Raw genomic sequence first — 72,089 nt, forward strand, 5'->3', positions numbered from 1 at the left:
GTCAATTACTAAAAAGATAACATAAAGATATCTGAGAATAAAAAAGCAAATAATGTACCAAGTGTGGTGCCTGGCATTTCACTCCCTCTTATACTGCCCCCTTTTCTCTGGCTGCATGACTCTGCTGGCACCCCATCTGTACAAATGTATGTACAAATGCCATTGTCTAGCATACTTTCTTTTGAGCCACCAACCAGTTCCAGAGTCATGACGTGGAGACTTATTATTAATTATGAATGCTTGGCGTTAGCTTATGCTTGTCTCACTAGCTCTTATAACTTAACTTAAGCTGTTTCTCTTCACCTATGCTTTGCCTCAGGGCTCTTTATTTCATTCTAGATGTCCTACTCTGTATCTGGCTGGCTGGCAGCTGCCTGATTGGCTGGCCCTGGGTGCCTTTCTCTCTTTCTCCCTCATTCTCTCTTCTCTCCCCCCAACACCTAGATTCCTCCTCATACTTACTCTCTCTGCCCACCAGCTTCGCCTATCCCTCTACTGCCTAGCTATTGGCCATTCAGCTTTTTATTAAACCAATCAGGTATGTTAGGCAGGCAAGATAAAACATCAACACATCTTTACATAATTAATCAATTGCAGCATAATAAAAAACATACATCTTCACACAGCTAAGCAATTATTCTCCAAAACAAACAAATGTAGCACACCATTACATAGTTAAAGTAATATTCCACAACACCATTGGCTCCTTTTCCTCAAGTGTAGTCACTGAAGGCAGAGATTGTCAATTTACAAGTCAATTCTAAACTAATAAACCAGTTAGTTACAATTAAGGGACAAGCTAGCATAAAAAAAAAACAAAGTGGAATAAAGGAGATGGGTTAATGCACAGAAGAAAATAATTTACAAAATCTGACCCTTGCTTTTAATGGGTTAAATTTTATTTTCAGGCAGAAAGAAATCTTAACAGAAGTGGGAAAATGTAAGTGCTAGGGAGCTGTAAGCTAATAGCACTTTTTTCTAGCTTTATTTCATCTGAGGCTGAAATGTTTGAGAACGAACTAACTGGTGGCACATACTACCGTGCCCCAACTCAGGCACCATAACAAGTACTTGGGAACAAATCTGTGACAGATCTCACCACTACCGCCTCCTGAAATGTAGAAAAATGGTGCAAGTTAAATCAGAGCAGGGAAAATATCATGTATTCCATTGGGAAAAAATTTTTTCCAGGTCCTTACCCTTCCACCATGCCTCCCCTCTGTTTGAAAATAAACGAGGGCATTTGAACTTCTGATAGAGAATTTGGTATTTGTTTTCCAAAGATCTAGAAGACTCAAGGCTTTAATGTTAGGCATACCTCTGAGGTGCACTGGGATAAAGATCCCTGCAGCCATCTACGAGTGGAGGATACAGGTATTTCTGTTGCACAAAGCACAAGGGCCTTGGGTTTAACTGATGGAGCACATGTTTAGCTTGGGAAAGGCCCTAGGTTTAATTCCCAGTGAAGGAGGAGGAGGAGGAAGGAGGCAGGGCCAAGAAGGGAGCAATTTAACAGTCTTCTAGTACTTTCACTCTGACGCTGCGTCTCTAACTCTGTCCATCAATTGACTTTGCTGTGGCCTCCTGCTCACAAACCTTCCAGTTCAGCACCTTCCAGCTCCCATCCTTCAAACTCATCTTACTACTCTAACTCACTTCCTGACTCTTAAACCATGCTTTTGTTTTGAGCTATTTCGCATGGATTAGCAAGTTCTCCTTTACACTATCACATACCACAAACCAGAAGCCATCTTGCCTCTCATCCAGGAAAGACTCAATGTGTTCTCTAGTTGAGAAGCTGAAAGTTCGAGCAATGATCATTTGAAGTATAAAATATGGGGTAAACACTCATCAGATGGTCCTCCATGGCTTCTGACTAAAACAAAAGGCCTTTTACACTGACTAAATATTAGTGCTTTCCAAAATTCAAAGTAACTAGATCACATAAAACACATTCTTTTATCATGTGTATCTATTAAGTTCTTTGTTATGCTAGAAGAAATGAGCAAGGAAATGATTCCCATCAAAATTTCAGTTCAATCAGTTTATATTAAGGGACCAAAATAAGGAACCCATGAGAACTACAATTCTGGGGTTAGTGTTCAGGAGTATTTCAGGCTTTTCCAGGGGACCACAGTTGAATTCCTAGAACCCACATCACAGGTACTTTACCTGTAATCCAGCTAAAGGGCATCTAATACCCTCTTCCAGATTCTGTGGTCATCTATACTCACATGTACACATACCCACACACATATAATTTAAAATGATTTTTTAAAAGAAAAGAAAATTATATTTCTATTGAAGCAATGCGTTCAGGACATACACATCAAAATCACAGATTGAGATCATATGCAAGTCGCTGCCTGTTTTCTCTTTTCTAACCATGAAAAATCTCCTGATTGGTACTTAGTTGCCAAACAAGTAATATGACTGCCGAACAGCTCTGCCAGAAACCTTTCATAATTGAATTTTGGCATCACACAGATTGTCATGTTAGACAATGGAAGCTTCCAAAGCTTCTGCTTTTCCACAAACCTATGAACTGTGCCATTCTCCAGCAACTACTTCAAAAACCATGAATTTGATACATCAGCCATTCCAGAAACACAAATTCCATGCCCCATGGAAAAGGAACATATGCCAGAATTTGTCAACATTTAATACACTCCAACAGCAGTGTCTACAGTTCTCTTCTTGTCACAGATTCAAAGTAATTCAAAAGCACACTATGTAAAAGGACCAAAAGGCATTGTTTGAAAAAATTATTTTAGCCATTATTGCAATCACAATAAGGGTTGTAGGGGTAGGTTCATCAAAATTATTTTAAAAGGCTTCATCTGTAAGGAGACAGAGCAACCCATAATAATAAAGGAGAGAACAAAAGAGGACCACAAGCCACATGAAATGAGCAGAATGGTGGAGGGTGGACAGAACAGGTAAGATGCCACTGGGCTGCAGTACCTCTAGAGCAAATATAAAAGGGGAAGTCATTTGGTGCCACCAAAAACCTGGCTCACATCAATGCTAATTCTGAGTTGGATGGAAAAACATCAGCTGAATCCTTGCCCAGAAAGGAAAGGGGAAAGGGAGAGTGTAGAAAAGCCCAATTGCTGCTCTTTATAAACATTCAGGGGCAGCCAGAGCCAGAACTGTCAAGTAGATGAAAGCCCTTGCTGTTGAGAAGAATTTGTTCCATGTTAGGCTCCCTCTCTTTCCTCTTACAAAGATTTCAGTAGCTTCAAATAGTATCACACATCTTGTATCATTAAGAAAAAAAATCTGATAAACTCATTGTAGTTTCTCTTTTATTGTCCACAAATTGATTAGGTCCCTTTAGCTTGTTGAATTCCCAACCCAAGGGGTTTTAGAATCCGTCCTCTACAGATTTAGGAAAGTTTGTGATAGTTTGCTAACTGTTAGAGTTAAGAATGGAGCATTGTGCTCTGATTTCAAAGCAGCACAATATGATGGTTAGAACGTGGATTCTGGAACTGGGCTTTAGATGTGAATCTCACACCATCTGAATGACTTAACCCAAGTCATTCTGTATCTCTTAGCTCTAGCTTCTTCGTCTATAAAAAGGGCAACTCAAGATCTTATGCCACTGTGTTGCTATCCTTATGAGCTAATGATTCTGAAGTGATTGTCACAAAACCTAGTATACATTAATTACTCAAGCAATTATTATCCCCTTTATACCTGCTTTTCCAGCTTAAACTCCTTGAATTTCTAGAAAATGAAGTCTTAATCTAAGGAAATTCACCTTGACTCTGGGTAGGACCATCCCATGAGCTGTGGTTCTGGACTGAATAAAAAGGACAAATCCATATGAGCACAAGCATTCATTGCTCTCTGCTTCGAGACAGTGACCACAATGTAGCCAGGTACCTCAAGTTCCCACTGCCATGATTGATGTACTCTTGAACTGTGGAACAAAATAAACCCTTTCTTATTTTTAATAAAGAAGTCTATCAACTATTGTGGGGTGTGTGTGTGTGTGTGTGTGTGTGTGTGTGTGTTTTAGGAGTTACAAGGCATATAAACTTGTCTTTGGCCTTCACATTACCACATTACCAAAACCTTTCATTAAGAGAAAGTCCAAAGTTTACCCAGTTCCCATCTAACCTTATAAAGTATGCCTAATCCAACTACAGTGTACACACTGTACTGCTCTTTGTTATTGGTCATCCATGACTATTGAAATTAAGAATAAGTACTTTAAAATGCTTACAGTAACTTCATAGAGTCTAATAAAATAATTAAATTTGTACTTACAATCTTCTTTCTAAATTCTTTATTTTATAGAATTTATAAAGCAATTGATTTGAATCAATTGGATTTTTTTAAACAGGACATCATCCTTGATTGACAGATATTAGTCTAGTATACATGTTACTTCTTCTCATCAGATTCTAGCAACTCAATGTCGCTATTATGGCAAACCAATAGGCTTGTCACTCAGGTAACAAAATATACTACAGAGTAATTCATGCAGAGAACTATGAAGATGACCTAACCACAGAATAAGACACGAACTCCTATTCTTTCCTAGTTAAACACAAATTGCTTCTTGATATTCCCAAATGTGGGGGAAAGAGAAATTACACATCAGAATTATAGCAATTATGGATGCATACAAGGAGACAGGGTGTGTTGTTCTCCAATAAACATATACATTAGAATTACCCTTGGATTAAGTTAAAAATAATCTGATATCATTCCCTAAAACCAACACATATCCATTCTATCATTGGTGGCAGGACTAATTGTTGTTGTATTTTCTCCCATAAAAGATATGATATGTTTAATTTGCTACTTTGATAAAATAAGGAAGTTTTTAGTAATTTCCATTGTGCTTTTAATACTCAAATATCCTTTACTCCATTAAGCACATGAACTCAGGAGACCCTACTCTTGATATGAGGACTATTGTAGTTTTCTATACTTCAGGAAATCAGTGTTATTTTGAGCACCGATCAATAATTCTCAAAAATCTAGTTAAAAACTAAATTGTGGCTGGGTGGTGGTGGCACACACCTGTAATCCCAGCACTCGGGAGGCAGAGCCAGGCAGATCTTTGTGAGTTCGAGGCCGGCCTGGTCTACAGAGTGAGATCCAGGAAAGGTGCAAAGCTACACAGAGAAACCCTGTTTCAAAAAACCCAAACAAACAACAAAAAACTAAATTGTGTTTTAATATTCAAGTATCTTGGCAAATGTCAAGTTACTTAGGAATGACTTATTCAAAAGACTAAGAAATCCTCCTTCAAAAGAATCCTGCCACCTTTTGAGGCAAGAGGCTATGGGTAAGAGAATCCTCTCTTATATGGGGTTTGATACAGTGTCACGAGTTAATTTTCTCCAAAGTTTTATTATTTTACTCCTTTAGAACTTCCTATAGAAATACCGCCTCATATCACTCTCACTCCTTCATCCTCCCCTCAAACTCTTTCTGTGTCCCGTTCCTCCCTAATCCATGACCTCTTATTTAAGATTATGTTTTAGTTATAAAGATCAAATAGAACCCTAATGACCTGCTCATTAGATTCAACACAAATAGCATAATCAGTTGCCCCTACAGAGATCTCAGCAGTCAAATCATTTTGATTATTATCCTTACTTTGCTCCCACTACGTTTGGAAAAGGCTCTTATTGCTCCTAGCAATTATCTATTGACAATCACAGACCATAGGAAATTCATTGAAATCAAAGTTTTAAAACAAAAACAGGAGGCATATGTCACCTTTATTCCCAGTCTACAATGGATTTCCATGGTTACAGGCTGAATTATTTCTTTCAAAAAAAAATGTTGAAGCCCGCTTATAATCACCAGTTCAACAGAATGTGGCCCTGTCCTGAGATCAGATCCACAAAAAGAGGAGTGAATATAAATGAGAATTTTAACGATATGCCCTAATACAATCTGACTAGTATCCTCCTGAGAAGAGAAACAGGACATTCAAAGAGATACTGAATATACCAATTCACAGAAGAAAGGCCATGCAGTGGCCTTCCAAAAAGCTAAGAAGAAAGGTCACAGAAGAATCCAAACAGTTTGATCTTGAACAAAAACAAAAGATCCTTGAGAAATGGGAGAAAATAAAAATCTATTAATCCAGGTGGTCTGTGGAATTTTGTTATGTCATCCACACCAAACTAATATACCTGCTAATGTACATTTTAACACAGCCTTTACCTTTTATCATTGTACTTCTCAATTTCTTCATGAAGAAAACTTTTCTTAAGGTTTTGAGATGTTCAAGAAGGGGCATGTAGTAACTAGGTTGCACTATTTCCAGCACCCCAAGTCTTTGTACTTCTTCCACAGGTTATCTGTCAACCTAGCTTTCTTTGGTTTTTACCACCACTGAGAACATTATCAATCATAGAAAACATAAGGGTAACTTATTCAAGGCTGATTTCCTAAAACAGGATAGCTTCATGTAAATTTGAGCCCAAAAAGTAGCCATGGCTAATGCAATAAGAATACCTAGTCCATTAAAATACCCAGGTATCATTTAAGACTCTCTCTATCAGATTGCCATAACAAATGCATAGCATAAACTGAGCACGTTAAACATTCAAATTTATTTCCTTATGGCCTGGATGCTAAATATTCAAGATTAGGGTGCCAATATGGTTAGTTTCTAGTGAAGGTTCTCCGTGTGGCTAATAGGTGCTTACCTTCTCACCAGGTTCTCACAGAAGCATTTCTTCAGTTTTTATTAGTGAAAGAATAGACAAAGAATGCTCTTCTCATAAGAATACTGAACAAATTGGATCAGGACTCCATGCTTACAGACTCCTTAAGCCTTAGTAACACCTTACAGGCCCAACATCACATTGAAAGTTAGAGCCTCAATGTAAGGTGGTTTAGGGAACAGCAATGTATAGTCCAACCCCTCGATAACACCAAGAGGAGTTAGTGAGCCCAGGTGCCCAGCGCAGATAATGACTATTTGTAAGTTGATACATTTCCAGTAACTCAGGTTTTCTCAATTAGTCAGTATTTGAACAAGTGTTTGAACAGTGTTCATACTGATCAAGGCTATCCAGTAAGGCTGTGAATTCAACTTACATTATTTAGAACCCATTAACTCATATCCCAGTTATTAGCACTACAGCTTTAAGAGATAGAGAGATAAAGATACTCACTTCAGCAGCACATATACTAAAATTGGAAAGGTGCAGAGATTAGCTCCTGTGCAAAAATGATACTCAAGTTAGGGAAACGTTCCATTTCTTTTTTTTTTTTTTAAGAAAATGTGGTACATTTACACAATGGAGTATTACTCCACTGTTAAAAACAATAACATCAGGAAATCTGAAGGCAAGTGGATGGAACTGAAAAAACAATCATCCTGAGTGAGGTAACCCAGACCCAGAAAGACAAACATGGTATGTACTCATTCATAAGTGGATATTAGCTATAAGGTAAAGGATAACCATGCTACAATCCACAGACCCAGAGAGAATAGGTAACAAGAAAGGCCCAAGGTGGGAATCATGGATCCCCTGGGGAAGGGGAATTAGAGGAGATCTCCCTGGGTTGACCTGGGTGGGTAGGCATAGGTACTTGAGGGACTGGGTTGCAGGGTGGGCAGAGGAGGAGGGTGCTGAGAGAGAAGACTGGAAGGGGAGCTTTACTGGGTCAGGTAGAATCCTGATGCAAGAGAAACATCTACAAGTCTACAAGGGTGGTCCCAGCTAAGACTCCCGGCAGTAGTGGATGTACAGCCTGAACTGGCCTTCCCCTGTGATCAGATTGGTAATAACTCTGATTGTCATCAGAGAGCTTTTATCCAATGAATGATGCATCCAGTAAATGATGGAGGCAGATTCAGAGACCCAAACATTGGGCCCAGCTCAGAGAGTCCTGCTGAGGAGAGGGAGGAGGGATTGTAAGAGTGGGGGTGAAAGGGTGGGGGTAAGGGGGTTAGGGGTGAGGCAGGTGGAAGGGGTCAGGGACATTGCAGGAAAACATACAAAAACCACTAGACTGGCTCATGGGAACTCACAGAGTCTGAACCAACAACTTGGGAGCCTGCATGGGACTGACCTAGGCCCTCTGTATATATGAGACAGTTGTATAGCTTGGTCTATTTGTGGGACTCCTGGTAATGGGAGCTAGGTCTGTCCCTGGTGCTTTGGCTGGCTCTTGGGAACCTATTCTACATGCTAGACTGCCTACCCCAGCTCGAATACAGGAAGAGGTGCTTGGTCTCATGGCAGCTTGATATGCCATGCTTTGCTGATGCCCATGGGAGCCCTGCCCCTTTCTGAATGAATATGGAGGGGTAGATAGGAGGGACCAGATGGAGGGTGAGGGAGTGGGAGGGGGGCTTCAATTGGGTTGTTACATAAATAAATAAATAAAATGATTTTTTTAAAAAGAAGATAACCAATCCCTTCAGAAGATTATAGTCATGTCATACACAGCTGCTGTACTTTTCATCTCTACCATACATGTCTCCATAAGCCTCTGCCAATGCTTAGCGTTCTCTAGACACTTACTCCTGGGGAAGCCAAGATCATTGGAGGAACCTTTTGCTTGTGTGCCACTGAGTATAAAGCTCCAACTTTCCAGTGTTACCAAAAACATTACTACCTTCACATTCAAACAAGTCAAATAACCAATTCGAATTCTCACCAAAGGCTATCCTAAGAAATAGGTGCATGCTGGAATTTAATAGAGGGAGCCAGGTGCAAGTGACACAGTTGGAAGTATCGAAGTTAGGGACAAGGTATAGAAGCTGCACCTTAGACATGAGAAGCGGCGACCACCCCCGCAACGCCTTCTTGACACCATGGTAGCTGCCTCCTGATATCGCCTCTGTGATGTCTCTGAAACAGCACCACGAATATGATCCTTCTTTTACTACAAAATCCTTCCTGGAGTTATGCCAATCGCAAGACAAGTACAATGGATTCTTGGAAGAACTTTTCAGGCTGCGTAACACAAGAATTCACATAAAAGTGTAAGCACAAGACTTGAGTGCCAATTGTCCAATACAGCACCACTTCAACCACTTAGTTCTCCTAGCAGGCCCTCCAATTACCCGAAAGGTCTCTAATTCTGCAAATGTTGTAGGAGGTTTTTGCATTCTTTTCAGCATCTGTTTATCCTGGGATACTTTGGGAAATGCAACAGTTTCATACCTGAGGGTGTTTTTATGAGGAAAAAAAATAGTCAAGGTTTTAGTTTCTTCGCTCTGCTAACATTTTCCCAGCTTATTTACAATAGCCACTTTGAAAAGAAAATATTCAACCCTTCTAAGTAGTTTTCTTTATGCATGCTGCCTGGCAAGCCAGGACTTGAGTACTAAAGTGCATTCTGTGTATTATGGAGAGGGGGGAGTGAGAAAGATGATAGATATATTGGGTATCTAAGACTGCCACACAAAGTGCCACAAAAATGGATGGCTTAAAGCAAGAAATTTATTCTTTTGGAAGTATTGGAGGCTGGAAAGCTGAAATCAAGGAGCCAGCAGTGTCAGAGTAACCTCTAATGCTGACTAGAACGCTCTCTTACTTTTTTGCTAACTTCATGGAAAGTTGTCCTTCCTTAGAATACCTCATTTCACAGCTTCATCTCTCCAATGTTTCCTCCTGTCACCACACAGCCTCTTCCCTGGGAGTCTTACCTCCTCTTCACGTAAGGACACCCATACCACAAGGTAAAGAATGACCTCATGTTATTTTTATTACCTCTATAAAGACCTTATTTTCAAATATGGTTGTATTCACAAACATAGGGGATCAAGACCTGAACATTTGAGTGGACACAGTCTAATACATAACAGCAGAAAAAAAATAGAGAAACCTCATTTCAAGTCAAATTCATTACTAACACGAACTTTTCCCAAGAACATGAAGGAAGATGGCTTCAAATGCTATCATGGGCCTGAGTAACATATTCACAGCTACAGTTATATAAGTAGAGAACACAAACATAAAGTGCAACAAAATTGTGAGCTGATTTAAAGAAATATTCCTACAAAAATAGAAAAAGAAACCATCTAGATGTTACACTCCTTTTAGAAATACTAACTTGATCCACAATAAATATAAAAATGTCTCTAAAGGGGGAATGATTAGTTAGCTGTCTGAACACAGACATCCAAAGAGTAGTTATGGGCTGGAGAGATGACATGCCACACAAGTGTGAAGACACAAGTTCGAATCTCTAAAACCCACATAAAAGTTGGGCTCTATGGCATGTATCTATGGTCCTATTGCTGCTACAGCAAGATGGGAGGGAGACTGGAGAATCCACGGAACTCAGCAACAAGCTAGCTGCCAGCAGCAATTTCAAACAGCAAAGACCCTGTCTCAAACAAAACAGAATGTAAGGACTGAGACCCAAGGTTATCCTCTGACCTCCACATGTTTACTATGGCACACACACACACACACACACACACACACACACACACACACAAACGAACATGTACAAATATTCATATGTACACATGCCTCAAACATACAAAGAAAAAGAAGATCGGGTATTCACTATTAGTTTTTAAGCCAATTTCTTTTTAATTTCTGGAACATATTTTGACTTAAAGAAAATAAAGTCTAGATTCATTCATTTATTTAATAAGTGTCTATCAAACACATTGTTTGCCAAATGTTCCATACTATTTATCCACAGCTAAGAAAAGCATGATCTCTGCTCCCTAGACATTTCTTGATAGTGCAGTAGAAAAAAGTGAGTCGGTACAGAGCATGGCATTGTATTCTGCATATGTTAATAGCATGGTATTACGGGATCAAGATAATAGCTAAACAATCTGCACCAGAAGAGGGCAAGTCAAGAAAAGCATCCTGTCTAGAAGAATAAATTTGGTGCTGTGTTATATAAATAATACAGAGTTCAGAAAGGTGTCACAATGCAAAGAACACCACATGTAAAAACAAAATTGTGAGTTACAGCACAGCACATTCTGGGAACTATGAAAAGATCATTTTTAACTGAATTAAAATGACAGATGTGAACAGTGAGAGAGGCAGGAAGCAGTTTTCATCAAAACAGGGGCCAAATTATGGAAAACTTCCATGATAAGAGCAATGGAGAACTCCATAATCTTGAGCTGCGCTCACCTGTGTCTGCCCTCATCTTCTAGACATACGATTCTACTTAGCGCATCTTGGAGTTAAAAAGGGTTGGAGTGATGGTATGACTAGTTCTAGCCAACAGGCTGCAAACAGAGGTAATATCCATCACTTCTAGTCAAAACAAAGAAAGAAGTCAGTCCATGTTCATTTGTTCTTTATCTTGTTTGAAAAAAAAAAAAAACAGTTTTATCCAGATAGTAGAGCCTCCATGAAAGGCAGGATAGACAGCCTATACTCATGGATAACATGGGACACTGGGAGTAAGACTTAAGCTTTTGTTTCACTAAATCACTTACATTTTAAGTTTGTTTTCTACTGCAGCATAACCCAGCTTAATACACAATAACATAGTGTTCAACTTCTAGAAGACTGAATGCAGCTGTTTACAAAACATGTTTCAGAGAGATCATAATTTCTAGAAGGTAGGACATAGACAAGTAAGGCCAGAATAGATACAGAAGGCAAGTGGTAACCTGTAACAGAAGTCCAGAGTTGGGTACTGCATACATACTCAGGCAACTTACCTCCTTTCAATTAAACTTCAAGACATCAACATCGGACAATTGTAGGCCCTCGATTTCCTTGAGCTGAGTCTTTTTTCTAGGGCCACTAAATAGAGAGACTGCCAAGAAATTTTTGCACTCTTCTCTTCCACAGAAAACCAGAGACTAGTGAGTGGGTGTGAATCTCAAGATTTAAAATAACAACAGCAACTCTAGGCTTGAGAAGGAATATGCACCTAACAACTAGCCCTAAGTTATTATTGTGAAATCCTTTCTTCTATACATCACTTATTCTGAACATGTGGCATGTAAACTTTCTGAAATTCAGATCAAAAGAACCATGGAATAAGGGCTAAGACAATACCTCAGTCAGTAAAGTACTGACCACTCAAGTGTGAAGCTCAGAAAGAGCAAGGCGGGGTGGCACATACTTGTAATCACAGCCCTGGGTAGATCTACAGATACAGGTCGATCCTTGGTACTTGCTGGCCATCCAGCCCACCCTGCTCAGCAAGCTCCGGGCCAGTGAGAGGCACTGTCTCAATACAAGATGGATGGCCCCTGAGGAAGGACATCCAACATTGATCTCTAGCCTCTACACACATGCACACCCACATGAACAACCACATACACATGGATATACACATAGACTACACACCCAAATGAGAAAATGAAAGAGCCCTTAGATATCATAGACTCTCTACCTATCTGCCCTCAATTTCCCCAAGTACCTCATAAAACAAAGAATTTACAGATAAGGAGATATTAAAGAGGCAAAGATAAAAATCGTCGTCTGTTTGCTGCTAACCAAGTGGTACCACAGCGATAACCTGTACAGTTAATGAGCCTGTTTTATAGGGTATAAGCCTGGCCTGTAGTTTATAATCTAGTCTGCGTTTTAGCCTCCACACTGCTTCGGCTAGTCTGGTGATGCCTTAATAACTAGCAAGCCACCACCTTCAAATACCCCATTTCTCTTCATTTGCTTAATGGTACTATTACTTTGATATATTGGTGAAAGACAGTAACAGAAGCATTCATTTAGTGTTTTGGATCTCTTGTACCTGTGGAGGCTGAAGTTCAAAGCAGTTCCATGTAGAGCCAGACAGAGACCCATAAACGCACTTGGCCCATATTATCAAATAAATGTAGCTTGTGTCACAGTAGAGAAATGAAGAATCTGTATTAACAATGCATAATTTAATCAAAAGAAAACTATTTACAATCGAAAAATGCAACCTTAATTTATGGGACTTTTTTTTAATTGTTCACATTTAATAACTGCCACAATTTCTCTTGGGCTTACTAAAATAAAAACTAATGTAAGCTGGACTGTGGTGGCTGCATGGCCTTTAATCCCAGCACTCAGGAGGCAGAAGCAGGTGGATCTCTGTAAGTTCGAGGCCAGCCTGGGCTACAAAGTGAGTTCCAGGAGAGGTGCCAAAGCTGCACAGAGAAACTCTGTCTCGAAAAACCAAAACAAAATAAAACAAAACAAAAATTAATGTAAAGGAGGTTTGAAAGTTAAAATGAACCCACACATGAGGTCCACGAAGAGTCCAGCATTCCTCTAGAGTGAAAGCAGAGATAGAGGTGTAAAGTGACATGAAGTTAGCTGGGGCTACCCTATTCCTTTCCCTTTGTTGCAGGGCACAAACTTGCATAGTAGTTTTGCACTTCTTCAGAGTTGTGGTCATTCTAATGGCCCAGGTCTGGGTTAGGGATTGAAACTACCAATTAAGTGGGACAAAATTCAGTGCACAATAGATCTCCTGTATTTGAAGAATGTAATAACCTCAGAAAGTTCGTTTTAACAATCCTACTTACCACAATAACTGTACTAAAAGAATATGTGTGTGCCACACTGAAGAAGACATTAATGTGAGTTTATGTTTGCTGCCAATTTAGTCTCCCTAAGGGAGCCTAAGGATCACTGACTTCAGAGAAATTCAGTTGTCCCTTGTCTGACTTAATCGGCATTTACTGAATTCCTGCAAAGTGAGCAGAAAAGCAAACCTTCAAACCCAAAGGCTAGTCTCTACCACTAAAGCATTGTCCAAGCAAACCTGCCTGGGAGTATGATGAATGAATGAATGGAGAAGTTGGGCAAAGATGTTTGTGTGGCTAGAAGTATAACTGAGAAGTGAGTCAGGTGGCTGCTCAGTCGTACACATGTAACCTAAAATTGTAGGTGAGAGAAAGGGAAAGAACGGGGGGGGGGGCAGTAAAGGAGGGAGGGGGAGGGAGAGGAAGGAGGGAGAAAGGGCAAGAAGGACGAAAGGAAATAAAGGTGGAAGAAAGAAAAAAAAGGAAAGAATGGAACAAGAAAGAAAATGTGCCATGCCGCAAGGGATTAAACAAAAAAAAAGAAAGGGAGGTACTTGATAGAAAAGAAGTCTCAAGTAGAAAAACAAATATGTCTTTAGTTTGCTCATTTGTGCCTCTGATTTTAGCAATCTCTCTTAAAAGCTGTTTTCTCTCTGTTCTAGAAGGTTGGGATCACCATAAAGGAGTGCACCTCAGAGACACTGAGAGTACGGATTGGCTTTCTCGTTTTCTGCACTGGTTGGAAGGACTGGGCTCTTCCTAAAGCTATAGTGACTTTAATGGTAAGGCCCATATATAGTGATGTATCCATTCACTGTACAGAATTGCTTGTCTGAAAATCTTGATTGTATTGTTCCTTGGCCACAAGTTTCTAGAATTATCTTTACTTGATGTCCCTAATTCACTTCAGCTAATATAGCCAAAGTAGGACGACCCCTCAGGATTGGATTCCAGAATTAGAAAAACAATTGTCCCTCTCCATAGTAAATGAGACAGTGTTAATGACTATTTGATGATTTTTTAGAGTTTTTTATTATACTAGCTGTGAAAGAAATTAGTGTAATTTTTGCCAGTATTTTATACGCTAGCAATAGAAATAAAATATTTTTCCAAATTCTGTTACATTTTTTTCATTTACTTCACATTCTAAATGTTTTTTATTTCTGTTTAGTTTTTCTAAGCTTAAGATATTAGCACACAGGATAGATTCATAGTATAAAACTGTGTGCATATTGTCTACTCGTCAAAAAAAATATGTATTGATTTCAATGACATAGAACCCGGTGCTCTTGTCATTCATCCTTCATCTTCTGGGTGCTTTTCAAATTTGCACCAAGGCTGATTAATCATTTCTCATGATGCTTTATATAGAACTTTCTCACAGAAATACTATTGGGGGCATCTAATTTTATAGACAAGGCTCCCACAGATTCAACATGTTAAATATGTTCAGTCTTATATGAAATGGAGTTGTAACTGAAACCAGTGCCACTAACTTGGTAAAGCAAAACTCCCTTTCTCCACCTGCTGTTCTTTCTTCTGCTTTCCTTCCTTCCTTTGTTCATTCTTTTCTTCCTTCCTTACCTTCTCCTTCTTTCCTTCCTGTTCTTTTCATCCCTCCTTCCTTTTAAAAAGTATTTTTAGGGCTGGTGAGATGGTTCAGAGGTTAAGAGCACTGGTATTCTTCCAGAGGTCCTGAGTTCCATTCCCAGCAACCACATGGTGGCTCACAACCATCTGTAATGAGATCTGGTGCTCTCTTCTGGCCTGCAGGGATACATGCTGTATACATAGTAAATAAATAAATCTTAAAAAAAAAAGTATTTTTAAAGATTTTATTTTCTTTTCATGTATATGTGTGTGCTCCTATATTGGGGGGTCTGTGCTTATAACTCTGGGTGCCTAGAGATGCTAAAAGATAACATCAGATCCCCTGGAACTAGAGTTACAGATAGTTATGAGCTGTCATATGGGTTCTGGGAATTGAACTTGGATCCTCTGGGAGAACAGCAAGTGCTTTTAACCGTGGAACCATTTCTCCAGCTCCAGAATTCCTTTGTTTGTTTGTTTGTTTGTTTGTTTGTTCTTTTTTATTTCAAGACGGGGTCCCACTATATAGTTCTGGCTGTCCTGGAACTTACTCTGTAGATCAGGATAGCCTCAAACTCATAAAGATCTTCCTGCCTCTTCCTCCCCAGTACTTGAATTAAAAATGTGTGCCCAGATCATCACCCTTTCTTTTGACATTTAGAACTGTAGTGCTTAAACTCATTTTTATTTTAATATCACATTTGAAAATTCTAGGGAAAGGAAGAGAAGGTCAAGTGTGCTTGCTTTTAAGATATGCCAGGCATATTTCTACTTTAGAGTATTTGTTCTTATTGGTTACAAAAGGGGAGGAGGTGAAGGGAGGTATTATCTATGCTCACTGTTTAAAATCTTCTCCACGCTCCCTCTCTACTTTTCTCCAGCTAAACATCTCCTCCATTAAGCCATTGATCCTACTATTGTTGAACCAGCCAAGCCCTAAGTGTGGGCAGTTCTTGAGCCCTTACTTCATTGGTTCATTGGAAGCACTCCCTCCTTTTGCTATAAGCTACTTTCTTTACTTGGTCTCTTATATGTCATACCCTATTTCTCTTAATCTTTCTGGAAACTCTCTTTCCATTTCTGTAACTACTTTCTCATCATTTCTTCAACATTCAAATTTGGAGAATGTGACAACTTAGAATGTTTCACTCTTCTGTCTTATGATTCCATTCAATTTTGTGACTATCTTGTTTTTCATACTAAAAAAGACCATCCTACCAAAAGCAATCTATAGAATCAAAGCAATCCCCACCAAAACTCCAACACAATTTACAGATCTTGAAAGGACAATTCTCAGCTTCATGTGGAAAAACAAAAGAACCAGCATAATTAAAACAATCCTGAATAATATAAGAATTGAGAGAGTTCTCACTATTCCTGATTTTAAGCTATACTACAAAGCTATAGTAATGAAAACAGCATGGAATTGGCATAAAAAGACATATTGATAAACTGAATCTAATTGAAGAATGAGACATAAATCCACACACATGTGGACACCCGATTTTTTTTTTTTTTTTTTTTTTTTTTTTGGTTTTTTGAGACAGGGTTTCTCTGTGTAGCTTTGTGCCTTTCCTGGAACTCACTCTGTAGTCCAGGCTGGCCTTGAACTCACAGAGATCCACCTGCCTCTGCCTCCCAGTGCTGGGATTAAAGGCATGCGCCACCACTGCCCGGTGACACCTGATTTTTTTTAAAGAAGACAAAAATACACATTGGGGGAAAAGAGACAGCATCTTCAACAAATGATGCTAATCAGAGTGGATGGCTGCATGTGGAAGAATATAAATATGTCCATACTTCTCACTCTACAAAAAAACACTGATCCAATGGACCAAAGATCTCAACATAAAACCAGATACACTGAACCTGATAGATGAGAAAATGGGGAACAGCCTTGAACATATCAGCACAGGAGAAGACTTCCTGAACAGAATGCAGATAGTGTAGGAACTAAATTCAACAATTAACCAATGGTACTTCATGAAACTGTAAAACTTCTTTAAAGCAAAGGATACAGTCATTCAGATGAAGTAGCAGCCTACAGAATGGGAAAAGTTTTTTTATGAACTCTACATCCAATAGGGGGCTAACATTCAAAATACATAAAGAAATCAACAAACTTGGTATCAAAAAAACAAATAATCCAATTTAAAAATGGGGCAAATATCTAAACAGAATTCTCAGTAGAGGAAACTCAAATGGCTGAGATACACCTAAAGAAATGCTCAACATCCTTATTCATCAGGGAAATTCAAATTAAAACTATTTGAGATTCCATCTTACACCTGTTAAAATGGCTAAAATAAAAAACACGGGCTGGAGAGATGGCTCAGGGGTTAAGAGCACTGACTACTCTTCCAGAGGTCATGAGTTCAATTCCCAGCAACCACATAGTGGCTCACAACCATCTGCAATGAGATCTGGTGCCATCTTCTGGCCTGCAAGGACACATGCAGACAGAATATTGTATATATAATAAATATAAATAAACTTAAAAAAAGAAATAAAATAAAGAATAATTTAAAAAAAAAAACACAAGTGACAGTTCTTTCTAGTGAGAATGTGGAGTAAGGGAGCACTCTTCCATTGCTTGGAGAAGTATAAACTTGTACAGCCACTATGAAAATCAGTGTGTCAGTTCCACAGAAAGTTGGGAATCAACCTAGCTCAAGATACAGCTATACCACTCTTGGCCACAAATCCAAAGGATGTTTTGTCCTACCACAAAGACACTTGTTCAACCATGTTCATTGCTGCTCTATTCATAATGGTTAGAAACTGGAAACAATCTACATGTTCCTAACAGAAGAATGAATAAGAAAATGCAGTATGTTTACACAGTGGAGTATTACTCAGTTGTTAAAAAAATCACACCATGAAATTTGCAGGCAAATGGATGGAACTCAAAAAAAAATCATCTTGAGTGAAGTAATCTAGATCCAGAAAGATAAATATTGCATGTATTCAGTTACATGTAGATATTCACTGTTAAATAAATGATAACTAAACTACATTCTGTAGTCCCAGAGAGGTCAGGTGTAGAGCATGGCATTGGAGCAGGGAAGACACATGAAGAAAGAGAGGGAACTATAATAGATTTTATGAGTTAACTGGGGATGGAAGAGGGTGAACAGAAATGAGAGGATCGTGTAGGGAAGGAGAGTGGAGATAAGGTTGAGGGAGGGAATTCTGCAAGAGATAGCAAGGATTGAGGGGCATTTAAGGGATCTAGTGCAGTGGAAATTTCCTAAAATATATGAAGGCTATCCTAATGAAGTCTCCAAATCAGGGAGATGGAATCTCAACTGGCCTTCTCTTGCCATCCGTGAAGCTTCTAATCAGGGCCTGGGTTATGTCCAATGAAGTTATTGGCCAAAGCAGTCCCATGGAAATCCCCAAAAAATGCAGGGAGTTGCCAAGATAATCAGTTGCTCTCAACAAACAAACAGCAAGGCCCCATTGCTGAAGACAATACCCATACAACTCATTGAACATGGAGAGGTAGAGCTGGTACCTACACAAAACCTTCACCCCTACCTTCTAGTTTCTTTGGTATGGGAAGGTATTCTGAAGGCTACCAAAAGAGAAACATAAACACCAACCCAGCCACAAAACCTCTGATATACAATCTATCTATCATGCTGCAAAATATTCTGGGACAATGGTGTCAAAAAGCTTGTGGGAGTAACCAACCAATGATTTGAATGATGGCCCACTCCGCAAGATGTAACCCATACCTGACACTGATGGGTAACCAAGACCCAGAGACAAAATAGCCCAAATACCTAGGGTAAAACCATACACTACTGGTCTAAAAAAAAATAATATACTGTCATATTCATAGATCAGTGCCTTATTCAGCCATCTTCAGAGGAGCTTCGACCTGAAGCAGATGGGAACAAATAAAGAGATCCACACCTTTTATGCAGAAAGAAAGACCTTGGAACACACAGCTCTAAATAGGATGTCTCCATTTAAATCACTCCCCTCAGAGCTCAAGGAACCCTGCAGAACAGGAAGAGATGGAAAGAGCATAAGAACCAGAGGGGATAGAGGACACCAGGAGAACAAAGCCTCTAAATGAACTGAGCAAAGCTCACAGAGCCTGAAGCAGCAAGCACATGGTCAACATGGGTCTGCATCGAGTCCTCTGCATATATGTTATAGTTTTCAGTTTAGTGTTTTTATGAGAACTCTGAGTTTGTGAATGAGTGTCTCTGATCCTAGCGCCTTCTCTTGGGAATCTTTTCCTTCTTTTGATTTGCCTTGTACAACTTCAATGTAATGGGTTTGTTATATCTTATTATATTTTATTTTGTTAAAATTTTAATTTAAATTAAATTTTAAAACATCTTGCTTCATATGTCTCCATCTAGGGCCCACTCTGAGCCCCAGTCTGTCACATCTAATTGCCTATTTTGCATCTCTAGTTGGCCATCTCTATTGGTTTATCTCCAAGTTAATATTCCTAAAACTAAACATTCTGCCAAAACCAACTCAGCTTATGATCTTCCCCCACTCAGTGTAAGGGCAACAATTTTAACATCACTCTGAAAGTCATATTGTCTTCCATGTAATATATATTATTCATTGGCAAACCTTGCTAGCTCTACTTTCAAAATACATGCAGGATCCAACTCGTTTTCACATCCTCCTTTCCTACCAACCAGTGGTCCCTGCCATGGTTGCATCATGCTTAGAATGTTAGGACTTCCCAACTATAATGCTAGTTTGATGACCTGTACCAAACGTTTAAAATAGGCACCACTGACCATATTGATATAGATTAGTTCAATTTGCTCCTCTGTTGAAAACTCCTCACTTGACTTCCCATTCCACATTAAGTATAATCCAGACTCCTCACAGAGACTTCAAAGCCCCCATCTCTTCTCTGACTGCCTCTCACAGCACACTGCCTTTCTTCATACTGGCCTGCCTGCTTCTGTTCCTCACTCCTACTGCAGAGCTATTGACTGTGCTGGTCAATATTCCTAAAACACTTCTCCCACAAAAATCAACTTGACTATCCTCTTTGTGTCCAACATTACCCAACTGCTATCTTCTGGGTGAGGGCTTCCTAATCACACTGAGATTTATAGCCATTCCTATGATTCTTGTCTCCCTCCATCTGCTCAGTTTCTCTGTGGTGGTTTTTACTACCTAATGTATTGTGTGTTTTGTATTTGTCATGTTTAAAATTGATTTTAGGACCAGAACACAGGGTGCAGGGATATTTGTCTGTTTTGCTACCTGCTCTGGGCCTAGTAATGAGAATAGTGACAGACATTTCCACTCTATAAATACTGTGCAGGAAAGAGAGAGAAGCAGATAGGGGAGGAAGGAGAGCGGGGTTTGAGGAAGTGATGAAAAGAAAGAAGGGGAAAGGAGAGGGAAGGAAGTGGGGGGGAGTACCTGAAAGAACTTTACAACACTAGGTTTCATGCTGTGAATACAGCTTCACCCAGCTTATTTCTGGCATTTAAGTTGAAGGCAGCATGGACACAACATGTCACTTCTTGAGTCGATCTAGATAAATAAAAACCATCAGTTTCCAAAAAGTAAGTGGTGTCCTAACAACAAAATGCACTTTTTTTAATGCCCATATGAGCCAATTAAAATGTGAAATGGTTCCAACTTCTAAAAGCTTTTCCTAGACAACAAACTAGGAACAGAGGTCAATGTTCAACCTACCCCTCTACCTCAAGCTGTGTGAAGCTCAGTGCTGGCTCATGATAAATGCTAAGCTGCAGCTAGATCCATTTGATTCTCCAAAACTAGGTTTTGATTTATCTTATTGTGAGTTTTGAGTGTCTGGAATTTTCCCAAGAGAACCAAAATTCCACCATCCAGTGAAAGTGCTGTTCGTTATCTGTGTTAATCTCATCTCTTTCCCTGCATTCAGGAAACCCATTTGCTGAAATTCCAGCTGTGAGAAAAGAGAAGAACAAGAGAGGGAGCAGGCCTAATGCAGAGGCTTAGAGACCCATGGGCAGGAATAACATTTTCACAGGAACTCTGCCACTCATGGTAGATATAGCTAGAGCCACCAAAAAGAACAAGGCAAAATATATTGAGAATATTAAACACAGACTGACAAGTTCATGGTTCATTATTTTTAACATTCATATGTTCAAAACATCAAAATAAATAAGAGTGACATTAATTTAAAAACATTTTTATTGTATGAGATCCTATGCTATAAAAGTCAACCCTACATCAAAGTGCATGGAACCTAAGTTTCAGCACACATTGCCAGAAGCACACACTGAATTTCTTAGCTGGATATGTAGAACTATACAGAAATGGCACACATAAGGTGCCACATGTCGGTGCTCTGGCAGTGTGGAGCAGCCCAGCTCATCATTAATCTGTTAAGGACTCTCTACAATCCCATCAGGGGAGGAGCCACAGCTGGTAAGATTTCTCACCCCTGCTGCCTTCTGAGGGGCCTTCCTGATGCTCTGTGGAGTTGCTGAAGGTGAAAAAAGAATTTTTTTTCCCTCTTCAGATTGATAAACAAGATTGTACTGATTTAGAAGGACACTCAACAAGCACTTTTAACACCTGGGAGGCAAGAATATGATTTGTTATCAAATTTCCTCCATCCTAGAGGGAGGAGGTGAACATGGAAAGGAAGTATGTTTGCTTCTCTTGGGATAGGCTCCTGTGCTGAGGTACTTGTTGCACAAAATCTAAAAGGTCTTGTTGTAAAAACCCAGAGCCAGATTTTGGGGTAATTGCTGAGAGATCATAGAGACAGAGGAACAACCACAGCTACTTCTCACCTCACCAACTCCACGAATCCTCTGACTATATGTCTCTGAGACCTCAGCCGAGAGGCCTCCAACCAAAAGGGGCTTCAATCAACAAGAGCTTTAGCCTAAAAAAAAAGCTTAGTTCCTGTCTCCGCACAACTTATATCCCTTTCTCCACCCAGCCATATTACTTCTTTCCTAGTGCCGGGATTAAAGGTGTGTGATTCCCAAGTACTGGGATTAAAGGTGTGTGATTCCCAAGTACTGGGATTAAAGGTGTGTGCCACCACTGCCTGGCTCTGTTTCTCTCCTAAACTGAATCAATCTCATGTAATCCAGGGTGCCTTTGAACTCACAGAGATCCAGAAGGATCTCTGCCTCCTGAGTGCTAGGATTAAAGGTGTGTGCCAGCACTGCCTGGCATCTACGTTTAATCCAGTGGCTTGTTCTTGTGGTTGATATATTGTGCACCCCAATAAACTTATCTGGGGGTCAGAGAACAGAACAGTCACAACATAGAGGATAGGCAGTGGTCGCACACACCTTTAATCTTAGCATTAAGGAGGCAGAGATCTGTCTGGATCTCTGTGGGTTCAAGGCCACACTGGAAACAGCCAGGCATGGTGACACACACCTTTACCAGGAAGTGATGGCAGGAAGCAGAAAGGTATATAAAGTGTCAGGAACTAGAGGCTTTTTAGGTTTGTTAAGTTTTTAGGCTTTTAGCAGCAGTTCAGCAGAGATTCATTCTGGATGAGAACTCAGAGGCTTCGGTCTGAGGAAACAAGATCAGCTAAGGAATTGGCGAGGTGAGGTTGGATGTAACCTATTCTGTCTCTCTGAATTTTCAGCGTTCACCCCAATACCTGGTTCCAGGTTTGTTTTTATTAATAAGATCTTTTAAGATTCATGCTACATGTTCTGTACTCTGATCTTCAAGCAAATTTTATTAGGGTATGCAATATATTACCACATTTTCCTTTTTTTGTATAAAATAATAAAAGATTAATATAAGAAAAACTATATACAATAAGTACATACAATATATACAGTCAAGAATTATGTTAACAATGTCCAGTCCATAAACATTTGACAAATTCAGAGAAAATACTCTATTATCTATCCTGTTTTGGTGAATCTAAAATGTTGTACCTAATTCCCTTTCTATCTTGACTTGTATTACCAACCCAAAACTATCTTTTAATGTCTTCCAAACTTATACACTTTACACTTCTCTCATGAGTTTCTTTTCTGAATTTGTTAACAAGGAAAACTATAACTATAACTATCTCAGAGACCCAAGAATGAAATAATGTTACCTAAGTAAGCCTGGAAGTGCAGATAGGCAACTTCCAAAAGATGTGAGAAATGAAAGAAACAGCTGGCTGACTGCCTGGACAGTCACCCAAGATTTCTCTGCAATGTTGAGCATCCATCTTCAGCTTACAGGCCTAGCATATCTGACAGACTTACCTGTGAAGGAGGATTTTCTAAAGGGCCTTCCTACCTTGTCTTGGCAAGACTCAGCAATCCTTTCTCTTGTGTCCGGCTTGTCCATTTGGACAGCATACTGTCAGCAGTCAAGGTAAGGGCACTCTCTTGTCCAGTTGCTAACTTTTGCCACAAAAAATGTAAACTCCATATGGAGTTTCTTTGATGCCCATCATCTTCTCTGAAGTAGATTGGCACTGCCAAGAGCAGACATGTCTCAGTGTCATTTAAAAAAAAGAATCTATGTTATTAAAACATCTTAAATGCCATATTCTGTAGATCTCTAAAGTGTTTGAAGATGACATATCTAAAATATATCTGTTTGACCTTGAAAACATACCTAATAGGACTGGAAGTTTGATAGTAATAACTAACTACTAACTTTCATTTCTTTATATCCTAATCAGTTGGTAATAATAACTTTCAAGGACTAGAAATTTGCAATACATTGTTAAATGAACTGTATAAGTATAATATCTTGAACAAAGTTAGAAATATATGTAGAGTATTTTCTAAGAAAAGCAATCTCAAATTTGTATAAATATACATAATTTGTATACAATATACAAAAATCCAATCTGATTACTGGTGCATGAACTGGCCTTTTGGAGCCCATTACCTATGGTGGGATGCCTTGCTCAGCCTTGATTCAAGGGGGAGGGGCTTGGTCCTTCCTCAACTGAATGTACCAGGCTTTGCTGACTCCCCATGGGAGGCCTTATTCTTTTGGAGGAGGAGATAGAGGATGGGTTGAGGGAGGTGAAGCTGAGGGAGAGCAGGAGGAAGGATGAGAGGAGGGCCTTTGGTTGGTATATAAAATGAATTTTAAAAATTAATAAAGAAAAATAAAATAAATTACATATTATAAATATTTATAAATTATATACATTTATTATAAATATTTATAAAATATATATATATATATATATTACTGATAACATTTTTAAAAAAGAGCCCAGAGAATGGGGATCTTCCCACAGCTTTCCAGCTATTAACCTTAGAGTCTTCTAAAGAAGAATCTACATTAATGTTCCTAAGACTTGAACTGACAGCCTGTGTTCCTTTTCTTCACTTTTGACATTTCTAGCTACAGTTTTAATATTACATACTTGCTTGTGCAGATGTCTGGAGTCATTTCATTTCTTCCAAATGACCACAGCCACCTCTGGAAACTGCATTACCTCCTTCAACCCGTCAAAATATGTTAGTGCAGCAATTTCCTAGATGGTATCTTCTCTTTCAGATGTGGAAATAATTTAACTCTATGACTCACTCAAATATGTTGGCTTAATGAAAACATTAAAAGTAACAATAGATGTCAAGCTGAACTGCTTAGCACAGAGCAGAAACAAAGTTATATTGATATGTCTCAACAAAATGGAGTTCATTACTGAAAGTCGCCTTAAAAGCAAAATTTGAATATTGAAACCATATTTTTCTCATTCATTTCACTTCCTATGCAAAAAAAAAATCAGTCCCAAGATGTATGAAACAGAATTGTACTTCAGAGCCAAGTATCTGCACCACTAATGGGAATGAGGATATGAAACAGGAAGAGAGAAAAGATATCATTAGTCACAATGTGCGGACTTGTACTCTCTAGATAGACAAAAGAAATTAACAAGTCTGTCCATGAAGGGCCAACTGGGACTAAATATAGGCCAGAGAGAAGAAAAGAAACTAGCTGTCATTTTTGCCTACCAAAAGCCAGCACGAGTGGATTTTTAAAGTACTATGGTATTCCTAAAATGGTTATTTCTTCATCATCCAGAACTATCCAGGAATAGTGCCTTGTGCCTAATTAAGTTACTGTTACTGTAGGTGTTAATAAAAGCCTCAGATATTAATGGCATACTGTGCAAGAAAAAAAATAAATGCAGCATGGCATTTTAAATTCCTCAGAGGCTTTTCTAAGACTCCTGAAGTTACTAGAAAGATATTATAGTATCTCAAGCTATAGGCAGCATCGCTGATTGGAAAACTTAGAATTGGTTGTCATCTAAAAGGACTGTACTATGCTTTGCACAGTATACGTCTTGCAATACTTATGGGGAAACTTCATTTCAATGTAGTAGTGTTGGAAGATGGGCCCAATGGAAGATGTTTCAGTTAATGAGAGATGCACATTTGTGAGTTCAGTAATGCCCCCATAAAAGGGCTTGTGGGACTAGGTTTGCTCTCTTATACTCATCTGCCATACAAGGCCATGTAGAGTTCAAGGACCACACAAGAAAAAAAGACCCAAACTTCATCAGATCACCAGCACTGCCTTTATGTTAGACTTCTAGGCCTTCAGAACTGTAAGAAAATACATCAGTCCTTTACACACTGACGAGTATCCAGTGTTCTGCTATAATAGCACAAACTAAAACAATATAAATGAATTTTTCCTTCTTAGTTTTACAAGATTATTAGATCTATACATATTAAGGACAACATTAGAATTCAGAGGGTTTTGTTCCAAGGGCTCATTGCCATAACAGGATAGAAATTTCATTTAATACACATGGTTAACATGGAGTTCGACTATAATATCATTCATAAATCATTTAAAGTAGGGTCTGGGGAGATTGCTCAGTGGTAAAGGGCACTTTCTCTGAAAGCATGAAGACCTGAGTTCACATCTCTAGTCTCTGTGTAAAGACTCGGTTACACACCTATAACCCCAGCATAATGTGGGAGGGAGACAGGCAGATCCTGGGAGTTCACTGACCAGCCAGCCTAAACTAAGTGGCAAACTTTTGGTTCAGTGAGAAACCATGTTTTAAGGCAATCAAGAAGAAAGTGATAGAAGATACCCCACTTCCAGCTCATGCTGGTACTCATTCAACATACATGCACCACACATGTATATAACGGTACCGCATGCATGCACATGCATATGCACGCACATGCAACATAGTTAATGTTTTCTCAAGCCGATGATTAAAAAGTACATCAGTAATCACAGTTCCTCAGAAACATCACCATAAGGATCATCTGTTCTGACAGACATGCACAGAATCAGGAATAAGTAGAGCTGTTATTAAGACCATCTCAGGTAATGATGAACACATTAATTTTTAACCTCCCTCTTTATGCATTTGTAGTATAATTAGTAATCTCAGAAAACATACCTAGAATATAGATCATTTAAGGTTTTTCTTAAATTATTAGATATACCATTGATTATCATTTTAATGAATCTTTCTAGGTTAAAAACTTTCCTTCTTTTTCCTCCTTTGTGTTTTCTTCCATTCCCTCTCTCCTGTTCAATTATTTTAATTATTTTTCAGTAGTTGATTATGGCATAATTATACAATTCAGCCTCCAGATGGTTTACAGACCTTGCCATTTTCATATCAGAGCCCAATGTAGGAATGCAGCCATAGCAATCTTAAAATTTTCACAATTGTATCACGAATTGCAGTACCAGGAAGATCATTCAAACACTGGATTTGGGGGAGGCATCTTGCTCCTTGGACTGTTCCCAAAGTCACAGTTGTCAGGCCTGTATGTAGCCATTGGTTCACGCCTCCTCGGGAAAGTATCTGATTCCCATCAATGCTAAGACAAATTACCACCAACTGGGTAGCTGAAAATAATGGTTTTAAGCACAAGCATGAGGACCTGAATCTGGATCCCAGCACCATGGAAGAGCTGAAGTGCAGCCATGCTTGTCTGCAATCCCAGAGCTCCAGCACTCACAGACAGTCTAGCTGATTAATAAGATCCAGATTCAGTGAGAAATGCTGCCTCAAAAAGTAAAGGAAGGTGGAAGGTGGTGAGGAAGACACCCAACATTGACCTCTGGCCTCCACTTGCCACACACACACACACACACACACACACACACACATGCACATATGTACTTTCACACACAAAAACAAAGAGTGATCATATCATTAAAGTCTGTCCCCCACGACTGAATTAATTTCATTTTTGCAAGAGTTTATTTTGAAATGGGATCAGCACTCACTCACACTCTCATGCCTTCTCTCAGTATAGCAGGAAATACACTCACCAAATGCCATTCCTTGAGCTTTGAATGCGTACACTAGAGTACCATGTGCCAAATAAACTTCTATTGTTAATAAACTACCATCATCAGAGATAGTAGAGTACGTTGTACTGAGCTAGAGACTGAAGTCTTTTATTTTGATTCTGTGCTTTGCCCACAACGGGTCAATAACTTTCACAGAAAAAAACCATCAGGGTTATAAGGGCACAGAAATGGCCTACTTTGCTTTCCACATTCAGAGAGGAATGAAAATCCACTCTGGCCTTCAAATTCTCCAGAGGTTTCTAATTTTTCTGAAATGAATATTTGCTCTCTGTGGGTGTATACGTGTACGCACATGTGTCTGTGTTTAGTTTGTTTAAAAAAAATCTCCAGGGAAGAAGAAATGATCTACTCCAGAAACCTTTTCAAAGATGAAATGGCTTTGATTTCCCTCATACAGACTAATCTCTATGTGGCTGCCAGAGGATACTATTTAAGTAGAAGGCAAGAAAAAGAGGTCAGAAACTCATCTCATTCCCTCTCAGAATAGCAATAGAGGAAGCAAAGAAAATACCAGGAGAGCTATTCTCTGTCTCCTCCTCCTGGTACAAGGGAAAATATCAATTTACGGTAGAATGGATCTTGGTCCTTTTACCAATTTTATTCATATCCAAACAAATTTAGCAAAATCTTTAAAAATTTGCACACAACATAGCTATTGAGATAGACACAAAATAGAACTTATTTTCTCAAGGACAGACAAGACTAGTTGTAAATTCTCAGTTATCTGTATTCTCAGATTCAGAGATGAGGGATTTGTTTTGGATGTGGATTGGCCCTGAGCCAATCTAAGGCAGGCTTCACTACCTACCACTTGAATGACCATAGGCAAGGGACTTGACCTTTTTCAACTTCTCTATGAGCAAAATGGATAAACAGTGCCTACCTTGTGGGGTGATTTTGAACAACTTATTGCCATGCCTGGTACACATAGAGAACTCTATAAATGTCATCTATCACTATTATCAAAAGTTATCCCAGAATTGTGGGAGATAAATACCAAGAAAAAATCATTTTCTAAGCCCCAAACTCAATGCTAGCACTAGTACATCGAAGAAAATTGAAGAAAATGAATTATTAGTTCAAATTCCTTTTTAAGCCCTATTTTGGCATTGCAGACACTCTTACATTTACATTTCTCACTAAAAAAAATGAGAAGAATTTCCATCAGAGATTTCATTGCTGTGATGCCCTAAACAGAAGAAATGGATGAGATGTAAAAGAACTAAGAACTCTCCATATCCTTCTGATTAAGGAATTAAACCTTAAACACATCAGCCTCAGCAAACAGTCACAAACTGAGATTTTCACACAGAGAATCACACAATTTGGTTTTCAATGACTTACAATTAGGGTACAAAACTATAAGGAAAAAAAGAGACTAGGCAAGTAGATGGATATGTATGAAGTTAAAGAAAGATCAAGAGAGAAGACAATGAGAAGAAGATATAAGAAGAGGGGTGGGGAAATTTTAGGGAAATGGGGGTTCACTACTGTTCCCCAGACTGAAGGCAAATCATGTTTTTCTTACTCATGCCAAACTTTGCCTTTATAATTCTCTCAATAGAAACTTCCTAATCCGACAAAAAAGTCATATATTCTCTCTCTCTCTCTCTCTCTCTCTCTCTCTCTCTCTCTCTCTCTCTCTCTTTCTCTCTTTCTGTAGGTGTGTGTGTATGTGTATCTCAATTCTCCATTTCCTTCTCCCTGTTCTCCCCAACAAAATTCATGAGATTCATGAAGAAATTTACATTAGACAAAATTCTATGTTCAAATTTGACTTGTTCTATAAAACTAACTTCCCCTGGAGAAAAGTAACCATAAATCTCACCCAGGTGTGATACCTGCAAGCTACAACAATGGCTAGCCTGAAAAATATTTTCACTGGTGCAATAGTGGTATGGGTGTTATGAGTAACCAACCACTTTTTAATTAGATTTAAAGTCAGCTCCATGAGATGGACCCCATACCTGGCACTGTTAACAGGGCCAAGAACCTGTGACTAAATAGTCCATAGGCCCTAAGGAAGAACCTACTGATACTATTCTGATAAATAACAAAGTATTAAACCTACCTCCCAGTGACTTATTGATATACCCATAGATCATGGCATCTTTCAACCCTTGTTAGAGAAGCTTCTTTTTGCAGTAGATGGCAATTAATAGAGAGATCTACAACTGGTTCATGTACAGAGAATAGGACATTGTAGAGTGCTTATCCCTAAATGGGATGTCTGTATCCTATTTCTCCCTTTCAACACTCAGAGATTTACAACAATAAGGAGGCAGAAGGATTCTCAGAGCTAGAAGTGGGAGATGATTTCAAGGAAACAGTGATCTCCAATGCAGCAGAGCAGCTACTCATATGAATTAACAGTGACTATGCATAAGACCTCAAGCCAGACAAAACCCCAGCAGAGAGTGCAAAAGGTGGATGCAAAGTCCTGTCCCTAGCTAGGGAGTAATTGGTATATGATAGCTGCTGAGAGAGAGTCAGTTTTAATGGTGTGGCCTTCGGTAGGTTGACCACACTCCAGGAAAATCCCCAAACTCAAGAGTATATGGACAACTGAAATTTGACTTGGTGGGTTTAAAAAGAGTGGGGTCAGTGATGAAGAGATGGCTCATCAGTTAAAAGTATTTGCTGCTCTTCCAGAGGACTCAAGTTCAGTCCCCAGTGCCCACATTATATGATTCATAACCACTTGTGACTTCAGTTCCAACACCCTCTGGCCCCTAAACACATTTGATGTGCATAAATTCATACATGCACACTTGTACACATATATAAGAATCAAAAATAAATCTTTTTAAAGAGAGAAGGAGAACACAGTTTCTACAGGTACGAGGGTAGGAGTGAATCTAGCAGATGGAGGACAGGAATATATTAGATTGAAATATATTGTATGAAATTCTTCAAGAGCTAATAAAAAATATTATTTTTTTTAAAAAAAAAAACAACTTCCTCTGTAACAAGACTCATCTCTCTGAAAGCAGTCCTTGACTTAACACTAACACATTCATACACACACCTGTCATTACTTTATCCTCCTCTGTATTTTGTCTGGAAAATATTTGGGTGCTGATAGAAAACTTACTTGTCTGTAAGGCAAGGTAGGAAGGCTTTATCAATAGGCAGAAGCAGTATTAGTGAGAACAGAGTCCCAGGTAAGATTAAGCACCTCAGCCCAGGCAGTCTTCTACCCAGTATCATACTACACAGGTCTGTTTACGTGTAGCCTGTCTTGTACCTTTGCCTGAAATTTTGTAAGATATTCATTTGGGTACTAGGCTTTCTCCATAGTGGTGCAAACTCTACGCAGAAGGTTGAAAGCCCTTCTATCACAAGCATATTCCATTTGGAATGGAATCAACCAGATTGCTTTCTTCTTGCTTCTGGAAAGAACATGAATCTAAAGGAGTTTTGATTCTGAAGAAAACAACTTAGAAGTATTCAGGGCCTGTTTTCATTTACTTATGTATTCATTCACTCACTCACACATACTGAATGCTCTAGGAGCCAGGCCATAAGGGAGCAGAGCAGCAACAGAGCTTAGGACAGACTGAAGGCAACAGAGTCAGCAGTGACAATTCCTAAAAGGTCAGAAATACAGTAAATTGTAGCAGTAAGCAAAACTAGGAAAGTTAGCAGATGTTATCTATTCAAATAGCTTGTCGAATTTCTCTATATCAAAAAGAGAAAAGCATGTTTTCTTTTTCTCTCAGTAACTCGCTAGAACATAAAATATTAACAATAGTACTATAATTTACTCATCTTCTGGCTCTTATGATAAAAATGCATTCTAAATAGGAGAAAAGCTATTGATTTTATGTTTTTAAGGTATTGGTAAGCTTAACTCACTTACGTCTGAAGCAATCCTATTTATGTTACTCTAAAACCATTATGACCATAAATACCCTTCCTGATGTTTGTGTTGGTGATGCTGTCCAACATTATTTAATGATAAGAAGCTGCATCTTGAAGTCCCCAGACCCTCACTTGGCTGGAATGATTCTTACGTCGTTTCTCTTCACCAACCCATTCTCAGCTATCACTTCCTGTGCTCCAAGTACACCTGCCACTACCTCACTTAGAACCCAACCTGCTGCTCTACTCCCAGTAAAGCTGTGTGAATGGTGTGGAATAACCGTGAAGAGAGAGTCTGCAAAATCCTAAGAGAGTTCAAATTCCAACGGATGTATGTTGTGACATCTATTGTAGCATTCAAATCTCTTCAGCTATTTTCTATGTTATCATGATGGATAACTGAGGAGGAACCATAAATGACCTCATTAACCAGTTGTTAAATATACACAAACATGAATTGTTTAGGAAATACTCCAGCAAAAATGCAAAACTTCTCTCCTTTATTGTATTTTGCATTTAACAGAATTGATTGCCAGCCCTTGTACCTCACGAATACTTCTGTGCAGACATGCCAGGGAAAATCATTGTCCTTTGCGTTCATGGCCTACTGTTCATGCTGTAATAGTCTCTGGGAACATCACTTGTTCTTTTAGTAATGGGTTCTATATTTTTGCCTCTAATTCCCTGCAGCTCCAACAAAATGCTTTATTTTACATGAAAAAAAAATGCTTTATTTTACAAGAGTAAACTGCTCTTGTCATAGAATGATTTGTGGAAAATATTATATTAAACTAATTGGTCTGAGATATATTTGAATTACAGAACCAGGATATTGTCTCCTTTCTGAATTCACAATGTACAGTAACTTCTGGAATGAAATCTCTGAATAGTTAATGTCCTCTCTATCATCATGAGGGTAACAGAGCAAGGGATTGGTTGAGCTGTTCAGTGGTCAAATTCTCCTTTCTTCTCCAAACTTCAGATTAATCCTTGTCCCTCTGAGAATTTACCTATTTAGGGATCTGCTTTGCCTTGTAACCCTCCGCTTGTACCAATGACTACTACTAATGTTTTGACTTCCAGTTTTAATAAATCACAGTTTTCATAATGTTCACTTGAAGTAATTACTTACATTTAAGGTTTAAAATGTGGAAAGCATTTTCTGATGACCTCTTTGAGGCTATCTCAGGCTAATCTGGAACTCATTTTGTACCCCCACATTCAAGGCAGTTCCTCAGTCTCAACCTCTCAAGTGCTGGGATAACAGGGTGAACCTAGATCATGCTCAACCACGTGCCTTATTTAATGTAAGAGGCTACATGGTCAAGGGAGTAAATCAGGCAAGAGAAGAAGTTCAAAAGAGATGTAACAGGAAATCGGAGCAACGGGGAATCATTTCCAGTTCCGGAAATACTTCAAGCAAGACATTATCAATCAGAGCATAATGAAGCCATAACTACAAGTACTCTAAAATTGTGCTTTATGTTTTGGAACTGTTGAAAAACCAGAGAACAAATAATATTTTATGATACCTGAAAATTATAAGAAGTTCAAAATTTTGTATCTATAAAGTTTTAGTGATCCTAACAGTATTTGTTCATGAATACATTGCCTATTGCTGGTTTTACACTACAGTTGGAAAATGGCAGTAGAAGACATCTCAGTTTTGATCTCTGGACTACACATGTACTTCACAGGTATGTACATCCATATATCCGTGTGTACATATGCATATAAAACACCATTATACACACAGAGGCTGGAAAACCCCAAGCAACAGGGTGTAGAAGAAACCACAATCTCATACAATCTAAATTGCCTATTATATAATAATTATTACATAATGCTTTCTTAACTTTCTATATTAATTCAAAAATATGTGTTTTAAAGAGTATAATAAGTAAAGTAGAGAGAAGAAAATAAAATTATATATACTTGAAGCAATGCTGGAGACCCATGGCAAATGCTTTAAATCCCAATTAAAGAATAGGTTAAGTGGTTAAGTGGTTAAGAGCAATGACTGTTCTTCCAGAGGACCTGGTTTTCCAAAGGACCTGGGTTCAACTCCCAGCACCCACATGGCAGCTAACAATTGTCTGTAACTCCAAGATCTGACACCCTCACACAGACATTCATGAAGGCAAAACACCAATGCAAACAAAATAAAAATAAATAAATAAATAGATAGATAAATAAATAAATAAGAATTGGTTACTGACTTGCTCCATTACCAGCAGAAGATACATAAAGGAACAGAAATTTTTTTAAATGGGGGGCGGTGCAAATGCTTGGTTCATTATTTTTCCAGGCTTGAAGGAAATTGTGTTTCTGAGATAGGACTGTTTTCTGTGTAGTCCATAGGCATCGATCCTGATCATCTATCATAATTTGGATTCTCACGGCTCAGCTTACGGTGAAGATTTGAATTCACACTGGAGCAAGCAAGGTTCATGAGAAGCAATGTCATTCTTCTGATCATTCAGCAAGGCTTGTTTCCTATCTACCTTCCCTGAAAAATAAAATGACTGATCTTACTTTCTAAAGTAAGCATTACATATGTCTAAAGCAAATCTGTATGTCAATGAGAGAAGGACACAGCTTTCCGATTTCTAAGGTAGATAATGCCATTCTCTACTGTTTTTCATCATCCAGCTCCTGGACGAAACAGAACTTAAAATATATTAAGCAAGCAGAGGGGTAGGTAGGTCTGTACACATGACAACTCTAGAGCCTCTGATATTGTCCTCTGAATGCAATAAGACCTCGAGCCACATCCTATAGACCTAGATCTTTCCAGTCATGCTCCAACTCCCCAATCTTGGTGCTACTTCCCTCCAACTTGATCCAGATTTCCATGCGGTAAGAAAGACTAGATTAAGGAAGCCAGGCTTTCTCCAAGATAAATTCATCTCATTGTAACATTATAGAGGTTATAAATCTCAAGAAATAAGTTTTTATTTGTACTCCCTTGGACAAGTATTGTAATAGTTTATAAACCAGAAATGTTTTCTTGGTAAACCACTGTGATTCTTTTCAAGTAGGCTTTTTAAGGCTTGCTAATTCCTGACATTTCCTCCCATGATGAGCAGGTCACGTGGGTGTTAGGCAGGCCCTCACCCTCCTCATCTTGCAAGCTTTAGAGGTATCCTTGGTTATACTCAATTATTAAAAAAAGAAAAGAAAGAATCTTTAACTGTGATGCATTAAGAAACTTGAAGCTGGGAAGTAGTGGTGCACACCTTTAATCCAAGCACTCAGGAGGCAGAGGCAGAAGGATCTCTGTGAGTACAAGGCCACCCTGGTCTACAGATCAAGTTCAAGGACAGCCAGAGCTGTTACACAAAGAAACCCTGTCTTGAAAAAGAGAGAAAAGGAAAGAAAATGAAAGAAGAGAAGGGAAGAGAAGAGAAGAGAAGAGAAGAGAAGAGAAGAGAAGAGAAGAGAAGAGAAGAGAAGAGAAGAGAAAAGAAAAGAAAAGAAAAGAAAAGGAAAGAAATCTGAGTGTGTGGTTCCCATATTCAGATGCCTGTCTTTCATTTCCTTTCTTCTTGCCATACAGGCTTTGTCTTCTGAGTCTATAATCTTCCTTCCATAGCAGAGACCACAAGAAGCCCTAATTTTCCATTTTGCCAGGATGGCAGCTCCAAAACAAGATGGTCTCTCCTAACTTCCACATAGCAGTCCCACAAAAGAATCTAATTAACAAGAATTACCCCTGAACCAACCACTGTCTTTGGGGTAGAAATAGTCTAAATTTTGTCCCCAGTACTGTGACAGAGGGCCAGAATTCTGTGATAGCCCTTGCATAATCACGTGGTTGATGCTGAAGAGACAAAAATCAAGATATGGTCACTATAATCTTCAGATTAGGCATGGATAGGCATGAAATAGATATTTTGTCTTCCGAATAGACAATAAAATAATGAATATTTTGGTTTGCATTGTTTCCCACCATGGAAAACTTAAACACTATGAACCAAAACTCTCATCTTTTAGCATGTCATAGCTAAAAACTGTCTTAGAACTCCAACCCTTCACATTACACAACAGGAAAAACAAAACCAAAGTGAATTGACAGAAAAGGCAGAACCAAGCTAATATCCCAGCATTCTCAAAATTTTACTGTCTCCTAGATGAGGATAACAATTAATTTAATGATAATTTACATCATGATAGAATATAACATGTATCTTATGCTAAATGGTTAAATTATTCTTTAAGTATCAATTTCTGGTAGCTTTAAAATGCTAACTACCATGCATATACATAATTAATACAGTATCAGATGAAATTATGCTGAATTTTTTAAACTCATAAAAATTTGATACAGAGACTACATCTTAATTTCCCCAAACAAGTCGAATACAACATGACCTGTATTCATTGAAGTTTTCAAAGATCCTTAAGCCTGAACCTCTATCATAAAGAAGAGTTGATAATCTCTACTGAAAACACTGGGGAAATTATTGTTTAAAATATCTCTATATTTTTATAAGCCATTTTGTCATCTCCTACCTCTCCTTGGGCCTTCAGAGTTAGACTGAATTATATCACTGGTCTTGTGTGTTCCTCTGCTCACAGATAACATCATTAGATGTTTCAGTCTCTATCATGGTGTGAACCAGTTTCCATAATAAACATCTTATCATCTCTACATCTTTATCCAATATATGTGTGTGTGTGTTGGTTCTATCTCTCTGAAGACCTCTTGTCCTGGTGCAATGTAATAACATTGACTAATTTGCCAGGTAATATATATTTAGAAGATGATACTTGTATACATTGTTCCTTTTATGTTCTGTGATAGTAAACATTCCTCTCCTTGCTAACCCCCACAAGTGTTATGAGAGATAAAAGCTTAACACTTAGAAATATGTGTGTGTAGATAGATAGATAGATAGATAGATAGATAGATAGATAGATAGATATAGAGATATATCTGATAACATCTATGATTCATACTTTATAGGGTGGACAACTTTACCCAACACAACTACTGATAGGCATATTTCCAGTAATGGTAGTATATGCCTATAATCCTGGAACTCTCTGGAGGCTGAGGCAGAAAGATCACAAGATTCAGGCTGTCATGGGCTACAAACTGAGCTGGAGACCAGCCTGTGATGCATAGTGAGATCCTAAGTGGATTTTTGTTGAAGGGTATCTCATGAGTGAAGAACACATCAATATTCCACAGGAAAGCCACCTAGGGAAGTAGTAGACCTCAGTGTTTTAAAATTATCCACAGGAACTAAAATCGGCATGCAGAGGAAGCCAAGCCTGTCTCACACAGACTGACGTTCCATGTCTTACAAGTGCATGTTTCTTAGGTGTAGGATTTAGAGTGGGAAAGGGTGTAAAGGCAAAAGGATTATTGGGGATGGTGAGGGGGAAAGACGGGAGGGGAAGAGTTAGTAAGAAAGAGAATAGAGGTAACTATGATTGAGTAAAATGTATGCATGCATGAAAATACCACAATGAAAACACCTTATTGTGTACAATTAATACATAAGAGGTACCTACTTGACCTATACAGAAGACATATTTCAACCAAAATATCTTCCTAAAAACTCTCTGAGGATATAACAAAGACAAAATTTAGAGATGTGGTAAGTTCCTTCACAAATTGCTAGCTCTGAAACTGTACTTAGAAAACTAGACCCCAGACTTCCCATCACCTGCCTGGCTCCCAATCACAAGTACAACATGTCAAGGACACAACCAGAACAACCATATTTTTTGTGTGTGTTCTCTCTTTTCTCAGGTTCTCAACACTATTCCATATTGCTTGAACATCATTTGTAAGAAATGCTTCCAACAGCAGACTCTTCAGTGTGACTCATACGCAAGAGCAAGAGCAAAACTCACCCAGTGTGGTTTATGTGGCACCAGGTATGTGAGCTGTAGCAGGAGTCACATGATTTCTCCTTAGGCTCAGGGAGAGAGGTGGCTGGCAGTGGAAGCCAAGGCCTGGGAAAATAACGTGGATGTTGCTGGGCACAGTGTGACTGGACAGGGCCCAGAGGCTATGGAGACTGCAAAACCCCTGTCAGTCAGGAAAGACCGTTCTCCAGAGGAAAGCAAGGGCAATTTCACAGCTGCTTGGGTACCCACTCACAATACCCAAGATAACTTTTGTGATAAAATATTACCATCATTCCCAGCATCCCATTTGTCTCCCTTGTTCTGCCCAATATTTCTCTATTACCACTTCTCTTCTATTGCATTGTCTATCTCCACCCACAAGAATTAAAACTGATTGGCTTAGTTAGGTTTTTGTTACTGTGATAATCATTATAACCGAAGGCAGCCTGGCAAGGAAGAGTTATTAGCCTTACATGTCCTGATCACAGTTTATCACTGATGGAAGCCAAGGTAGAAATTCAAGTGGGGACCTAGAGGCAGTGACTGAAGCAGAGACCATAGAAGAACACTGCTTGCTCCACATGCTGCTCCATACATCCCATCTGCCTGGAGATGGCACCAACCACTGTGGACAGGCTCTCCTACATCAATCGTTAATCAAAGAAATGACCCACAGGCTTGCCTACAGACAGATGTGATGGATGTGATGGAGGCATTTTTCTAGTTGAGATTCTCTCCAAATAACTGTAGCTTGGGACAAGTTGACCAAAACTAACCAGCACACTCCCTAAGAGCATTGCTGTGTCTCTGTGCTACACCCTTGCCTATAATAGGTACTATATATATATATATATATATATGTGTGTGTGTGTGTGTGTGTGTGTGTGTGTGTGTGTGTGTGTGTGTAAAACGTGGACTATGATAAGTATGATAAACTTTTGCTTAAGTTGAAATTGAAAAAGGGCATTCCTCAATAACAAGACTTTGCCCTTGTTCTTGGACATTATTATAGTTAACCACCAAATATGAAACTAACTAATATTCTTGCCAGTTACTACTATGTATCCAAAGGGGCTGAGACATTTTGTCTACCCAAAAGTCTGCACATGGGTGCATATCTTTTGTCACAGTTAGCAAAACTTGAAGGCAACTGAAATGTCCTGTTAGTGGATAAACTATAAAATATCTAGACAATGAAATAGTATCCAGTGCTGAATGAAATACTGCATCATAAAGGGGCATAGAGGAGTCTTAACTATATATTACTAAGAGAAATGAGTCCTTTTACAATGGGATGTCCTGTAAGATTCCTACGACATAGTATTCTGGGAAAGGCAAAACTGTGAGGACAATGAAAAAGATGGGGATGGGGGGCAGACTGACAAAGCACACATGAATTTCAGCACAGTGAAACTAGCCTATAATAAAGGCAAATGTATATCAAACCCAAACAATGTGCTGAGTGATAATGTGAATTCAATATAAATGTGGTTTGAGCATATTGGTGTGTCAAGTTAAATGCATTCACAGTAAAAAAAAAAAAAAAAAAAAAAAAAAAACATGCACCACATTTTGGGGAAGGTGTATATAATAAGAAGGCTATATATTTGTAGAGACAGAATGTGAAAAGTCTCTTCACTTTCCTCCCAAATTTTGTGAACCTAAACCTGCTCTTAAAATTGTCTTCACTTTAAAAATCTAAGGCAAACACGTGTCAACAATTACTAGAGACCTGCAGCTTTGCTTGACAGGCTCACCCCTACATTTTATTCAATTCTTGGGGCAACCATTGAAGGGGACTACCTAGAAGTCCATATTTGTTCATTATGCTGCCACTCCCAATATAAATTCTACCTCAAAATCAGATTTTCTTTTAGCACCTATCAGGCTTCTGTAAACGCATCAGCTGCCTTTCAAGAAAGGGAGTGATTTTAGCCAGTGTTGACGGCATTTAACTGTCTGCTCTGCAGCTCCCTATCAATGGACAGCCCATTGTGGCTCCCCACTGGGGTCAGGAAGGTGTGACATCATCAGACACCATTCACACCAACGTCAGTCACTGTACTTAACAGGAGTTCATTATACTGGTGGAGTCCTCCAATGTCCTCCAATGTCCTCCAAATGTCCACATGCACCATCTCTGGAGTGTTTCAAATACCTTTTATAAACCTTGATTGCTCTACCTCTGAAGTACAGATGTCATCCTACTCTAGAGCTCAAAGGCACTATGTGTATGACTCTGAGATATTAGGACTGAATGTCTGAAAGTAACATTAGAAAGTGTGTCACCCAAACAAGGGGGGGGGGCTGAATAACGTACTCCAGATATTATAACAGGATGCCTTTGAACATAATCCCTCATCTTTGTTTTAAATCCCTACTGCCTCTCAAAGTCAGATGTCGTCTGAGAGCTAATTGCACACCTTGATAAAGTTTGGGTGGTATAATCTTCAAAAATATTATTTCAATGGAATCACTTTATATGTTAACTTTGAAAATGTCAACAGCAGGGGCCGAGTGGGGGAACTTAGGAGGTCTATGCATTTGCCATTTCAAAGCTTAGCTCTCAGGATAGGGCTGGGGGCGGCCTGCTGTGCTCCATGTTCTGTATAAACATTTCCAGAAATATTTAGCAGATAATAGGGTTCCCACTGGGACTGTGCATTCAAAGGCCCCATATTGCACCACCTACCTTGAAAGAGGTGGATGCCAAAGCTGAGAATGCTGTGTGTGCTTTCCAGAGTGGGTTCTTGCCTGTTCTATGGGATTTCCAAGCACACAAAGCAAAGAAAACCTCAAACACCAAGCACTGAATAGCTTGTTGAAAGAAAATAACATCATAATCCACGTCTGAGTAATATTCAGTGGCCTTGCATCCTGCAGCAGGTCTGTGAAAGAGTCTGACAACTCGAGAATTGAGGGCCAGAATTCCATGCTTGCAGACTAACACCCATCAATTTGGGAAGCTCTGACATCAGTCTCGATTTCATGTGGGGAAATTAGACATAGTTAAAGTGACAGCAATCTATTTGTTCATGCAGTTTACCTCCGAAGACACTTCTGAATTTGATCTGGAACTAAAATGCAACCAGACGGAACTAAAACACAATCCTTCTGATTAACTATATGGAAGAAAATTCAGCTTTTAGGGGTTTCTACACTTTAAATCCTCCAACAGCGAGCAGGGCACAGTCACAAAAATATTGTACTTTGAAAGTAATAAGAAGAAAAACATATTACACATTGATCCAAATACATGCTCCAGCAACAATTTTTAGCTGCCTACGATGGTCTAATTGAGCCGTATCCAAATACTGAGGGTTTTAATCATGCATACAAAGAGAGATCATATTGTACACAGTACGTATATATGATCTTTCTTCTTCTTAAGACAGCTTTCAACTGTGTTGCCACAGGCCTGTCTCGAAGTCTAGAGCTGAAGCAATCTACCCCTCCTCTCCAATTCCCTAAGTAGCTGTGACTATCATAGGCTGTTGACTAACTTTTTTTTAAAAAGTGTATATTTAAAACTTTTTAATGTCTGAGAGAAGATTACTGCCGTGAAAAAAAAAATAAAAGGTGGCAAACTAGTAAAACAGAAAGATATAAACATGAAGAAAAAAAAAATAATGTGTGACAATTGTGTTTGACAAGTCAAGCAAAATGTGCCAAAGCAGGGAGTCGCTTCTAACATTGGATAAAGCCTCTGGACGAATGGAGCAAGACTCCCCTTCACCGCGCAAGCCTACACGCAGGAATAGCGAGAGCAAACACTCCGATTACAGGACCAGCAGAAAGCCTGGTTACTAGGAAACCTCTTCAAACATTTCTTTTTCACGGTTTGTTTTGTTTTTCTTTTTTCAGGAGGTGACGTTCTTTAATGTTGCTGCCCTCTTCCATGAAACCTTGAACACCACTCTGGCCATCTTTGAAATAAAGCCTTTCAAAACGCCAGGGTTGAGTGTGAGAAACCCCCTTGGGGAGAATGTCTGCGGAAAGTCTTCTCCTTCGCCTGCCTTTCACTGCCCTCTAGTGGACATATATTGTTATGGCCTGGAAAGCCAACAGAATTATCCTTTGAACTCTGTTATGTAGATTGCCTTCTATCTGAATACTTGCTTTTCCCCCTACTTTATTTTTATGTAAATGTTAGCAAAACCTGAACGAAAAAAAAATCTTATAAAGTAAAAAATACAACTCCATATAGAGAACTGAAAATAACAAAACTATTATATGGCTAAAATTCTTTAAAAATCTGATTTAGAGTTATCTTAGACCAGAAAGACAGTCAACCTCGATGCCAATTATTAGAGTCTGGCATCTCTCGAGATTCCAGATAGAAACTGTGCTAACTTTTTTTTTCTTTTTACACATCTTCCTTCCCAAATAACTAATTTCCCTGCGCAGTCTTATCTCACCCGAAGAAAATTACATTCAGCCCAAGTTTCAGCTCAAGAGTTTATTGCTAAACAAACAAACAAACAAAAAATGCTGCCGGTGATTTGTGAGACCATTGAAGGGAAAACGCCCTCATCTAGGCCCACCAAACGCCAACCTCTTTGTTCCCTGGCACAGCTGCTGCTGAACTGCTTTCCATAAAGAAAAAATAAACGTGATCTACGAAGGCATTAATAGATCTGATTACATTTGTATAGCAAACGGCTGGGCCAGCGTGTCAGCCAGAGTATTCTAAATGTTAATCCACGGGCTGCTCACTGCTCAGGAGACGGCTGCTGAGACTGGGAGCTGATGGAAGCCCCAACATCACACATTTGAATAACTTTTGGAACCTGCAAATAGGGCTCGTAAAATAATAACATAATTATGTAAATAATCTGCAGGATTGAAAAAAAGTAGGGAAGTCGGTAGGAACAGTGGGACTCGGGGGCACAGGGCAGAAATACAGATCTATGGTGGTGGGACTGGGATCTCAGTTTGTGGGACCAACAGGATCCAGGTGGCCCCAAGCCCTAGCTATTATTTGAAAGCACATGTCAAGTTCCACAAATGCCTATCTGCATCTCTCTGTCCTCTTCCTCTGCTTATCTTCTCTCCCCGCTCTATTCTGAACCCAGAGCTTGGCTAATTCAGGAATGGTCCTCATGCAGAATATTGTTTTCCTTCAGAGGATGTAATTACAATTTAGTACTTCCTGAACAAACCAAAGAAGCACTATGCGGTGGGTACAACAGAAATTCAAACAAAATTGAGAAGAGCTTTCTTACAAGAATTTTGTTATTCAACAAAAAGCTGAGGTCATATTTTTCTTTGAGGCCAGACTTACTCTTCTTCCAACTCTCATAGTTGAAACAGGTAACAGGTAAACAAAAAAATGTCCCCAGACACATACATTGGATAGAACTGATAGGTATAAAAGTATACCAATTTTAGACCAAATTAACTTTTAATAATTAAAATCCACTGTGGTTGCAGCAATTTCAGTCTAAAAAAGGAATAACTAACTATATTGTAACTTGGGGTATTACCAAATCCAAACAGAGAACACCATTTCTTAAAAGTGCCTAAATCCAGCCAGGCAGTGGTGGCCCACACCTTTAATCCCAGCACTCAGGAGGCAGAGCCTAGTTGTGTTTTCTCATCTGAAAAACTGATCACAAAAATAGCTTCTATGTCAAGGGCCAGGGTCTGGGGAAGGAGCAATAGACACCACGTCAAAGCACAAAGGTGACTAGAAGAAGCCTTTGAAGCATCCCAAGAAGGTAGACAGCAAAGATCAGGCTTTTGAACAGAGACAAGGGGAGCAGAAAAGGAACTAAGAACAAACGCTGCAAGAAAGCCCCCTTGCTATAGAAAGAAAGCTGGCCAAAAGAAAGCTATTCCTTAAACAACCTGAGATGCCGGTGACTACTTTGTCAATCTTTCCCGACACTGAGATTCCCCTCCATAATGCCTTGGAAATCTGTTGTACATTGCAATAAATATTTCCGGGGGGGGCGGGGGGAATCTCTCCCATGTCTTAGATTTGCTATGAGGAGTGATGGGCAGATGCTTTGGCAGTGTTCAACATTGTAAGAACTGCTGCACAAATGTCATATTGCCATTACTCCATAGCCTGCTTTTATCATAGCTACGTGGAGAAGATGGGGAGCTCAGAGCACCAAAATCTTATGCTGTTCTATAGCCAGATACCGCCTCACCATGGAGAACAACAGATTGCTGGCTGTACACATATCTTTTTGAAATCCTCTGAAGTTAAGGATAAGTTGCTAGGATCACAAGGCTCTTATGACTGCCTATCTTGACCAAAAAGAACCACACAATTGAACAGGGCAATGGTTGGTATTTGTAACATGAAGGACCTTGTTTCTGCATACCTATGAAATGTCTTGGGGCTCAAAAAGTTGAATGCTTCTTCCATGCATGAGTTTCTCAAATTAAACATGCTAATAAAACAAAGAAACGGAATAAAATCAAAATATTACTTTGAATACCAAATGAAGGCCACTTGGAAAGTGTAACCAGGATCCAACCAGTGTAAAGTAGACATGACCCAAGACCCCCACACGGTAAAGATGACATATGGCATAAGAGCCAACTTCCAGTTTGTGTATTTAGTTAATATGCATAAAAGGCAAAAAGTGGAATTACTGTGGCTTGAATATAGGAGCATGGAGAAGGTAACTGAAGCATGAGATTGGAAAGTATAGACTCTTAGGAGGAAAACAATTCCTATAGCTTTCACTTTGCATGCTTCTCTCCTCTATGTAGAAGGGGCAGACATTAAAAAAAAAAGTGGAAGTCATTCAATTATGTTCTCAGCTAACAAGTATCATAAATTTGTACCCACTCACCCATATTTTAATCTATACACTTCTTCCAGGTGACACCCACCCATGGAGGACCAGAGGAAACCTTTACATCTCCTGAGTTCTCCCAGAAATGAGAGGGACTGTATTCTCAGCATAAAACCCACCATCCTAGGAACAAAGTCAATGGGCCAAAATCCTTTATTCTGAAACCCAAGAATTATGGAAAAAGATTTCCCACCCCAGTATTTCCTAGCTCCCTCCATCCATTAGGTTTAACAATTAATGATACAATCAAATGGAGTGTGGCCATCACGTGGAAGAGAAGAGCTGTCTATCAGGAAAGTACCATTTCCACCTCTCCAAGGACACTCCTCAGTATCACAGTTCTTCCTAAAAAGTCTTACTGAGTAGTTAGGCTTTGCCCCAAAAAGACTTTGATTTGGGTCAGATTGAGACAAATCCGAAGCCATTCAATAAGCACAGCTGAAAGTCAGCTCCTTTTCATTCCCCAATCAGTTCACTCTCTCAAATGCTGGCTGGTATAAGTATTTCATAAAGTCTGCAATAAGAGCACATAATGATGTTAGAATTAAAAGTATGCTAATAAAGCCCCAACAGTAGAAATTCCAAATGTTTTCATTTAAAGATTTCCCCATTATCAGCATCCTAGTGAGAATTTAAAGATCATGATTAAATCCTCTTCAAGTTAAAGGGAAGTGGGTCAAAGTCAACATCAAAAATGTTTCCCTAGTAAATTCAACACTTGAACTTGATACTATAAATCAATACCCAAATCTAAAACAATTCCTCGTGGTATGATAGTTAATATTGACTGTCAGCTTGAAAGGATCTGGGATCACCTAGAATACAAACCTACTGTATACATGACAGTTGAAATGGGAAGACTCTCCCTAGAGAGGCTACAGTTTGGGACGAGCGTAAAGATGAAAGCAAGTTGAGCATACCCATCCATCCCTCTGTTTCCTGGCTGTGGCTACAATCTGACCAGCCACTCCAAGTTCCTACCACTGTGACTTCCACACCATAATGGACGACACCCTCAAACTGTGAGCCGAGATAAGCCATTTCTTCCTTTTGTTGGGCATTTTATCATAGCCACAGACAGAAACCAATATACACGGTTAAAAAAGGGGGGGGGGCAAAGCAGAACAAAAACAGTCCTGACCAACAATGGTCCTACAGAGTCCTAGAGACCATTTTCCTATGTGCTTTAGCAACCAAAGCTTGAGGTTAAATCTCCCCAAGAATCTTGGCCCCTTCTTCCCCTACAGTCTCATCTAAAACCAATGGATCCCACCTTTCCTCTTCTAACAGGCCAGTGACCCATACAGACACCCTAGTTCCCTCAGCCACTTCTGACATGGGATGTTTACAGAGCCCTTGCAAAGATTTCCATCCCACCCATTTTTAAAGCCCTTTCCATCCCATTATGTTCCATAATTTCTGCTTCCCACATTACGACTGTCCCTCCTGGTAATGCCCTACAACAGAGAAAAATTCATCAAACATCTTCCCTTCTTCTTGCTTCTTTGTGGCTCTTGTTTCTTTCTCCTTTCTGCGTGTGCTCACCAAGATGTTGAGTTGTCTCTGTCACTGATCAGTGGCTAATTTCCTTTCTTTCAGAACTAAAGAAACTCTTAATTGCCGCCTGCCATATACTGACATAATCATAACACTATCACATCACAATGAACAGGAGGCCCATTAATAAACATGCAGCACTGTGAAGAATTTCACTGATCTCTCTCCAGGTCATTAAATCTATACATGTTTGATGGGCAATAAAAGAGAAATTGGGAATGATAATGGCAGCTGTAGGAGGCTGTGGCTGTCCTACTCTGCTTTAACCACCAGAAACGATAGGAAATGATCCATGTATTTTTTAAATATGTATATATTCTATTCATTATTGCTAATTTCAAATGCCTATGCATATTTCACAGGCAACTGGTTCATAAATAAAAAGGCTGAGATTTCAGCATTAAATTCTCTCAAGTAGGAACATGATATTCAGTTTAATTATTTAAGGAGATGTGAGGCTGTTCCCTGGCTAGAAAAGTTTCTCTGTGAGAGTGACTTATAAGGCAGGTGCTGAGCACAATACATTTCTGTTTGTCACCTTTGTGATATGCATATGGATGTTACCCTGTATTAATAAGAGACCAAGCATAAGCATAACTAGGTTTTAACAAAAAAAAAATCATCAAACCAAAGACCACAATTACTTTAGATGTTTTACTCCTATTTTTCACCTTGCAGGTAGATTTAAACAAAAACTATATATCATAAAAATAGAATGCTTAAAGTATCTAATGTTTGAAATCAGCAAATTCTATCATAGCCAGCACTGAACTAACACAGTCAAAAGTAGTAGATTAAACACTGGCTATTAACAGACAGTGTTTGGGGTTTTGTAAGGAGACAGGGTTTCTCTTTTCATCTATCCCTAGATTTTGGCTACGATTTTTATTATAAAAAATACATATTAACAAGTCAAAAGGAATGTATTTAATATGCATATAATTACAACATTTCCCTCGTCCATTTCCTTCCTCCAAAACCCTCCCATATTCACCTCTCCAATCTCCTTCAAATTCATGGCCTCTTTTTTAACTAGTTGTCATTGCAAATAATTAATATATCTGCCCCAATCACATAATATTACTTGTATGTATGGGAAACCCTGTGCATTTTGGTGCCTGAGTCTAATGAAGACTGGACACTCATCTAGATGTATGATTACACAAATGGGTGCATCCAATGGTGATTAAGTAGGATGACCTTATTAGGGTTTGCTTTTCCAGATTCTTCACTGTCTTTGTCTTCAAAAATAATCATTCTTTCCTCCAAATATTTGTAAGGTACTTCTAGTACTTCTAAGATGAGGGTCTTATAACTTCAGTTGGGAAAAGGTTGATAATTGCTCAGGAACAGGAATAACTAATTTGCTTGACAAGCAAAATATAAAAACAATCATCTAGACTTTAATAAATTCAGAGATATGATTACTTTGGAAAACCTTAATAAAGGATTATGAATCTTCAACATATTTTCAAAGATGACAAATTTCCAAATAGATATTTCATTCCCAATATGCCTTTAGAGAAATGAACTTTTTACTATTTACTAAAAATTATTTCTGTTTATGAAATACATTTAAACCATGCTTAAAATTTTGGAAGAATTATCCTTCTAAAATAAAACAATAAAAAATAAAAACAGCTAAGAGTAATTATTTGGCTTCCTTGATCTTGAATATGCACAGAAAAAAATAATAATCCAAAAGTATCACAATTGTAACAGACCCTGATATTAAAGATAGATTAACAAGATAAAAAAGTTTATTGATATGTGGAAGTGTTATATATATATATATATATATATATATATAAACACATACATATGAGACACTCTGAGAGAAAGGGTGAATCACAAAGAGGTGACTTTGAACCCTGGCTTATATGGCCTCTTCAGCAAAAAGTGATAAGTGTTTACAGATATGACAAGACAAAGGAAAAGGACCTTGAGATTGCTGGCAGCAACTTGGGACAAAACAAACAAATGGGAAATAAAGTTTAGTTAGTAAAGCCATTTAATAAAGAGCCCTCTGTTATCATACCAGAGCCCCATGAGGGTCTAAGGTTGTCTTCCACAGTGGGTTAAGTTCTATTGTTCTCCTTCCTTTATGTATGTGATGTAGGCTGTCAAAAACCTTTGTTTTTGTTAATGTATGTCCTTCTTTTAGGCAAATAAAAGGAGAGAACTTTCAAGCTCCTGCTTCTTCTCATTTGTCTTTGATGCGATGATCCTTCATATTTTGAAGAGCTGTGTTTTGATCTCTCTCAACAGAACGGTTTTCATAACGCACAAATCCTATGAACAGGTGGTAGAGAGAAGCAGGCAAGTCCCACAGGGAAAGAAAAGCAATTTGAAAGGGAAAGTGCTAGGGAAGGTGTTGAACTGAACTCCAGCCATAAGAAAAACAAAAGAAGTATCACTGTCTTATTGCAAGGTAGTTTCTAAGGAAACTCAGAGGGACCCGTAAGGAAATTGACTCAATTCTGCCCCTGCAGATATGGCTAAAAAGTTGATCTCTAAAGATTAGCAATAAAATTGATGTGGCAACTTCTGACCTCTCTCGATCTGATGGGAGGAGAATACAAAATAGCTCTTAACTCTAAAGTAAACTCTGAAATCAAAGTATATATAGCAGACTCCTGCCTCTGTAGCTTTACAGGCACATGGTCTCAAGAAAATGAGTTCTCTGTACCTCTCTATGTTCAAGTCAGTCAGTATGTGTTAGTGTTTATATATTGGTGCATGACATATTCAAAGTAGACTTAACTATTGTAAAAAAAAATGATTCTTTGTTTATTTGTTACTTCACATCTTACTTCAATTGATATCTTTTCTCATTGTCACTAAGTGTTTATTAGTCAGCAACCATTAATTTAGTAATTCTGGAAAATAACAAATTGCTAATGCTTCACAAACATAAAACATACCATCAATGGATTCTTCATGTACTTCTGGATGCCTAAAAAAACTAAGCTGTCTATCAGTAAAGTGGGGAAGAGTACTGGTGATCCTGAGAGTAAAAAGAAGATGGTTTGTTCACACAAGTAAAGCCATGGAAAATGTGGTGACATATAGATTAACAAAAATGGGCTGAGTTTAAGTATAATAGCTAGTCAGTAGAAAGCCTGAGCTAATGGCCAAGCAGTTTTAATTAATATAAGCCTCTGTGTGTTTACTTGCATCTGAGTAGCTGCAGACTAGGTGGGACACAGGAAAACTTTCAGCTATAAATGGTGCCCAATGTGGGGCAAGAGTTTTCACCTAAAACCCGAGAAAGCTTTTTTAAAAAAAAATCTAAAATGGAGCTAAAAACAGCTTCCTAGTTGTGTCTCTCAGGCAAGCCGTGAGCTACAGTATGGTGGGTTCACAGTGGTGTGTGGGCTTGAGTGCAGCATGGTAGATTTCCACCACAGTACACAGTGGCATCTCCTCACTCAGCCTTCCTCTTCCCAGAATTCTCTCTGCTTATCCTGCCTATACTTCCTGCCTGGCTACTGGCCAATTAGCATTTTATTTATCAACCAATCAGAGCAACACATATTCACAGCATACAGAACATCCCACAGCAATGGCTGACTGGGATAAGAAGTTCAGAACAGGAAGGAAGCCAAGAAAAAGATTTGAAGACGTGACATTGGATTCTACTTTTTTAAGTACACTTATTTCTTCTGTGTGTGTGTGCACATGCATGTGTGTGTGTGTCTGTGTGTCTGTGTGCATGTGTGTGTGGTGTGTGTGTGTGTGTGTGTGTGTGAGAGAGAGAGAGAGAGAGAGAGAGAGAGAGAGAGAGAGAGAGAGAGAGAGAGAGAGAGAGAGAATCAGCAGCGGTGGGTTCTCTATTTTCTCTATGTAGTGCTCAGGTCAGGTTGCCAGGCTTGGTAGCAAGTGCCTTTACCACTGAGTTATTTCACCAGCCCAAAACCCTGAGTTCTAACCCCAGCACCACAAGAAAGAAATAGAAAGTAAATAATCTTATAATGACTGACAAATAATAGGTGTTCAACACTTAACTGAAACACTATCAGAACTGTATCCACTTCTCAGAAGAAAGAGAGGTACTAACTGCCACCTAGGCTTGAATGAAATATCATATTCATGTTATCAAAAATGTGTATTGAAATAGAAATGTGATCTAGAAAGCTATTTGAAAAACTGGTACTGACAGAAAGTATCTGCAAGATGTCTCCCTCACAGAGCTTTTATTAATTTACCTATGTCCATGACTTTATGAAGATTGTTGGGCCCAGACTTGCTTACTCTTAAATGAACCCATCTCGCAGGGATGGGATTTAGAAAACTATGTAAGAAGATCTCATGATAATTTGTGAGTTCACATTGAAAATACAATGTCATCTTCCCTCTCTTGGAAGACTAATTAGAGACCTCCAGACAACTAGAACAATCAGGCAATGGTGTGTGGTGGGTATGAGTGTGTGTGTCTCTGAGTATGTCTGATTGTGTGTGTTAGTGTGTGTACTAGTGCCTGATTGTGTGTGTATAAATATGTGTGTCTGAATGAGAGTGTGTGAAAGTGTGTCTCAGTGTATGAGTGTGTGTGAGTGTCTGGTTGTACATCTGTGAGTGTGTTTGGCTGTGTTGGTGAGTATGTGTGTCCGAAGGTGTCTGTATGTTAGTGTGTCTGTGTGTTTATGAGTGAGTGTGTGTCTGAATGTGTCTAAGTGTGTATCAGTGTGTCTGTGTCAGTGAATATGTGTGTCTGAGTGTGTGTGAGTGTATGTATGAGTGTGTGAGTATATGTGTGTGAGTCTGTTTGTGAGTATATTTGAGTGTGTATCTGAATGTGTGCATCTGAGTCTGTGTGTGTATATACACATTCAACAAAAGCTAACTAATTTTAAAACTTGCATAGATACAGATCTTTCTTTTTTTTTCTCTCTCTCCCTACCTTCCCTCTAAGAACAGAGGACCTCACACAAGCTAGGCAAGCATTTTACTGTTGAGTTATGTCCCCAACCTTTGACGCATTCATTTGTACCAGACTATACTTAAACATTTGCAACATTTTGGTTTAGATAACTTGCCTGTCTCTGCTATGATTTATATCATATATGTTGATTTTATTAATTTAAACAAGAAATATTTTAAATTCTGTCAGAGAATGAAAGAACTAGATACTGTACTTCTATATTGTCAACTGTGTAGAATGTACACATAGTGAGCATACAGACATATTTAGATATGATACATTTACATGTGTCTACATAAGGGTCAGACGGAGAGCAGGAAGCCCGTGCTGGGAGGAAGGGAGTCCTCCATCTTGCACTGAGCTCAGGGAGAGCTGTCCAGACATGGTGGATTGCAGCTTTTAACCAGTAGGGCCTCCCAACATCTACATATAAGAAAAGCTTGCTCATTTTTTAATCACTTTGGAAGAATTTTTGCTATATTTGGCATTAATATTCTCCAAGGCTAAAAAGTAACAATCAAGTTTCAAAAGTAAAACCCTCACTGCTATCAGAAATGTCCTGTTAAAAATATGATAATAAAAAAGCTGTTAACTTGGGGGCCATGGAGGGGTTTGAGGGGGAGTAGCTGGGAGGAGATAGAGGAAGAAAGTGATGTAATTCTATTTCTATAAAAAAAAGTTTTAAAGATGAATTTATTTCTAAAACCCATTAATAATTACAAAAGGCCAGAAGTGTGCTTATTATTCTTTACCTATTGGAGAAATGTTTATGGAAATCCTGTGCTCATTTAATAATTGTCTGTCTTTTTACCAGGTTTTTTAAAACTACTTCTATGTGTTTTGGATACCAGTCCCTTATTCAATGTAAGAGGAGAACTATGAAGGAATAAGAAGAGGGGGACAAGAACAGGGAACAAAGAAGGTGAATCTGACTGAATACATTTTGTGTGTCTGAGGATGTGTGTGTGAGGTGTGTGTGTGTGTGTGTGTGTGTGTGTGTGTGTGTGTGTGTGTGTGTGTGTGAAATACCATAAGGAAGCCTATTATTGCTAGTAAAATGGTGACAACATGCACTAATCAGTTCTAAGAAACACAGAAGCATGGCTCTTGCATCATTTCATTCCCTATTCCGCTTTGTTTGTGCTATTATTGTGACAAGTTTCATCTGTATATCTATCAACCCTTATAGGTCTTAGTACTGTTCTTTGTATAAATTTATGTGCTTGGAAAAGCTAAGATGGAGAGAGGAATAAGCATAGAGTTTTAGCCTTCGCAAAAGAAACCTTTCGTCCTTCCTGGGCCCTGGACTTATTCCTATGGTTGAGGTGCCATCTAGTGCTGCTCACAGATTTCTTCCCATACTCCTTTGCACTAGCACTCTCACGTTTAGTTTTTTTCTATAGAAACTGCGACGATATGCAAGATTAATATACCAGTATTTTAAGCCAACGAAGAGAAAAGCACAGGCAAAAAACTAATTTTATGGTCTTTAATAATTGCCTAATTTTTCTGTCTCTGAACTTGGTATTTTGGTGATGCTCTGTCTGAGTATGAGTTACTTTTTGTTTTTATTGCTTGACATTTTCTGAGTGTTTAAATTGTACATGGATGCTTTTAATCAAATCTGGAGTTTTGTTGCATTATTTTTCTCTTCATTTCTGTTTCTCTTCCCTTGTAGTACCCTTACTGTGGATATTTCAGTCTCTGGGGTTCTGTTTATTTTTTTCTTCTTCTTACTTTGATCTCCTGTTAGAGTGTATCATCTTTATTGACTTATTTTCAAATTTGAATATACTATTTCCTGCCAGCACATACCTACTGCTAAAGTCTTCTGGTGGATTTTTCATGACAGTTATTGTGCTTTTCAAATCCATAAATCTCATGTTTCTTTCCTACCATGTTTTACTTCATTCTAGCTCCATTGTACTTGGTGAACATTGCTGTCACATCCTTCTCTAGTCCTTCATTTTCTAAAATATTCATAACAGTTGTTTTTACACCTTTGTCTACTAATCTTACCAAATGGACCTCTTCAAAGGCAGGTTCTATTACTGGTTTGTTTTATGTGTATGAATCATATGTCTTTATTTACCTGTTTCATAATATTTTGTCTAAATTTAGAAAGTTCATTTAGTTTTTGTTATTTGAATTTTTTGTTTTATTTTGTTTGTCCAGCATAGGCTGGAATTCCCAATGGAAACCAGGTTAGCCTTAAATTCATGGAATTCTTTCTAACTCGGTCTCACATGTGTTGATGTTACAGGCATGATCGACCATATTCAGATATTCAGTTAAAATGGAAAATTTTAGATTTTTATGGCAGTGAATCTAGCGACAGATTCCCCAGGGGTTGTTTGCTTAGATGTTTATTTGGCAAGGGCTGACCTGATTCTGTGAAGTGAGTTTCTCCTGCAGTGTGTGATCAGTGGTGTTCTTCATGAGATTTTTATTCTCTATTTCCCTTTTTATATACACCACCTGCCAATTGACAACAACCAAAGTTCTGCTGAAATCTCCTTTGTGAGTTGGAATTTTACCCCTTAGAGTTTGTTATATGTGTATCTTATTGGCTGCTATGAATGACAGCTCACAGAGTTTATAATTTGCTTCCCCATGTTTATTCAGGGACTAGTTACATTGAGACATTTTCTTTGGTAGTTTCTGAGAAGCTACAGTCTTGGTCATAGGAGTCATCTGGATTTCCAGAGAAACACAGCTAATAGGAGGATTAAGGAATGAATTCACACATCTTTTCAAGTAACCAAGTGAATAGTCTACAGGGTAGACAAGTAGGCTGAGACCCAGTGAAGAGCTGATGCTGTCTTTTGGCTCTGAAGGGAGTCTGGAGACATAGTTCCCTATTAGTCTTAGAATCTTGGGTTTTTTTTTTTTCTATTACAACTTTTAACTAATTGAGCACCAACCCATGTTATAGAGGGATAATCTGTTTCACTCAATTTTTCCTGATTCTAATACAGATATCATCTAAAAACTACCTTGGTAATAACACTTAGATGGGTAGTTGATAAATATCTGAGTGTTCTAGCCTACCTAAGTTGAAATAAAATTAAACATCACAGGCAAGCACATAGCTTTCATATTGCCAGAGTGACGTGTTATGATTTTTAATTTGTTCTTTGGGAGTTTCATACAACATATTTTTATCATATTTACCACCCCCGGTACATCCAGATCCTTTTTCCTTCCTTACCCACCCAACACTGTGTCTTTTTTTAAAAAAAAAAAATCCTTCAATATCAATTTGTTCTGCCCAAATATCCCACTGAAGAGTGGTCAACTTATCTACATTTTTAAGAGAAATAATTGAGGGGTCATAATAATCAAAGTGAGAGGAAAGGTTCTACTGCCACAGATCCAGTTGGAAAGGGGTGTACAGACGTGGGATCCAAGATCACATCAGATGCAGGCAGCACTGTATGCATGATTCTCCAGTGCATTTGTAAAATACAGTATCAATTGTAAAGCAAATGAATAACCAGGCTACAATCCACAGCCCCAGAGAAGCTAGGGAGCAAGGAGGACCTTAGAAGGACACTTGGATCGCCCTGGGAAGGGGAAATAGTTGAGATTTCCTGGGTAAACTGGGGGCAGGAGGGGTGAGGGGAGAGGGGAAGGGATAGGGAATGGGAACATGAAAGATCAGGATGGCTGAGTTGGGGGAGGGACGGAGAGGGAGAGCAATGAAATGATATCTAGATAGAGGGGCATATTTCAGGGTTAGGGAGAAACCTGGTACGAGAGAAACTCCCAGGAATCCACAAGAATGACCCCAGCTTAGACTACTAGCAATAGTGGAGAGGGTGCCTGAACTGGCCTTCTCCTGTAATCAGATTGGTAACCACCCTAATTGTCATCATTGAACCTTCACCCAGTAACTGATGGAAGTGGATGCAGAATCCACAGCCAAGCACTGGGACGAGCTCCAGGAGTCAAGTTGAAGAGAGGGAGGAGGGATTATATGAGTAAAAGGGGTCAAGATCCTTAAGAGGAAACCCACAGAGACAGCTCATGGGAGCTTGTAGCCTCTAGACTGCCAGCTAGGAAGCCTGCATGGGACCGACCTAAGCCCTTTGCACGTGGGTGATAGTTGTGTAGCTTGGTCTGTTTGTGGGCCCTAGCAGTGGGACCAAGATCTGTCCCTGGGGCATGAGCTGGCTTTTTGAAACCTATTCACTGCCTTGATGCAGTGGGGAGGAGCTTGGTCCTGCTTCACCTTGATACGTCATGCTTTGTTGACTCCCATGGGAGGCCTTACCCTTTCTGAGGAGTGGATGGGGGGTTATAGAAAGGAGGTGGGGGGAAGGAACAGGAGGAGAGGAGAAAGGGGAAACTGTGGTTGGTATGTAAAATAAATAATAAAAAAATCACTATTAGTTAGCAAAATATCTACTAAAAATGTTTTTTATTAAGTCTCTATGTTGATGAAGCCTCTGCTGTGTTGATGGGTATGTAGCCCTGGGAAAATATTTCCAAATCTGCATCGTGTCCTACTCTGAATGCTCCTGAGTGGGAGCAGCCAGCCATGCACGCAGTCTTCTCGATCCCCAGACTTCACAAGATCTCAGGAAGGCCCTACTTGACCGCCTCTTTTTTTGATGTTTCCTTGAACTTCTATGCTGTCGTTTTACTTACAATATGAAGTTATTGACCCCCCTCCTAATTGTTCTTCACCAGAGGAAACTAGAGTTCACTCCCTGCTCTGAAGACAATCACTCCCATCACACAGAGCTCTGGAGCAATTTGTCCTCATGGTCTGCCTTTCTGCTGAGAAGAGTCCTTGTGCAGCTGCCTCAAACTTAAGGCAGAACTCTTCCCAGAGTGAACACTACCCAGCATTGTAAGTGGGCGCAGTGTGGTAGGGGACACCTTGGGCTTCTTGGCTTACCTCTCCTAGGATAAGATTTCTGACTACAAACAAGTTGGAGTAGAGATAGACTTTAGTCTTCTCAGTCTGCAACCCCACTCTTCTCTATGAGTGGGGGCTGTAATAAGTAGGGGGAACTCCACTATATCTGCCTGCAGAAGAACCTCCACAACACATTGCTGGGTGGGTGGTGAGTGGAAAGAATCAATACCAGCAACCTGTCCCTCCTAAGGGGACTACTGGCTGCACCTATCCTTAGCAGAATATCTCAGCAAAAGCTGCTGGGTTGGAAATCTGTGGGATAGAATGAATTGAAACTTCTATTTATGATGCAGATACTATAGACTGTCCTTTCCAAGAGCTGTGTACTCCAGAGTGAATGTTTAATATGATTTCCAGAGACAGTAAATGAAGCCGTTATATAATTGTCAAGTCAAATGTGTGTTTTACTTGGGAGAACATCCATAGAATACCTTCCTCTGCATTTCCGTAGTCCTGATACGTTTTTTAACAAAGCCAAGATCCTTGCCTTGCATTCTCCTTTGTCGTTTTTCCCTGCCTGGAATTCATTTGACCATGCCTAACCTAAATACCTGCCTTTTCTTTAAGTATTCATTAAAAGTTAAATTCTTAGAGGCCTCTACATAATCCAACTGTCCAATTCAACCATTTTGTTATGAAACCTAGTTTTGTCCTAAGTTCTCTTTCATATCACATATTGAAAGAGGGTATGAGAAAGCACTTTTCTGATTTCTGATATTTGCAACTGTGTGCTTTGAGTATAGTTTGTCCTTCTAAGACTCGGGCTGAACTTCAATCCCAATGATGTAAATTTAACTCATGGGACCCGTTAAGAGAGTATTAGAATTCTGCTCTCCTTAGTGGAATCCATTCAGAAAATTCATGGGTTAAGTTAATGTCAAAATCTCACGGGTGAGTCTGACTTAAAGTCAGTGTGGCTAGATCTCTCTCGTGTTATGCTTCTCCTATACCACCTCAAGATTCTGACAATGGCAAGACAATCCTCAAATTCAGCCTGTTGATCTTGGGCCAGAGTCCTGAGCTAAAATAAATCTATTTCCAATATAACTTGCCCTATCTGTGGTACTGTGTACTCAGCAAGAGGCATCACCTAAGCCTAATGCAAAGAATTGTAGGTACAAAGTAATTCACATTCTTCATGGGATCCCAAATGCAGCCTACAAGACTTACCATTATCATAACCAGCTACTGGGTCTCACCCATATTCAATCCCATACAGCCATTCATTTGCAATTTGGAAGTTACAAAGAGATACATCTACTCTACCCCCAAAGCCAGGTGCATGAGTTAAAAGAATTATTCACAGAGGCTAGGGTAGTGTATGAAAAGGAAATACTGACCCCTTCTTGGGCCATGGGTAGCACAACTCCTGGCCTGATCTGAACTAAACAGAGAAATGGAGAACTGAAAACATATGGCAATAAGAGCAATGTCCAAGGTTCTAATAAGTTCATCTGCCCTTCAGCACATACATATACTCATTTTCCGTGTGCAGAATAAGCACTGTAGAAGTTAGCTAATGCTGAGATGTCACTAAGTCCTACCCAAGGAGTGGCCTTGAAGGTACGGGGATCTGAGCCTCACAAGGGTGCTAAGTGTACCAAAGAGAGGGAGGGAAGACCAAAGGGAATAAGCTGTGAAGTTTGTTGAGTAAATATGTGGTGATATTGTGTCCCCTAATATACTGTGCACCTTAATAAACTTATATGGAGTCAGAGAACAGAATGGCTACTAGGTAGACATAGAGGCCAGAAAATGGTGGCACACACACACCTTTAATCCTAGCATTCGGAAGGCAGAGATTCATCTGGATCTCTGAGAGTTCAAAGCCACACTGAAAACAGCCAGGCATGGTGACACATGAATTTCATCCCAGGAGGTGATGTCAGGAAGCAGAAAGGTATATAAGTCATGAAAACCAGGAACTAGAGCCTGGTTAAGCTTTTAGGCTTTTGAGCAGCAGTTCACCTGAGATTCACTCTGGATGAGGACTCCGAGGTTTCCAGTCTGAGGAAACAGGATCAGCTGAGGAATTGGCGAGGTGAGGTGGCTGTGGCTTGTTCTGCTTTTCTGATCTTTCAGCATACACCCCAATAACTGGCACTGGTTTTGTTTTTATTAATAAGACCTTCTAAGATTTGTGCTACATAAATATGCCTTTATCCATTTTCTAGAACTCTCTCCCTTCCTAAGAATTCCCCTATCCACACTCTCCTGATAGATCAACAGACTGGGTTCAGGAAGAGCCATGAAAAAGAAGGACCATGCATGCCTTCCCAGTTCATGTCTCTCTCACCCATAGCCAGGTCTCAATGGAAGAGGCAAACAAATAATGAGTTAGAAAGGAAAATAAGTATTTAAACTGTCATGGACTGGAATCTGTTGATTCCCATAGTAGTTATAACATTATAGAATCCCTTTGAAACATCATTAAAGAGCAGGAAAGAAATACTTGAGAAATACAGATGCTCAACTAAGATGCAGTTGCATCCCAATCATAAATTGAAAATATTTTAAGTGAATATTGTACTGAGCTATCTAAGTACTGAAAATTAGCATGTGGTGGATTGCAGGGTATCCATCCATCCATCCTTACCCTCATGGTCCTGTGGCTATCTGGGAGGTACCAAGAGAGAACTAGACTACATATTCCTAGACCAGGAAAAGATTAAATCTCAAAATCTAAATATGGTTTCTAATTCATAATGGCATTAAGCTAACCAACCATATTCCAGGAATTATCTGTAATAGAGAAAAGCAATGGGTTGAAAAGGAATTATTTTATGCTTGTACACTACTAATTTTAACTGATGAGAAAAACTTTTTAACAATTGTTTCATAAAGTTATCAATGGGTATCTGAATGTATGTATTTTCTTAACACTCTTGTTTCACTGGGCTCTAAGTTCTGTGAAAGCAGAAGTCATGTTCCCAGGACCATTCAGTCTTGGAAACACTGAATATAACCAGTTATTACCAAATAAATGGATGAATATATACAGAAGTTAGTACTCTTGGATTTTTACCTTAAAGTTCCTAATTATTCAGAATAAGCAACAAAATTGTGCTTTACTATATTCACATATAAAAAAAATACCCTAAATACCAGATAATGCATTTAAGCAACTGGGCTCTAGGAATGAAAAATTTTTTTGAAAAATAAAGAAAAGAAAGGAGGAAGGGAAGGAGGGAGAGAAGGAAGTAGGGAGGAGAAAGTGAGAGATTGCCTCTGGGGAAAGGGTGACTTTCTTCTGGAAGTGTTAAGTCCAAGCTTGACAGTTCTTGGAAGAAAACATTATTGAGAGACAGCATAGATCTCTGAGATGGGAGAAGAGGCTCTGTTAGGGCAGATATGCTTTTACCTGTGAAAAGATTGCTGGGTAGGAGGAAGAGGAGTTAATTTTCCTGTACCTTCCCTTCCCACACAGTGACTCTCAAGGTGATATTTCATCCTAGAGTGATCGAAGTCCCTGAAATCTCAAGAATGGGCAAGCCTTCCTTTACAAGCAACAGTGAAAAAAAAAACTGAGCAGCTAAGTGTGTTACCAGGGAATTAATAATAAATCTGTACAGATTGGTATTCCCCTGAGATAAACACAAAGAAAAAATATTAAAGACTCAATGCTTCTGGCAAATGAAAAACTAATGGAGTGTGTATCTTTCAGGAGCAAGCGAGGGCCTGCACTTGCTCTCTTCCCAGTATTGAAGTGTGCCATGTCAGAAATGAGCAAGACTGTGTCTTATCAGCTTATCGTGTGGGCTTTAGCAGTCCACTGACAAAAACCTAAGAGCATGATGTTAAGGAGCCCAGGTTCCAGTGCCAGGTCTGCTGTTAAGAAGCTTCACATCCTATGACAAGAACTTGCTATCTATCCTAAGCCTCAATCTTGGCAATGAAAAATAGAGAAAATACATTCTTCATAATAAGCAGAGAAATTAACAGAAGAGTTCACATATCAGCTGGCAGCCAGACAAGACAGTATGCTTTTGATTCTTTTCCCATAATATAGTAGGTTTTCTTCTAAGTAATTTTATCTTTGTCCAAAAAAAACCCTTTAGTTCACCTAAATGATGAATCCTTTACATACTAACTCATATACTACTCTATTTTACTGATAATCATAATGATCAATCCTGTACATACTAACTCACATGTTACTCTCTTTTACTGATAATCATAACGCCTCAGGAAATTTTTCTTTTACAAAACATTTTAGGTTTATTTATTTTGTGTGTATGAGTGTTTTGCCTGCATGAATGTATGTGCATCACAGGTGTGCCTGGTGTCTACAAAGCACAGAAGAGGGCATCTAATCCCCTACAACTAAATTTATGGGCAGCCCTGATGTACCATGTGGGTGCTGGTTAGCTAATATGGATCCTCTCAAGAGTAACAATTGCTCTTGGCTGTTGATCCATCTCTCTAGCCCCGGAAATAATTTCTTTAATAATTCTGTAGATATTGCTTCCTAGAGAATGTAAATAATGACTCTATGGCTTCCATCTCCTCCCACCAACAGCCAATCCACATTCCCATCAATCAGCTATAGATCAGCAGTAGAGTTGACATTTTTCTCACTACTGTTCTAACACAGAATCTAATACTTTGAAAATCACCAGTACATGTCTATTGCATGAATATATTAATGATATATTCATTAATCATCTATATATTTTCAATATTCTAGTATTAGTAAGTGTATTTCTCATATATCCACAGTTGGATGTGGATTGGTGGAAGCTTGACTTCTGCACAGATATTTGGACACTTAGATATTTTTAATGCATGTTTCCATTTCCTCTAGGAACTCCAAACCTTCCACTAGATCATCTGTATCCAATGGCAGTGAACACAAGAGCAAGTCAACAAAAAAGCTCTGCATAGTGGTAACAGAGTATGAAAATGCATCCATCCCTTCCTTTATATTCCTCTGACTAGAACTTGGAGATATTGGTCAAACAACATATGGGAAAAGTGAGAAATTATATACAATTACTCCCATAAAGGAAATGGGAAATCCATGCCATAAGTCTCTAGCCAGATTCTCTTACCAAATATGTCTGCTGAGTAACTAATTTGTAATATCATACTGGGCATGGAAATTTTATTCAGCAATAGAATCCAGAGATTGGGGACAGGATTCTGTGAGGCATAGAGACATGGGAGAAAGTGAATGAAATGCACAAAGGAAAATAAGATCCAAAATAAGATTTAGGTCTAAAAATTATGGCAAAAAAATTACAATCCCAAGGAAAGTGGACAATATCACAGCTTAATGTTATTGCATATCAACAACCTACCAGTGGAAGAAAATGAGTTTTTTCTGCTTCAAGTCCAAGTTATTGTGGAAACTAAAGGTGGGATCAAGCAGAAATTTGGAAACAAAGAATGTCTGACACTAAGATAAACATTCAGAGCCATAACACGGTATATGTAAAGCTGTTCTTGGCTGTCTACAAGCCCTCCTTATGAGATATGACTGAGGCAACAGGACTCCTATCCATACTGTTGGGCCTCAGCATTCCTTATTCCCTATTACACATGTGTAATGGCTTTAACAAGAGTGGCCCCCATAGCCCCATAGGCTCATATATTTAAATTATGTAGTACCCAGTTGGTAGAAGAAGTGCTGGGGAGGATTAGGAAGAAATGTCCTTGTCAGAGGAAGTATGTCACTGGGGGTTAGTTTTGAGGTTTCAAAGGACTTATGTATATGATTCCCATTCTCTCTCTCTCTCTCTCTCTCTCTCTCCCTCCCTCCCTCCCTCCCTCCCTCCCTCCCTCCCTCCCTCCCTCCCTCCCTCCCTCTCTCTCTCTCTCTCTCTCTCTCTCTCTCTCTCTCTCTCTCTCTCTGCCTCATGTTGTGGATAAAGATGTGAATTCTCATTCTCAGCTGTTCCTTTGCTTGCCAGTATGGACTCTAACTCTGAAGCAATTAACCAAATTAAATGCTTTCTTTTATAACTTGCCTTGATCATGGTGTTTTATCACAGTGATAGAGAAGTAATTATGACAACATATATGAAACAAATGGAAAATTCTAGATGGTCACATTTAACTGGAAGGAATACACCTCACCCTGAAAGACATGTATGAGATCCTTGCATGTAAATGGGAGATGGGAACCTCTATCTGATATATAGTGCTATGTACCTATTCCCTACATGTTGAAACATTCTCCCCTGTAAGGAAGAGGAAGCAACATATGTCTCAGGAAACCATGGAAGCTTACAGGGCTCAGAAAACTCACCCAACTCAGAAAGCTCAGAAAATGACAGGACTCATGAGGTCAGATATAGCACGAATCTTAAAAGTTCTTATTAATAAAAACAAACCCAGAGCCAGGTATTAGGATGAATGCTGAAAGATCAGAGAAACAGAACAAGCCACAGCTAACCTCACCTCACCAATTCCTCAGCTTATCTTGTTTCCTCAAACTGGAAGCCTCTGAATCCTCATCCAAATGGATCTCAGCTGAACTGCTGCTAAAAGCTTTAAAAGGTTCTCGTTCCTGGTCCTCACACCTTTCTTCCTGCCATCACTTCCTGGGATTAAAGGCATGTGTCACCATGGCTGGCTATTTCCAGTGTAGCTTTGAACTCAAAGAGATCCAGATGGATCTCTGCCTCTGGAATGCTAGAATTAAAGGCATGTGCTACCACTGCCTAAACCTATGTTTAATATAGTGGTTGTTCTCTTCTCTGAACACCAGATAAGTTTATTGAGGTACACAATATATCAACCACAGTGGATCCCAAAGTTAAATCAGCAGTGAACAATTTCTGAGAAGGAGAAGGCTCTGGTGAATCTGCAGGCGAGTTCACTGGAACTCCAGTGATGCAGAGTTCCTGAGCTATCACTCATGCTGGTCTTTTGGGCCATACAGCTGACACAGAGTCACCCATTTGCCAGTGCTTCTAGTATGTTCAATAAGATCATTGGTTCACCTAGCTAGACTTAGATAGGATGGTTTATTTAGTCTGTAAATCATGGCCCTGTCTAAGTGAATAGACGTTTGTTCACGTCTCCCCAGGGAAAAAAAAAATCAAACAACACTCATCTTGATGACTAGCACTTTTGCTGGGACAAGGCCAAGATGCAGCAATGCACTCACCCAAGTCAGTGAGAAGACTACTCTCACTTCACACACACAAGATTCTGCTTTCAGTGTGTTCTTCTCCTGCAGGCATTGCAATGAGTGCTTCTTTGTGGACTTCATTGTAAATTTGTTTTGATAAATTGGCCTCCAAGCTGACATGTCATTATTGAGACATTAAAGAGGTTCTGGACTTATTTAGTAGTCAGACTCCTGTACCTTCTGAGACTCTTCTGTCAGCCCCAAATCTTCAAGTTCTAAACTGTCTGTGTTAGAAATGTTTTATGGGTCTAATTAACTATATGTCATTTTGAGGTAAGTACTAAGATACAATCTCACCATCTTGTGCTGAGTGATGTGTGTGTGTAACTTTTTATAGTTCCATGAACCATTAAATTCAAGAATCAATTTCTAAATTTGGGAAGAATGACAAAATTGTCTAGTGTGTTAATCTGTGCTGTGGCACATTGTGATCTAACTTTCCAAATGGTTTCTTGAGACATTAAAGCCCTCTTCATCCTCTAGTTTTCTTAGTCTCTATTTCCAGTTTTCAATACAAAACCATATTTGGTAATACGCAGAGCTGAGAGTCACACCATACGCTTTGGAGTAAGGTCCAACCAAGGCGCAGGTTCTATCCATCCCACTCACTAAGTACATGATTAGGACTGTCAGCCATCCAACAAGATGAGTTTAGTTAAATTAGGGACAGTATCAGCACATACAACTGAAAAGTCCAGAAACTGTTCTTTAGACACACCTAAATCAAGATCAAACTACGGGTGACAGGACTTGGTCTCTACTTCCTGTCTTTGGCTTTTCTTTTACTTTTTTTTATTGTCTTTATCCTTCAATGTGTTTAAGGTGGCTAGAAAAGAGAATCAATGACAGTTCTAGAAATACACATGCCATGAAATTCTTAGTTGTATTAAAAGATGAAATCCCTTTCTCTCTGTCTCTCTCTCTGAACATCCATTAACAGAAATTTACATTTCGTCTCTGATTATCGCATTAGACTATGAGCCCACTGCTGCCTCACTCACCACAGCGAAGGGTTGAAGTAATCGGAGCCACGTGGCCTGTCTTACTCCCTCTCCTATAGAAATAAGGGGAGCAAAGAAATTACAGCACAGTGACAGACGTAAACAATGGGGAAATGCGGTTAAAAATGGAAAACCAAATGTTATTACCACATGCAAATGAAGGACAGCATAGACAAACAAACCCACCAGAAAAGTGCTAATCACTTGCTGAAATCAATCACTTATTCTATCTAAAGGAAAGTAGGCATGAGAATGTGTCCATTTGGGGGGGGGGGGGCTGGAGAGATGGCTCAGAGGTTAAGAGAATGTCTCTATCAAAAACAAACAAAGGAAAAATCATGACATGCTTTTTAAAAGGCGTTTAGGGAGAAATATCTTAGTTGCATTACAAAATGAAATTTATCTCTCATACGCTGGTATTCTAAGTATAAATTTGTGCAAATACTTGGAGAAACAATTTGGCACTGTCTTATAGAGCTACGTTTTCATGAATAACAGCCTGGGAAGTTTACCCCAAGTGACAGGGATGGTGATCATCACCAGGCATTTCATTACTTCCTTGGAATTAGATCTGGCCACCTGATAAAGGAAAAGTGTGTCACAGTATTAGAGTTCTAGAAAAACAACAAACAGGAAGGGGTAAGAGAAAAGGGTTGAAGGGAGGGAGGGAGGGAGGGAGGGAGGGAGGGAGGGAGGGAGGGAGGGAGGGAGGGAGGGAGGGAGGGAAGGGGAGAGAGCTAACAAGACATATATCCTAAGGGACTGAGTCACGCCATTGTGGAAGTTAAGTCCTACACTCTACCAGTTGCAAACAGTAGCCCCAGAGGAATGTGTGCCTTATAGGCCTAAGAACTGAAAAAATGCTTGCTCAGATTCCAATCAGGATCAGAACACCAAGTCCCAGAAGCACCAATGGCAGAAAATCAGTGTTCTAGCTCCCACAACTGAGCAGAGTTCCCTTTCTTCTCATTCTGCCTTTTGTTCTTTTCAGGCCCCCGGGTAGACTGAAGGATGCCTACCCACTTAGAGAACAGTCTGCTTTACTTAACTGATCAATTCAAATGTTCACCTCTTGTAGAAACCCTGTCACAGACATGCACTGTTAAATGTTTAATCAGCTGTCTGTTACTCATGCCTAGTACAGTAGATACATATCAACCACCACTGAAGTCTTCTGCTACCCTGAGATGAAACAGTGGAAAGTTCCAGACAGTTCTGCAGCATGTCTCCTCCCTTGCCGAGAGGAAGGAATGCTCATGTTCCTGAGGGTGAAACAAGCATTTAGAAATTTTTTTGCTAAAAGGCATCGACTCCTCCTTTGGGTCCAAAAGGTAGCTAAATACAGGAGAAGAGAGCTTGGCATCTCTGCCTTCATTTTCTGTCTCCCATAGGCATCTTGCTGTCAACTTTACAATGTCCAGTTCCAGTTATCCAGAAGGCACCGAATCCTGACATCACCTGGGGTTCTAGGAACAAAAGGACCGATCACTAAACATCTTTATGAAAAGGAACTGAAAACTGCCTCCCAAGCATCAGCAAGCTGCCAAACCACCTCTCACAGGACGGCAATTTTCTATGATGATGACACTGGGCCTTGAAGTAGGAGCAATTGCTTTATGAAAATTAGATGGTTCTCTCAGTGAAGACGGATCAACAAAATTCTTTAGATCACATCTTAACACTGCTTAATTATGTATATACTTCTTATATACATACTTCTTAATTTGGCTACAATGAGTCTTTCTCTGCTCTTCACCAGTAATCATCTATTTAACTGGAATACTGGGAGAAGTGGATGATAATGGACTGTTGAGACCACTGGAACCAGGCTTTTACCCTAATACTCTGGTACCAAAATCATAGCTACATGATATAGCCTATGCCAGCCTGAGTCTTCAGCAGTCTTCACCAAGAAATGAAACTTCATTGTGTTAGGTAGGCCCTCTATGTCTAACATTTATTTATCATACCATAATCTATCCCGTTTGATAAAATCTTCAAGAAAATGTTTGCTGAAGTACAAGATGATCACAGTAACACTGTTCAACTATTCATAATGGTAAAAATGTCCAACCAACTCAAACTCCCACTAACAAATATGATTGCTAAGAAAAACCATGATATATGTATACAGTGAAATAGTTCATAGACATAAAATGTATTATTATAAACAAAATTATGTGGTAATTTTAAAAATATAATATCAAGTGAAAAAATCAAGTCCTAGGAAACTATACAGCTTGATAATCTTTTTAAGTTTTAAAAGTAAACAAAGGAAAATGTATTACTTATATATGCAAATATAGTGAAATAAGGTGCATAAATGTATAGGCATGCAAATATATGTATGTATAGGTAAATGTATAAGCATACAAATGTGTGTACTTTAAAGCAAGGATGTGATAATCAAAAAAATCAGTGTAGCAGCTGCTTTGAAAGTTAAAAAAAGATGAGAGTGCAAAACACATAAATAAACATAGTTATTAGTAATGCTCTAAGTTGGGTTAGTTCAGAAATACCATTAATAAATAAAATATATAAGAACCAGGACACGACATAAAGTAATTATGATTAATGCAGTTTTATATATCTGAATTTTAAAGGAAAGGATATTTATAATAACAATGAAAAATCAGTAAAAGCTGGTATGAGCTATAAACATTGAAAGACTTGAAGCAAAAAAATAAACAAAACTAGAAAAACAACTTAAATTGCTAATACCAAAAACATCAAAATGCTGTGTGCTCAGTTTGTCAGTTTTATTTATTCTACCTATGGTGAGGGAACACTGAATTCAGATAACCTCATGATAGGCATGGAAAATAGCCAGAGGGGGATTCATTTGTTTTAATCCAAATTACAATGAGATGGTAGACTTCTGGGTACTTCTCTCCCAGAACAAAGAATTAATGGACAAATTTTCTACTGATAGGCTTTTCCAATGGGATTTTTTTAATCTCCCAGACAGGCTCTTTTGACTTGAACCTATCAGCTTTTCTGTATTTGTTCAAACCCCATGATAGCCCAAATCGAGCAATCTGGAAAGTAGAAAAGGGACCTGACCCCAGGCCCCAAACATAAATCCCAGACCCTCAAATGAGGAAAGGACGCTAGCTGCAGATCCCCCCTCTTATAGAGAGTCTGTCTATTTGTTGTGTGTAGCTTCACTTTTGATAAAACATGACAGCATGCTGTGATTGCAACCTTTCATGCCTTGAATTCTTTAATGGGCAAGTAAAGTAGACATGATCCAAGACCCCCACGCAGTAAAGACGGCATATGGCCTAAGAGCCAACTTCCAGTTTGTGTATTTAGTTAATATGTATAAAAGGCAAAGAGTGGAATGCTGTGGCTTGGATATAGTAGCATGGAGAAGGTAACTGAAGCATGAGATTGCAAAGTACAGACTCTTAGGAGGGAAACAATTCCTATAGCTTTCACTTTGCATGCTTCTCTCTATGTAGAAGGGGCAGACATTAACAAAAGTGGGTCATTCAATTATGTTCTCAGCTAACAAGTATCCTAAATTTGTGCCCATTCACCCCTATTTTAATCCCTACACTTATCCAATTTAAAGTACTGTTCATCTCAATAGTCTTTCTATTCTTTTGATTAACAAAGCGTGGCTTTAAAGACAAGGCTAGACTCTTTCTCTGTAATGTGTCCCTTTTTCTCCACTTTCTAAACACTCTGTGAGCAGTCTCAACAACATATATACATGACACCTGCAGCCACGACCAGCTTATAAGTAAAACTACACATTTCTGTCTTTCGTCACAGAATTGTAATTCCAACTGCCCATGTGTTATCATCACTTGATTGTCCCCCAGACACAATGTGACAGTTCCAAAACTTCTTAAGCTTCCCCCTAAAATTTTCTATCTCCTTTTCTCTTTTTAAAAATACTGGCACTATTTGCCTACTTCCTGAAATTGATCCCAGATAATTATTTAGGTTCATTAAAGAATGTTGTTTCCATTCACACAAAACACCAGCAGCAGTGGCCAGGACAAAAACCAAAGCAAAGGACTAGTTCTGATTATGTGTGAATCACTCTCAGGAATCCTCACTTAAATAGCAGGACAGGACAGAAGACTTCCACCAAGCAGGCCAGGCCACACCAGCCAGAACAGGTGAGTGACCCACCTATCAGTGGAATTGAATCACCCAACAATTCTGCCCACACTGTGACCCCTTCCCAGCCAAACACCATCCCAGCTCATCCCTGGCCCTGCTACTGCTGAGACCCACCTCCATTCCCAGTGGACTTCTGCCACTGAGGCACAGACCATACCAGCCAGAAAAGGCCCAGGACACATAAGCCAGAATGGAACTCCAACAGACTCCATAGATCCAGACACAGTCCACATCAGTTAGAAGAACTGACACCATAGACCCACATACAGTTCACACTATCTGAAAGAACATTCCCAGCAGCTCTACCAGAGGCAAGGCTGGTACTAGGTAACCCAGAGGAAAACTCAGGCATTACTGGAGGCCAACCAAAACAAAGGACCCAAGGCCCCCAAAACTCCAGGAACCAACACCTAGACCTATAATCACCCCAAATCCAGATGCCTAAGTGCCAGTGTAAGAACACAATAAATAGAGAAAAGGCAAAATGTCTCTACCGGAACCCAGTTATCCTATGACAGCAAGACCTGATCATTCCAACACAGTTGAAACATAAGAAAACAACCTTAAAATAACTTTATGAAGATGACAGTGGTCCTTAAAGAGGAAATTTTAAAAAATCCCTTAAAGAAATGGAGAACTTATCTATTTCCCCTTCCTAGGTGGATCCATGCATGTCCCTTTTAGGTTCCTCTCTGTTACCTAGCTTCTCTGGGGTTGTAGATTATAGCCTGGCTATCCTTTGATTTATATCTAATATTCACTTATGAGTGAGTACATACTGTGTTTGTCTTGTTGGGTTATCTCACTCAGGATGTTTTTCCTAGGCCCTCTAAATGTGGGTGACAGTTGTGTGGTTTGGACAGTATGTAGGGCCACTGGCAGTGGGACCAGGATTTATCCCCAGTGCATGAACTAGCTTTTTGGAGAACATTCCATATGGAATCAATGAAACAGACTTGGTTCTCTGAGAAAACGAACAGGATAGACAAACCCTTATCCAAACTAACTAAGAGTCAGAGAGAGAATATCGAAATCAACAAAATCAGAAAGGAAAAGTGGGACATAACCACAGACTATCATTAGGTCATATTTCAAAAACCTGTGCTCCACAAAATTGGAAAATCTAAAAGATGGACAAATTTCTTGATAGATACCACATACCAAAATTAAACCAAGATCAGATAAACAATTTAAACAGGCCTATAACCCCTAAGGATATAGAAGCAGTCATTAATAGAAGCAGTCTTCTAGCCAAGACAAGCCCAGGGCCAGATGGTTTCAGCACAGAATTCTACCAGACTTTCAAAGAAGAGCTAATACCAGTACTTCTCAAATTATTCCACAAAATAAAAACAGAAGGAACATAGCCAAATTCTTTTTATGAGACCACAATCACCCTGATACCCAAACCAAACAAAGAAAGAGAATTACAGACAAATTTCCCTCATGAATATTGATGCAAAAATACTCAATAAAATACTGGCAAACTAAATTTGAACCAAACAAGAACACATCAAAAAGGAAGGTTTTAACTTTAACATAGTAAAATCATATAATACAAAACAATTATCAAGCCAAATTACAGTTACAATATCTAGTCTATTTATAATATCCAGTCTATTTGCATTTGGCAAAAATTAAAGAAGATATCCTACCTATCCTATATTTGTGAGTCTAAGGTTTTATATCTAACATCTTTTATCATAACTAAGGAAATTATAACTATCTAATCTTCAACTACATCAAAGACCCCATAGGATATAATATTACCTGAGAAATGGGAGAAGGACACAAGCAACTTTTGGGAGTCTTGGAAGTAAACAGAGACAGCAGGCAGCCTGGACAGTCATCCAAAGTTCCTCTATAATGTTGGGGCATCTGTCTTCAGCCCACAGGCCTAGAGTCTCTCAGTCACTTCTCTCTGTGTCCTGTAGAATGTCTGGCAGTTTCTCTGCAAAGCAGGAACTTGAAGGACCATTTTGCCAAGCAAAGTTCAATGGTTACCTTCCTATGGGTCCTGCATGTCCAGTTGATACATTTTTTTCAAGCAGTCCAGGCAAGAACAGTTTCTTGCCCAAATGGCAATTTTTGCCAAGAAGAAGATAAACTCCATATCGAGTGTCTTCAATGCCCATCATTCTCTCTGAAGTACATCAGTGCTGCTAGGAGCAGATATGTCTGCTGTCCAGAAAGTCTAAATTTTTAAAACATTTTAAATGTCATATTCTGTAGGTCTTTGAAGTGTTTGAAGATTACCTACCAAATTGAATTATATCTATGTATACCTAGAAAACTTAACATGACTGTAAGTTTGACTATCATAGAAGACTAGTTATTAGTCTGTATTTTTAATTATCCATTATAATCTAAATGAGTTATATAATACCTCAAATGAGACTAGAGAGAGTACAGTATAGCAAAAGGAACTTTAAATTTGTATCAATAAACTAAAATCCATAGCAATGTAAAACATTTCTAAACAAGTTGTTGTTCTTTAAAAGTAGGTTCATTAATCTACCCTTTCATCCTATCATATCTACATTATCCCCTGTTCTTCTTTAGAAAAAGATTGCATTGATAATCAACCTGTTTTAAATAAAAATATTGTTTTTTCTCTGTCCCACTCCAGAGGGCTCTTCTGATATGGAACAGAAGAATCTCTCAACCTTTTTTTTTTTTTTTAGCAATATGCTTGGTTTTAAAGAAGGAATGAGCCAAATCCATCTCCAAAGCCAGCTTGGTATATTTGGGAAATTGGGCATAGATTCTCATACTACTTCCTGCTGGACGAGGGAGCTCTATTCTTATGGGGACACAGAGAAAATTTTAGGATTATGGAGTAGTCCGTGAAGCTGTATTGTCTGAGCCAGTTGCCTTGAAACCATTTTGGATGTTGGATCATCTGGGCCATGGTGTCATTGGAGACCTTTCAGAGGGTCTTGGCTGGTCAAACCTGATATATCTTAATCTGGAACAAATCCATAGCCTCTGGCTTTCTGTGGAAACAAAAGCAGAGCCTCCTCTCCAAAGCAACATATCCTTAGATCCAAATTTTGAAGTCAAGGCTCCTTTAAAATATACATATTGGTTTAACTGAGCAGCCTTTACAATCAAATGTCCTTTTGCAGTTAAAAATCCCAAAAACAACACAATTCAGATTTTTTTGTGTGATATTCATTTTTACATGGGTTATTTTTTATATTACTTTTACTTTCTCTTTAAAGACCTTATTTTTTAAAAACTATCTATTTTTTATATAACTGTATTTATTACTTTTTTCTCTCTTCCAAGCCTATGTAAATTTTTATACACATTGTAAACCATTTAGAGGTTTATCCAATCTGAATCTGTCTTATTGTGAATCTATTGCTTTAAACTGCAGCATTTTTTGTCCACCTCAGCTTCCCAACATGGCAGAACTATGTTTACAGTCAGCTCTGGGAACCATGCTCCCACAGACTCTGGGAAGCAGTGGGTCTATGCTTCCATCTAGCAAAAGCTAAATCCACCACGCAGCAACAGTGTAATGTGTGGCTTGGAGATGCATCATTCCACCATGCTGGAGGTCAAGCCCACACAACAGGAACCTGCCATATAGTAGCTTGAGCAGGCAGGCTGCAGCTCACTTGAGAGAGACAACTAGGAAGCTGTTTTTAGCTCCATTTTAGAATCTTTTTTTTTTTTTTTTAAGCTTTCTCAGGTTTTAGGTGAATACTCTTGCCCCATGTTGGGCGCCATTTGTAGCTGAAGTTATGCTGTTCCTGCCTGGCTCCCGCAGCACTGTGGCCTTGGACCCAAGTAAACATACAGAGGCTTATATTAATTAAAACTGATTGGCCATTACTTCAGACTAACTATTGACTAGTTCTTATATTTAAATTAACCCATAATTCTTATTTATGTTTAGCCATGTGGCTTGGTACATTTTCCCAGTTCTGCCTTCACATATTGCTTCTCATGGTGGTGACTGGCAGCATCTCCTGACTCAGCCTTCCTGTTCCCAGAATTCTCCTCTCTGCTTATCCCACCTATACTATATTTCCTGCCTGGCTACTGGCCAATCAGTGTTTTATTTATTAACCAATCAGAGCAACACATTCACAACACACAGAGCGATATCCACAGCAGCTATGTTTTATTCATCTTTGATTTCTAGATATCTATGATGCTTCCCAGCATGTCGTAGACAATATTATTTACCATTTGTCTTAGTTCGGTTATCAATTGCTGTGACAAGACACTATGACCAAAGCAGTTTGGAAAGGAAATGGTTTATTTCCCTAACACTTCCCACATCACAGTTCATCATCAAAGGGAACTCAGAGCAGGAAGTCAAGGCAGGAACTGAAGCAGAGGCTGTGGAGAAACTCTGCTTACAGCTTGCTCCCCTTGGCTTGCGCAGCATACTTTCTTATGCAACCCAGGACCACCTCTCCAGGGGTGACACCACTCCTGGTAAGCTAGACTGATGCATGTCAATAATTAATCAAGAAAATGGTCCAGGGGCCAATCTGACAGGAGCATTTT

This window comes from Peromyscus leucopus, chromosome 10 (assembly GCF_004664715.2).
Source record: "Peromyscus leucopus breed LL Stock chromosome 10, UCI_PerLeu_2.1, whole genome shotgun sequence".
In the NCBI taxonomy this organism is placed as follows: Eukaryota; Metazoa; Chordata; class Mammalia; order Rodentia; family Cricetidae; genus Peromyscus; species Peromyscus leucopus.